The sequence below is a fragment of the Myotis daubentonii genome, chromosome 2 (assembly GCF_963259705.1).
Source record: "Myotis daubentonii chromosome 2, mMyoDau2.1, whole genome shotgun sequence".
In the NCBI taxonomy this organism is placed as follows: Eukaryota; Metazoa; Chordata; class Mammalia; order Chiroptera; family Vespertilionidae; genus Myotis; species Myotis daubentonii.
This window is the reverse complement of record NC_081841.1, coordinates 88,915,629-88,987,717: the sequence shown is the minus strand read 5'-3', so window position 1 is coordinate 88,987,717 and position 72,089 is coordinate 88,915,629. Positions and strand designations below refer to the sequence as shown.

The following is a 72,089-nucleotide window of genomic DNA, read 5'->3' as shown; positions in this document are numbered from 1 at the left end:
GTTTTTGTAGACAAGCAGCTGCTAACAATTTAGTTTAATATGCAGTCTTAGTAAATTAAAGGAATCTGATAAATAGAGACCCAGCTCAATTCTGACTTGTTTACTAGGGCATACCACGTTGAACCCCAGCAGAAATTAGCTCTTTGCACTTTTTCTATTCAAAACCTGCATTTTATTTTTTCACTTCCTTGTTCCAGGTGTTTTTACTGCTAACGTGGTCATCTGAGCAATTCATTCGTTTTATGCCTGTCTGCTTAAAAGATAATTAATAGTTACAATAAAAATTGTAGATTCATGTTTATTTCCCGTTCTTTCTATGTGCTTGTACTTAAACTCTTTAAAGACAAAAGTAAACTAAAATAAAGAGTCCTCTATTCCTTTCGTATCTTAACCTCTTTACTTAGCATTTAGTTAGTCATAAACCTGCATGATGTACGTTTTGTTTTCTGCAGGAACCGAGACACTTGTGAGAGGATAAATATTCAAGTCTGCTCTCAGCTACACCTCCATGGTGTGGCGACCCATGGAAAGGGTGCTTACTAGATGTCTAAAGAGATAAAGCTCTGTGAGGATAAAGAGATACTCAGTAACTAGAGATACCAACATTTAGCACTGCTTATTTTATTTTCCAATACCTACACAAGATCCTGTTAACTGTGATAGTAGTTGTGAACGTGCATGTTTACTAACTGATAGATAATTGTTCCAATATTATATGTGAACTAGTTGAAATAACTGGATGTTACCACTTATACCTACAAATGCATAGAGCCAATAAGCCAGACAAAATTATAACTGGCCAAGTTATATTTCTTCTATGGTGAAGTAGATATTCTCTTAGGATTAAAGCAGGGTAGTAATAAGCCAGGAAAATTTCTTGGCAAGTGGAATTTGGAAACTCAGATAACTGATTCAAACTGGCCCCATCCAGCACACTGACCCGCCTGCCTCCTTCTCCCTTGCAGGACCATTCCCTTAAGCATTACACCCCTAGGACAATGAGGTTCTGATCAGCATCAAATAATCTTAGGAACAAAGTGTCAGACTGTTGACCACAGAGACAGAGTTTTGGTCACTAGAGATAACATCTAGGCCTCAGTTGTGTTTCAGCTCCAGGCCCAGAAAAGCAGCAAAACCAGACCAAGCCATGCCATGCTGACATTGGGATTAGATGCAATGACTAATGACCTCCGCAGCACCTATCAGTAAGTAGAGGCCATGACCCTGAAAGGACACAGCTGGAAAGCTGATGAATGTTCTACTGAGATCCACCCCTGAGACCTCCCCTAAAATACCTGCCTTTAGAAAACAGATTTAAAAAATCTAACACAAAAGACCCAGTGTGTGCTCACTTCTCTCTCTCTCTCTCTCTCTCTCTCTCTCTCTCTCTCTCTCTCTCTCCCTCTCTACTTCCCTCCCTCTATCCTCTCTCTAGCACATGCCTGCACCTTTCCCTATCTTCTTTCCTTAGGCACGTTTCCTTTGCTTTCTTTCTCCTAAGCTCCAAAGGGCCCTTCTTTTGCCTCTGTAACTTGTTTCCTGAGTCCATGCAGCCCATCTGGCTCACTTCTGCCTCTGTGACTTTCTTTCTAAAAGGCTAAATAAACTTCATGCGCTAAAGTTCTTGGTTCTGAATTCTTTCTTTGCATAACTCAAAAACCAAGGATAACAGAGTTTCTTGTGTCCTTTGCAACTGTGAAGTGGACCAAGTTTGTCATGGGTACCTCTGGCATCTCCTGCTTTCTTCTCACCTCATGGATGCAGTGCTTTCAAATTTTGTTTTAATTCTCCCTTTGTGTAGACTCAGCTCAGGCCAAACCTACCTCACTTCCCTAAATACTTCTCCCCCATCTTCTAGACTTGCAGATCTAGGAGTGAATATAGAATTCTTCTTTCTTCCTCTGTTTAGGTTAAATTGAAAATATGACAACTTTTTCTAAAAGTATTCATTATCAGGTGTGTGTGTTTGTGTCTGTGGATATGTTACTGTGCTACTGAACACAACTGTGTGGAAGATGTCTTAACATGCCACAGAACACATTCATTCTGTTCCTGGGTTGTCATCATTTCAATCTGATTAATGTATGGCCCCAGAGAAAACCCCCTGTGTGACTTACATTAGCTTTGTTGAGCCCATTGTGTACAAAGTCAGTCTGTACAAATACTCTTTTATTTGACAGTTTCACCTTAATAGGCTTAATATTTGCCTTTCACATGTCCCCTGGCCTTTTAAACAATGTTGTGAATAGTTGAGCAGACATTTTGTGCAATACTAACATGAAAACCTTCAAACATGAGGGAAAAAAGTAGAATCATATGCATAAGTTAGTAGATTAGTAGCAGGTAAAGGAAAATACCTTTGTAGAAAATTTTGAGCACCTTGTAATAAATCAAAATTTTGAATGATATGAGAATATCCAAGGTTGACATAAGGGCAAGTTTAGGGAAAACAGTTAAGCTGAAATGTACCTTTGTGCACTGATAGTTGTAAATGTTAGTGTACAGGCTACATACAGTGAAGCCTACAAATTGAAACAACAACTTTAAAACAAACTGTATAAATGAAACTTTTAACTAAAACCAGGTAAATGCTATAGGAAAAAGGAATATTTTATTTTAACAAAACATTCAGAAACAATTCGATGTCATTAATAATGTTTAAACTATGAAATAAAGAAAAATGAAAATGTGTCTAATCAGAGAAATGAAATAAAAATAGAACATATAATTGGAATTTGTATTGCCTTAATTGTTCTGGCTTTTATTAAAAGATATATTGTATATTGCTAATATTTACTCTAAAATGGATTCCCAAAATGAGAAAGTAATTGTATTTATATTATATTGTAAGTATAAACTCAATTATGTGTTCAAAAGTGAATACAGGAGCACTGGAACCTGGACAGTGTGGCTCAGTTTGGTGAAGCGTTGTCCTATACACTGAAAGGTTGTGAGTTCAATTCTCAATCAGGGCACATACCTAGATTGTGGTTTTTATCGATCCCATCAGGGTGCATACTAGAAGACAACCAATTGCTGTTTCTCTCTCTCATTGATCTCTCTCTCTCTCTTCCTCTATCTCTCCTTCTTCCCCTCTCTCTAAAATCAATAAGCATGTCCTTAGCTGAGGATTTTAAAAAATCTGAAAAAAACTTATTTTTAAAAAAGAATACTGGATAGTATGATAACAGATCTCAAGATAATACAATAAAATCTAAAAGCGTAATATGTTAATTAGACCAGCCAGCTGAACGACCTTCTGGATGTCATTCCAAACGTCCTTCTGGACGAAGCCACTGGTGGGGGGGCAAGGCAGAGGCAGTTAGGGGCGATCAGACAGGCAGGCAGAGGTGGTTAGGGGCGATCAGACAGGCAGGCGAACAGTTAGGGGCGATCAGGCATGCAGGCAGGGTGGTTAGGGGCGGTCAGACAGGCAGGCAGGTGTGTGGTTTTGAGCCAATGGTCTCAGATTGTGAGAAGGATGTCCAATTGCCAGTTTAGGCCTGATCCCTGGGATTGGGTCTAAACCGGCAGACGGACATTCCCTGAGGGGTCTCGGATTGTGAGAGGGTGCAGGCCAGGCTGAGGGACCCCCTTTCCCCCGTGCACGAATTTCGTGCAGTAGGCCTCTGGTATATTTTATAAATCCAAAAGCTTATACAGCTCTTAGGTAAGATTCCTTTTTCCCTTTAAAGTATGTCCAGAATAAGTGAACAGAAAGCAAGAACTTAGAGGCACCATTAAGAATCTTTATCATAGCTGCTGCCTAAGGGATCTTATTTACAGCTGACCCTTCCAGTGGTAGCTCTTTCCCCTTTCATGCATTTTGAAAGTCTATAATCTCTAAGTGAGAATGATTTGTTGCTTACTACTGACAGACCTACGAAAGAATGCTTTTAAATGCCCATTTCAAACACAAGACCACAAGACTATTGGGAAAATGCTGTGAAATCACTTAACACTTTTTTGGGGAGGTTTGGCTGGAACACCTCTTTGTCCTTCTGTGGAGTCATTAAAACTAGGACAAATGTAGTTTGTCTTGACACATAATGACTTAGATAAGTCTTGGAAAAGCCCTTTGTTAACCAATCTGTTTTTCATTTGGGTCTGAGTACTAAAGTCCATGGCAAGGTCCAATCTTGTTCCTTCATTTACTTACTAAAATGTCAGTGCTCTGCTTCCTTTTGTTAAAGTAATAAAACACATGATTGAATATGCTATAAGACCCATCACACTGTGACCAGTGTCTGTGGGGTCAGGATGCATCCTTCAAATGAGCACATGTGCTGTTCATCAAATTGTCCCTGAAAAGTGGGCATTTGCACAGGCATCTTGAAAACCTCACAGCTGCAGTGCCCAGATGTTGGCTGACATGTGCCAGTGGGGTCGGCGTGGGAAAGGGAGTCATAATGCTCTGTGGAGGACTCTTTTTAAACTTTACATCAGTAGCAAAATACAATCCAAACTGATGATGGATGAGTGGGCTTGAAAGCTGTTGAGGATTACTTTGTCACCATCGAAAGGCATTGCTTTTAACACAATGGACAACCCCATTAACCTCTGGGGCTAAATCTTCTTCATCAAAATCATCCCAGGCTTTTTGCAAACTTTGCTTTTGATGCAGTCATTGGTATTAGAAGGCAATGAGACAACATGGGAAATCATAGACGCACTTTATGACAGAAATATGCAAGGTGTGGGCATTCCACATGCTAACGGCTAAGAAATGTAAGATATTTACTCATGTTGATCTCCAGCCTTTCACCCTGTGTTATAATTTGCAGAATACACTTAGAACTAAAGAATCTGGAAGATAAATAAAATACCCTGAATGAGTACATTTTAGAGCTCCCCTCTTGCATTTGATCTTTTCTTCAAATTATTATTTCTCAGAAGTATCCAAAGTCAAACTATATGCTCACAAATAGGGCTTCAGTTCTTGAGTTGTGTTGTCACAATACAGTATACTCATAGCCCAAAGCTAGTGCAGTTCATCCAACTTGGAGAGCAAGACAGGAAGGCTGCTCAGAGAGTCATCCCCAACACTTACTAGTAGAAGGAACTTTTCTTTTGGTTATTTCCAGGAGGAAGAAAAAGCTAAGTACACTGAAGTACTGATAAGGTTAAATTGACTAACTTAGGCAATAAGAAAGATCGTGAGTTAAAAGCTCATGCAAGGCCCTAGCTGATTTGGCTCAGTAGCTAGAGCATTGGCCTGTGGACCGAAGGGTCCCAGGTTCGATTCTGGTCAAGGGCATATGCCAGGTTGTGGGCTTGATCCCCAATAGGGGGTGTACAGGAGGCAGCCGATCAATGAGTCTCTCTCATTGATGTTTCTATCTCTCTCTCCCTCTCTCTTCCTCTCTGAAATCAATAAAAACATATTTAAAAAAAAAAAAAAGCTCATGAAAGGAAGTGAACATCAAGCTTTCCCCAGTTAGAAGGGATACACCATGTCCCAAAAGAGATGCATACATGAAGATGATCCTGGACAAAGCCCTGCAGTAGCTGTGTTGCTCCTTGTTGGTTTATGCACCTGGAATGAAGGGAGATTTGGAGCACTCTCAGAAGTGGATATTCCTTCCAAACTATTCCTGACTTCCCTTAGGTCATTTTAGGTATATTCTTTATATTCATTCACTCATCCAACATTGAGATATCATGTAAAAGTGAAAAGACATAACTGGTATCCCTGAGAATGATGTATGACTGGTATACAGATTAATGTGGAGACATTTACAAAATAAAATGTCCAGTGCTTTAATGAGCACATTTGCTGTGCAATAGGGGCAATGAACAGGAATACTTAAGTCAGAGAAGACACTGTGAAGCCTTTAAATTAAGACCTGGGGAAAGGTAGGTATTTAATAGCTGATGGTTCAGTTGAGTAGGGCGGAGAGGGCAATCCAGGCAGAGGGAACTGAAGGTATAAAGACAATGAGGGAAAATATTCAGAGAAAATAATTAGGTATGGCTTGTAGCCATGAAAATGATAGGAAATGAAATCAGACTCTGAGGTGGAGCCAGTTTTCATAAAGGGCCTCAAATGTGCAGCTATTGATAAGGTAATCACAGATAGTCTAACCCGGGACACTTTCAAGAGAAAAGGCTATTATTAATTACCCTGGTGAAAGTGTAAACCAGGAATGTCTTGTTGAACTGAGATCTGTGCTCATCCTAGCTATAGTCAGAGGATAACACTGAAGAATTTTTAAGAGGAAAGAGGTGATATAAGGTGTGAATGTTAGACTGATAGCACTCTGATACCAGCCTGAAGGCTGGATTAGATTTTCAGAAACTGAGAACGAACGACAAGAAAGAACATTTTGCTAGAGACGTGAACCTGACTGCCCACCTTTTCCTGGACGGTTAAGGATTAACTCAACCAGATCAGTGAACCCATGAGGAGACCCTTTCCATCCCTCTCAGATGTTGAAGACCTGATGTTGCTTTGCTCTTTTGAGTCTATCTTATATAATAAAAGCCTAGTATGCTAAGTGTCTGGTCAGCCTGTCGGCCATTCAACTAATCAAAGTGTAATATACTAATGATAGGCTAAAGCTGCCCAACCACTCGCTATGATGTGCACTGACCATCAGTGGGCAGATGCTTCGACCAGTAGGTTAGCTTGCTACTGAGGTCCTGCCAATTGTGACTGAGTGAGATGGGCTGGACATGCCCTAGAGCCCTGCCACGGTGCACCAGTGGGGTCCTTCAGCCTGGTCTGCGCCCTCTTGCAATCCAGGATCCCTTGGGATGTCAGAGAGCAGGTTTTGGCCCCACAGTGGAACGACCTGTTGCTATAACACACACTGACCACCAGGGGGCAGATGCTCAAAGCAGGAGCTGCCCCCTAGTGGTCAGTGCACCCCCACAGGGGGGGCGCCACTCAGCCAGAAGCTGGGCTCAGAGCTGGTGAGCACAGCGACAGTGGTGGGAGAGGCTAAGGATGTCCGACTGATGGCTTAGACCCTAAGCCATCAGTCGGACATCCCCCAAGAGCTCCTGAACTGCAAGAGGGCACAGGCTGGGCTGAGGGACACCTGCCTGAGTGCAAGAATTTCATGCACCAGGCCTCTAGTAGAAACATAAATCACCTGGAGAGGGCCTAAGCCATTAGTCGGACATCCCCCAAGGGTTCCTGGACTGTAAGAAGGCAACAGGCTGGGCTGAGGGATCCCTGACCCCCAAGTGCAAGAATTTCATGCACCAGGCCTCTAGTGGAAACATAAATCACCTGGAGAGGGCCTAAGCCGTTAGTCAGACATCCCCCAAGGGTTCCTGGACTGTAAGAGGGCACAGGCTGGGCTGAGGGACCCCTGACCCCCAAGTGCAAGAATTTCGTGCACCAGGCCTCTAGTAGAAACATAAATTGCTGGTGAGCCAGTTAGTCAGCAAATGGGGCTCTTTCCTTGATTGTCTTGCCATTTCATGAAAGTCAAAGAAAAATATTGGAAAGAGGGCTGGGGAGCTGACAAATCACCACTACTTCTTCTTTATTTTATTTTTTTTTTAAATATATTTTGGTTGGTTTTAGAGAGAGAGCATGGGAAAGGGAGAGTGAAAGGGAGAATCATCGATAGGCTAGCTGCCTCCTGCATACCCCCTACTGGAGATTGAGGTTGCAACCCAGGCATGCGCCCTGACTGGGAATTGAATTGGCAAACTTTTGGTGCATTGGAGGATGTTCAACCAACTGTGCCACATGGGCCAGAGCAGCTGCTACTTTTTCTTTCTCAGTGGTCCCAGAGCACTGACATTGATGTAGCTGCACCTGAGTCTATGATGTGCAGGCGCTGGGTCCCCACATTGTGCTCCCTGCCATAATGGGTTGATGGAACCATGAAGTGGAGGTTGGGAGGGAGGCTTGGAGGCTACAGGGCACATTAAATCTCTAGTAAAATCACTGTTGTAAAGCAACTGAGCCCGAAGGGAGTGCAGCTGTTTCTGCTTCTACAGCCATGTTTCAGAGTGACACGCCACCTCCTGAGCAAGTCTACGCCTTTTGGTTTTATTTATTCTGTCTTCTAGACCCTGATTTGCGATTTTAAGTTTTACCAGCAGAGGAGTGATGGGTTTTGGAAGCTCCTCTGTTTTGTATTTGCTTCCTAGCTCCCTTCTGCATTCATTAGATAATGACCAGTTTTCCTTATGCCTCATCTTCACATTTTTTAAACATTTCTCTTTTTCAGCGATACATTTTACAATATTTCTCCGAGGCAAAATAACCCTAGCCAAAGTCCCTATAAAACAGTTTTCTGTGTATACCAAGCAGTGTAAACAGCATTATGGTTTTAGACAGAGCCCTTTCTAAATGAATAGTAATTCTCCTGTTTATGTCTTTTAAATTATCCTTGGTATGACAACATCTTCTTGAGCATGCTCTTATTTTAAAAAGTATTCTTTTGATGTAATGAATTCCCACTTATACTCATTTATATCTTATATCTTATATTTATACTCTTGTTGAGTATCTATCATGCTCCTGGCATGGTGCAAAATTTTTGGCACACAGTGATTTGAAAGACAAAGTCCTAACCCTTAAAGAATATACAATTTATTGGTGGTAAAATGGGGGAGGTCAATTGAAGGAGTCAGGCCATATATTTACAGAAGTTATTCTCAGAGTGTGGTCTCAGTACCAATGATATCTTTATTATCAGGGAACTTGTTAAAAAGTGCAAGTTTTTGAGACCCTCTCAAATGTACTGAATCAGAAACTCTGAGCTGGGGCCCAGCAGTCTTTGTTTTAACAAGCCCTGTGGTTGACTGTGACACATGCTCAAGTTTGAGAACCATTGAACTATTATATATCAAGATGTAAGAGTTGGGTGGCATGGGAGAACATGTAAAGGGGATAATTCACTCTTGTGAGGTCAGAAAAAGCTTCTCAAAGAAGTTATTTCTAAGTAGAGATTTGAAGGGTGGATAGGAATTGGCCAGGGAAAAGGAAGGCAAAGTAGACAGCAACTAGGTCCAAGGAGAGTGCTACTGAATCAGGCTGGAGGTGAAAGACAGCACAGCTTACCCAGAATTCAGGAGGAGTTCCGGGGGGCTGGGAGTGTGAATGGTGGGGGATGGGGAACTGCATATGCATCTCTTACCAAAGGGCAGGCAAAGCCCCCCACCACATCTGCAGACAACAGAGTAGTGAAAACCACAGCTGGCGTCAGAGGAGACAGGTATGTTTTCCCATTGGAAAGGTCTAGCTAGTCAGATAAAGCCAGGGGAGAAAGAGGCACAGTTGGGAGTGTGGAGTTAGGGATCCACCTAGGCAGTCAAGCAGAGAGGCAGCAGGAAGGATAACCCAGAAAACAGGTGATTTCAAGTTAGGGCTCCTCCTCAGGAAGATGGTGCCTTAGTTTGCTAGGGCTTCCACAACCAAATGTCACTGACTGGGTGACTTAAACAACGAAGTTTATTTTCTCACAGTTATAAAGGCTAGAAGTATGAGATCAAGGTGTCGGCAGTGTTGGTTCCTTTAAGGTCCCCCTCCCTGGCTCGCAGGTGGTCGCCTTCTTGCTGTGTACTCATGTGGTCTTTCCTCTGTGCATGCACAGCCTACATTCCCTTTGTGAGTCCGCATGTCCTCTTCTTACAGGAACTTCAAGACAACACAAGAAGTCCCCAACACGTCAGTCACTAACTGGGGTTCCTCAAAGTTCCCTAGGCTAAAAGGAGATAGCTTCCACATTTAGGCCATAATGAACTCATACATGTGGGTAAAGAAATTAGGATATTATGACATAGTGCACAGAGAAATGCAAACTGGTTGCCACGGGGGAAAATTGTGTGGTAAAATGTCGGAAATCAGAAAAGCTGAATTCAAATGTGGGATTTGCTGCCTTTTTCTTGTGTGATCTTGTCTGAGAAACTTTGATAGCCACTCAGTTTTAATTTTCTTAACAATAAAGGAGTCCCACTGATACCTGCTTCACAAGAGTAAATTAGATAATATGCAAAAAAAATAAAATACAACCGTTTTATAAATGTAAGCTATGGGCAGCAGTGTCAAACATAATAATGGTCACCTTTTTATTGAGAGTTTTATATAAATTAGATATTACATTAATGCTTTTACATACAAGATCTCATTTTACTGTAATTTGTAAATAAAGTCATTCAAAAGTATCTGAACTAAACTTTTAAAAAATCCACAAAAACAAGTGTTTATTAAAAATGCCCCTTTCGAAGACATGGTTTGCCAAGATGAGCGAGTAGGGGACCTTGCAATTTCAGCACAGTGATCAGAATTGATCTGCAGGAACACATGGCTGACAATGTAGTATATAGAAAGGAAGCAATGCTCCATTTACATGGAATGGTCTTATCAAATAATGCAGTGACCTGGAGATTAGGTTTTGTGGAGATTAGAAAAAAGATTGTGGGCCAGAAATGAAGAGAGAATTATAGTCACTTGACGTGGTTATGGCAGCAACTAGACTTTTCAAATTTATTTATTTATGTTTTATTGCTATTCGGTTTTCTGGCCTATGATTCTACAGAGATTCTGTAACTTTCTCAAGCTCAGATAATGAGACACAGGCACAATCAAAATGAGACCCATTGCTCTTGACTCTCACTTAACTGACAGTGAGGGAAACTGAAACATGGGGGAAATCAAAAGAAGCTTTAGAATGGGAGCTAATGCCCTAATTTTGAAAAATATAACACTGAGCATAAATTAAGGAAAATAAGGTTGTGTTTTCCAATCTCCAAAATTTTACATTCATCAAGCATCCTCCCATAGCTCACACAGCTTTAAAAAGCTCCTGTCATTCTGGTATGGACATTTGGGTAGGGTTTTTTCCCCACAGTGAATATGATAACCAGCAGCGCCCTGATTCTATTTACATACGAGGACGGCAATTCCACAGGAAGGACTTTGTGTTCTGATAAGTGACGGAAATAGTCATTTCATAAATCAGAAGATAACTTTGAGCCATTGCTTTGAAGTCTCACCAATGTTTTCCAACTCATTTCCTAGGGAGAGAAAACCTGCCAAAGCCCTCCAAGAAGAAAAACAATTTTTGGCCGGTGGAAATCCGGAGTGTTAAGACAGTCCTATCTGATCAAATATTTTCTACTAGAAAATTATAGCTATTTGCTTAAAAAAATAATTTCTTCTATCCCAACCATTTTCAAAGGAATTAATATACTCTCTCTTCACTGCTGAAGTAAGAATAAAACTGAATAAAAGGAGTAACTCATTCATCTCAGCCTAGATAAACTTTTGTGACCCCTGATATCTTACAGCAGATATTTGTTGGCATACTTAACTATCTAAAACCAAAGAAGGAAGAAGATTCTCCAACAGCAGAATCTGATTTCAGTTTAACCAGTTCTTTTTATCCTCTGCTACTTCTCTCCCTTCATCAGTTGGCTTCATGGTTGAAGAGGCATGCCAGCAATTTTCCAGGACAGATACAAAGGTATGTCCACTCTTCCTTTGGCCACCCTTCCTAAGACTGGATGTGTCCTTCTTGACTAAACTCCCTGTAACCAGTTGGGGATACAGGTTCTTTCAGATGTTCAGAGCATACTTCTGGTTAACAGTTATGTATTGTTGACCCAAACCCTGCCACTGCTCTAGAAATTTAATTCCTCTAATGTTGTCTTTTCAAAAGACTGGACAACAAGGAAAATTTACAGTTTTGGACTTGAAGAAGGGAAAGGAAATTCTTTTTTATCCTTCTCCCTTCTTCTCCTCATTGAGTCCTGCTTCCTTCAGTCACTTTTACATGAAATTCCCTGGTTGGTTGATGATCTCTTCACCTTTTCTCAGGCTAAAAACTGGACCTCACTTCTCAAAGTGCATGTGCCCAGCATGATTAAAAGGAAAGCGTATGTTATGGGTACAATAGTCAGTAAATAATTATGCTTTAAATGCGAACATTGCCTATTGCTGCCATTTACCTTATGATTCATTAAGAATACCAGGTCTACCATTTTCTATATTTCATTACTAGCGTTTCTCCTAGTGCCTTTATGCTGTGTATGAATTTTTCACTTGCTATATTTTACATCTTCTTGCAATTTCCTTTCTCTTTAATTACTCTTGCCAGGATTCTGCTGACAGGCACTGAGGGAGAGGGTTGGGGAGATGACAGGGTGACAAGTGAGGGCTTGGCTATCTCTCTATATGCTCTTTGGGAGATATCCAGGCCCAATTGTTGGTTAACTACTGTTTCCTTTGAATGTGGGATACATGATACCTCTTATTTCTCAGCCTTGGGTCCTAGCAAACAATTCCAGGGCAATAGTCAGCAACCCTCAAGATTTTGTCACAAATACATCATTGTATTTAAGTTCCCCCAAATCCATTTTTCAGTTGGAGGAGAGACTGAGCTAGGAAAGTTTAAGCAGCTTGTCAAAAATCACACAAATAGTGTAGATCTGACAGAGGTAGATTTTGGAGTCAGGCTTAAGCCTGACTGACTCTAGGCATCCCATATGTTCAATAGCTGTGATTCCATAGAGGCATAAGATTTCCCGTGGCGAAGTCTTGGGAAACTTTTCTATGGATTTTAGTATTATGTATTATGTAAGATATTAGAGTAAAAATATGCAAAGACATCCAGGCCTGCTCCTATATTTGGGGGGATAGAGCTAAGCGATCAAAAGGGGACCCCTGATCCATGTTATGCCCCCCTTCCCTTTCATTCCATACCTGGCTCTGCTCCAAACCATGAGGATTCTCCTGCCATCTCTTGGCCCTGGATGCTTTCAGTAGAATGGGTCTGGGGAGGCTCCCATGCAAGTCCCAGAAGCAATCTCAGGGCAATTTTAGCAGGTCAGAGTCCTGAGTATCTAGAGCAGCGGTTCTCAACCTGTGGGTCGAGACCCCTTTGGGAGCCCAACGACCCTTTCACAGGGGTTGCCTAAGACCATCGGAAAACACATATATAATTACATATTGTTTTTGTGATTAATCACTATGCTTTAATTATTTTCAATTTGTAACAATGAAAATACAACCTGCATATCAGATATTTACATTATGATTCATAACAGTAGCAAAATTACAGTTATGAAGTAGCAACATCTATGGTTGGGGGTCACCACAACATGAGGAACTGTATTAAAGGGTCGCGGCATTAGGAAGGTTGAGAACCACTGATCTAGAGGAAGGTCTAGAAAGAAGAGGAATTTAGATAACAAATGATCATGTTGCATGTACCCTTGTTCCCTAGACTCCTCCCTTCCAGTGACAGGTACAGCTGGCAGAGGAACAATGCACATCAGGCCAGAGGCTCCAGTGTCTGGGAACATGAGAGGTACTAAATATGGCTCTGTAGGACACCTGTGTTCATAAACTAGCACAGCTGGTACAATTAATAAGCCATTGGAAGTACAGCATAATAAACCTGAGCTGAGACTGATTTCCCATATGAAGCACACCTGACTGGATGGGACATCCTTCCTCTTTTTGCTATTGCAAATATGTGGCCAGGGAGGGATGGTCACATCAGTGGGTTGGCATGCTAAATAGAATAACTAATTCATTTAAAGAAAAATGCCAGTTATGAACAGTTATGAAATGTCTTTACCTAAATATTTACTCAACCACTTGTGCTGAACACTAGAGTTGTGTAGGAAATAATAATAAAAAGGATGATATTATTAACAATGCAAAGAAGATAACCTACTATGTACTAGGCAATGGGCACATTTGCGGATATTAAGGTTACATTTTCAACCAAACAGACCTGATTCTTGCCCTTCTGGAAACTTATAGCATACAGGTATGTAATAGACATTTTAAAATGTCTTGTGCACTTAAATAATTACAGTTATGGTAAGTGTGTTGAGAAATTCTATGGTGCTGTAAGGGCTTATGTTATAGGATGAATTGTGTTCCCTTAAAATCCATATGTTGAAATCTTAACCCCCTGTACCTCAGAATGTGACTGTACTTGGATATAAGGTAGCTAAAAAGGAAATTCAGTTAAAATGAGGTCATTAGGGTGAGCTTTAATCCAATATAATTGGTGTCTTTATAAGAAGAGGAACTTTGAACACAGACATGTTCAGAGAAAGCACAATGTGAAGATACAGGAGGAAGATGACCATCTACAAATCAAGGAGAGAGATCTCAGAAGATGCCAACCCACTAATACCTAGGTCTTGAACTTGTAGCTTCCAGGACTGTGAGAAAATAAATCTCTGTTGTGTAAGCCACCCAGTCTGTGGTACTTCGTAATGGCTGCCCTAGTAAACTAATAGAGGATGTAACATGGGATCCACATCTGTGAGAGATGAATAAAATAAGACATTTTAAAAGATGAATTCTAAATAGAAATGCAAAAAAAAAAGAAATGTATTTACACAGATGTCCAGGGAATTAAATGGAGTAGGGAGGGACAGGTAGAATTCCCATAGGGTCTGGATAAAGTTCCTGTAATAGGAGAAATCTGAATTATGGATGGACTGGGAAGAAAGGTCAAGAAAGTTGAACCAGTGAGAAAGAGGTGGAATGGCCCTTAAACAGTTATTTGGGTTGATGCAATCTGAAGGCAATGGAGCTGTAGTGTTTATGTGTTTGCATGCTTTGTAAAATTATCATGAGAGCTAAAGTGAAGGCCTTGCTTTTTCTTTCCTGTTAAGAAAGAAAGAGAGAAAGGGATAAAGGGAGAGAGGGAGAGAGGGAAGGAAGGAAGGAAGGAAGGAAGGAAGGAAGGAAGGAAGGAAGGAAGGAAGGAAGGAGGGAGGGAGGGAGGGAGGGAGGGAAGGAAGGAAGGAAGGAAGGAAGGAAGGAAGGAAGGAAGGAAGGAAGGAAGGAAGGAAGGAGAGAAGGAAGGATAGGAAAGAAGGAAGGAAGGAAGGAAAGAAGGAAGGAAGGAAGGAAGGAAGGAAGGAAGGAAGGAAGGAAGGAAGGAAGGAAGGAAGGAGGGAAGGAAGGAAGGAAGGAAGGAAAGAAGGAAGGAAGGAAGGAAGGAAAGAGGGAAGGAAGGAAGGAAGGAGGGAAGGAAGGAAGGAAGGAAGGAAGGAAGGAAGGAAGGAAGGAGGGAGGGAAGGAGGGAAGGAAGGAAGGAACGAAGGAAGGAAGGAAGGAAGGAAAGGGGGAGAAAGAAAAAAGAAAAAGGAAGAGTGTAAAAGTTTGATTTACTTGATAAATACTCCTAGATAGTTGAAAATTTTTGAATAACTGAGAACATTATTTTAGTAATAAATAGTTGTAGTGCCCTAATATTACTTATACAAGAATTAACAGCAGTCAGAATCCAGGTATCCTAGGCCTTGTTTCTACAGTGTGTATTTATCGACACCTAGTGGCAGGATTCTAAATTGTTCTAGCATACTCGAAGCATAAATTGTTCACAATCCAATTCTCAAGTCATTCAGAATGAATTTATTCCTTTGCTTTGTCTACACTATTCATTGGATTCATATTATGTATCCAGAAATATTGTGTATAGAATTCAACTTAACTGAGCTCTATATCCTAATTTAACTAACACATGTGGCATACAAATTCAATCATGTCAATAGCAACCATTTATTTAGAGCTTACTACATACTATGCACTGGGCTAGAAAGCTTTTATCCATTATCCAATTTAAATTTTACAACCAAATTCAGAGTTTTTATTATTTTCCTCAAATGAGGAAACTGAGGTTCAGAGAGGTCAGGTAACTTGCCCAAACTCAGACAGTTAGTTGAAGAACTGCAGTTAATCCTAACCTGCCTGACTGGAATATTCATCTTCATCCCACTATACTACATAGTATCCTAAATAATTCATTTATAAATTCACTTACTTAACATATTTGAACCTGTTTAGTTTATATATTTACTTAAGAGATACGTGTGTGTTTGCATATGTGCAAAACCACCTATTATATGCCATAGATGGCATTATTAGATGAGAACTCATATACTTATTCACAAAATATTTATTGGGAACCTACTATTTTCCATGCATTATGTGGAGTGCTGGTGATATGATGGCAAAACAAAATCCCTGTCCTCAGTGTGTTTAGAGCCAATAGAATGGAGGGACGTTGATCAGATAATCACACTAATATTAATTTATGCATAATTACGATCTGGCATATACATTTTTAGGAATGACAACTTCAGTGTGAATATATTTAAGAATCTAACTGCTCTTAAGATTTCAAAAAGGGTTTCCTCAATGACGTGCTGCTTCAGCTGAGAGCTGAAGGATGAGTATAATTTAAATGTGTGTGCTTAGAGGAGGTAGTGGCAGGGGCAAGCAGGCAGGTGAGAGGAGTGTTTTGGACAGTGGGACAGCTATGGGGAAGAAGGGAGAACACAGTCAGGGAAGAAAGAGATAGTGCGGGGTCAAATGTGGCTGGGTAAGTAGAGAAGAAGGTAGATGAGGGGGGAGGTGATTCTGCTGCCTTGTCTAGAATGCAATGTCCTGTCACCAATCTCATAGCATAGGAACTCTCCATTGGCATCTAGTCACTGCAAAGGGAATCCCTCTCCAATGCCGGGAGGAATACCCAGGGCAACCTCTACGTGTATGGTCCTTACTGAGGCTGGGCAGTTGGCCATGTGCTGACTCAATTCCCTTACAACCTCTGGGTTGAAAGCAATGTCTCATGGGTGGCTCTGTTCCATGGCACATTCTGTTCTTGTCCATGTGGCCTCTTTATATCCGCTTCTGTAAACAGAACCCCAAACCGTCTCTTCTCTTATCTCTACCCTCTTTGCCTTTCCTCCTCGTCCACCCTCCAGAATATTTTCCAAGTGCTCCCCCAATGCTAGGAGAAAGATTCTGATCACATTTTTCTCCAGATGCACTGGGCACAACTACTCGACATCGAGGAGAGGGGAGCATGAGAATGAATTACTGGGGAAGAAACAAACAGACATGGTGAAGTATCTCAAAACAAAATCCCCCCATACCTCCTGAAAAAGTGTACCCCTGCAAAATAATATGTAGTTCTCTAGATATTCAGCTTTCATAGAAAGTAGGAAAGAATGGAATAAGTTTCTCCAGGACAGCAGCTTCCCCTTGTTATGGGTTCACTCAGCGAGATAGACCACTGACTCAGAATTTAAATTTAAGAGCCTTTATTAAGCTGGCCAGCTGACTACAGTTACAGCACCCTGCCGAAGCAGAGGCTGAACTGCAGCGCAGACTACAGGAGTTACATTTTATTATTAAATTCTGTGGAGGCCCAGAGAAAAATGTGTCTTTCAAATTCTGGGGCCCCCAATATGGAGGAAACTCTCTTTATTTATACTTTTTCCAGTCTTTTGTCTCCCAAATTTGGAATGAGACTTCCGGGCCTTCTGAGAAAGAAGGCCTGCGTGCTAGGAAGGGGCCATGAGACCATATTTCAAGGCCTGGCCTGATGTCAGTACTTTCCTATCTATGTGTTTTAGGAACAGACAGCACAGCATGACCCGTCTGGCCAAAGCGCCAGATATGCAGCCCAGCACACCCTCTCAAAGCGACATAAGACAGTTAGTGGTGTTCCCTACAGGATCTCCAAGGGTCAGGTGAGGGGAACTAATTGCTCTCTTTGAGGATAGTTACCATCAAAAAAAAGAGAAATTTTAAATCTAAAGAATGTTTAAATCTAAGTTTGAAGAGCTTATTTGAGCCAAAGCTTGAAGGTCAGACCCAGAAGCAAAATCTCAAAGGATTGATAAAATGCTCCCTGGAATAGCAGTTGTGCAGTCTATTTTATACATTAGAATCAAAGGAGAAGATGTAAGGGAAGTTACATGAAATCCACTGGCAGTAGATTAAGGGGGTAGAGACAGCAGAGTGGGAAATCTCTAGGTTGGGTTAAAAAAATAAAATGGAAAGATGCATATTTCTTTTATATTGGTGGGTACAAGATAGTTAATATTCAACATACATAGTTTACAGAGGCACGCAGATAAGAGAGAACAATGAGCCATGTCGGGGTGGTTGTGTCCTGGTAGCAGGGTGTTTGTCTCTAGAGGGCTGGAGAAGAGATCATTCTGACATTTTAAGTATGTTACCGTAGATGCACAAAAACAATGGATGGGGCTCGCTGAAGTTGAAGATTAATCAGATAGGTCTTAAGACATGGCTTCCCATTCTAACCTGCTCAGTTAGGAATTTTTCTAACCAGAACGTCTCAGTGGTTACTTTCAGTGGTTGAGCGTCTCAGGCCCGCCAGGTAGCCCTCTTTCCGTCCACCTTGTGTTATTTCCCCAGACCTATTGCTGGTAGAAAGCCCTCTCCCAGAGTTGTTTCCCCTCATTCCTTTGGTCCCAGTTTTCCCTGCTTTGTCTGGCAGATTGGAGCTTCTGCAGTGGGGCTTGAGATCTAGCCCCTAGGCAGGCACATGGCACCTCCACAGATCACACCTCACCTCCCACCTTACTCAGTGTGATAATTACTTGGTGCATTGGAGACAAAGGCTCCTGTGTTCTCCCCAGAAAGCAGTTTATATTCTTGTTCAGTGCTCTCAATGAGAATAGTTTTCCTTCTAAGTCTTCCTGTACATGAAAGTCTGCCCTCACTCAAGTGAATTTCCTTAACTTGTTCAGATCTATTTTCTTCTTGCACCTTAACTCTCCTGAGAAGGCTAAAAAGGCTAATTCCAACGTAACCCTGATATTTGGGGGGCTAGCAATCTGAATCTGTGCCAGCAAGCTCCATGTACATTCTTGATAACCTGTAATTAAGTCACTGCCTCTTTCCCAGAAACTGGCCTTGTAAGACCTGTTACCTAAACACAGAGGCCATAAACTCTGAACAATGCACAGCCCCGGAGGGCAGGGGTTATTAATGCTGGTGCCAGGCCAGACCATCACATATGGTCTCAAGACCCCCAACACCTGGGGCCTTTTTGCAAAGCCCAAGAAGGGACTGGAAGCATAATCCAAATTTGAGGGACAAAGACCCCAGAAAGATATAAAAGAGAAGCCCCCTGCTTGTTACTTTACTCAGATTTGGGAAGTTATTCCGCCGAGTCTGCTGACATAATAAACAGTGCAACTCTTTTTCTCTAAAGTGTTGCTTGGTTTTTCTCTGGTCTTCTGCAACACTCCCATTACATTCCAGATGGGGTGGGATTCCCTCCAGCAGCTCTTTCTTTGATCCAGAAGTCCTCTGTGTAGAGCTACTTCATTTTCTCCTTGTAGGACCTGACACTTTACTCTGACATTGAAACAGGAATTTTAGGGGAATATAGGCAGGCTTAGGGAATTTTTAGAATGAGGGTCCATGAAAAAACACAGGGCAACAGATAGGGAGAAGGTACATCTCCATAGCACAAGGAACCAGGTGCAGGGAAAGGCAACAGTTGCATTTACATAAGACAGGGAGCTGTAAATAGCCAAAAAGGTCTATATTTACAAAATAAAGAAGAAGGAAGAAAGCCAGAAAGAAGAGAACAATGAGGGAGGAGGGCATCACATGTCCCATGTGGTGCTTGACCTTTGAGTTCAGAAGTTACTATAGTAACCAGTCTAAGGGAATAGTGACCAATCAGAGGGGATATCCAGTCACCAGGATCTGCAGCCTTTATAAGCCATAGGGAAAAGGAACTCAGTGGGTCCATTTCCTCCTCCCTTCGTGGGAGTGCATTCTGTGGGACTCTTCCTCTCCCCATGTGGGAGTCTGTACTTGTTCTTCAATAAATCTCCACCTTTACTCTACTATTCTCTATGGATTCATTCTTCAACCCTAGTGGACAAAGAATCCAGGTTTCAGTCCAAAAATCGATTTCAGCATCATAGCATGGCCTACTGTGGTCTGCAATGTCAGAGCTTAGAAAGTCAAAAAGAGATATGTGTGCAACTATGTCTTCTTTTTGCAGTGAACAGGGTCCAGGCCAGGTACAGACTCTGAGAACAGAATCTTCAACTGGATGTGGAGGCATGGAACTTGTGCTTGGAATTGATTGAAAGTTCCTGTTATTTGGGCACAAAATACTGACATAGATTTACCTACAGCTCTCTTCCTGGACAGATTATCAAAATCAGGAAGTAGTATTTACAGTTTCTCTTTTACTTTTCTTGTCCTAAATCTTGAACTTCTTTGTTGTTGTTCTTTTTGTTTGTTTTTCACAACAATAAACATCTCTACATGAGCTAAGGTAGGAGGGAGGAGGATTTATTTGCCTTTATGGGCCTTGAATTTCCTCAGATAGAACCCCAGATCCTTGCCCTCCAGCAGACAGCCACCTGTGCGGCCACCTTGGCCTGGTCTCATGGGGATGTATTCAGAAGCTTGCCTGCTGCAATTGCTCCTTGAGCAGACTGCTACATTGGGCATTCCTTTTCCTTTCATTATATTTCTTCTGAATTTTCTTTTAGTGTGTTTAGTTTAAAATCTTGTCCTCCTCAGAAGTCAGCTTGGCCCCCTTCTTGTGGCCCAGGGGCCGTGCCCAGTGGGACTCGTACCACTGCTGGTACCGTGCTGTCACTGAGCACGATGCAGGTCTGCACTAGGCTCTTGGGGTGGCCCAGTTCATTGTTGGATGCATTGTAGACATCAGCAATCCTTGTGTTGCACGTACAGCACTCTGAGCCCCAGAATTTGCCTACACTCAACCTCAAGGCTCAATATTTCTTGGGCTGTGTGTACTAGTATGAGGCGGGGGCCAATCTTAGTGCTGGCAGCAGGGCACCCAGCTCATATTTTTGCTTCTTGTGGTAGAACTTTCTCTTGCCCCCAGTCTTGCGACACTTGGGCCAGTTGTTTCTGTGGCTCGGTGCCTACCGGCAAGTATCTTGAACTTCTAATTCCATCATTCCACAAATGACTTCTGATTTCTTCCAGTCTTCAGCAAAAATTTTAGGATACTGGTGCCTAACCTAACTCTTCTTCCCTCTCCCTTTATCATCTCTATTGGTTCATTGTCAGCTCATTGTGACACCTCCCCCGCTCATATCCCTAACCTAGGAGAGCAGATTTGGCTAGTTGGTCCCTGAGTATCCATTCTCTACTCATTTCTGAGCCCCAAACTAATTGGAATCAGAAATGTGCCCAGCTAACAGACTGCACTTCTTATCATCCCTTGTGGCAGGATATAGATATGTGAGTACATTCTGGCAAGTAGTATTAAGTAGAAGTTTTTGGTAAGGATTTTCAGGGAAGCTTCTTTAAAAAATTTCAAGCTGTTAAGAAAAATCAGATATTCCCGTCTATCTTTCCTTCTTTCCATGTTGGAATGTAGATGCCATGTCTGGGTGTCCAGTAGCTAGCTGTATTGGACAGAAGGTGACCTTGAGGATAGAAACCACATGCAGAAGATGGTGAAACGGTAAGGGGAGGACTCTGCAGAGATAACTTAGCAGCCCTGGACTTCTTGTCCCTGGATTTATTTTACACGAAGAATTAAATTTCCTCCTTGGGAGGCAGCTCATATTTCTAGTGTCTGTTTTAAGCTACCAACACAATGATCAACTTATACACTGAGAGGGTGGAAAGTGATCTAATGCAATGTAGGTGATATTTATCTCCATGGCTGTGGGGAAGGTACCTCAAGCTCTTGTTTACAGAACTATAGAGTCACTTCTCACTCTCAGAAATATGTCCTGTCTTCTCGGAATCCTAGATTTTCCTGACATCCTCCCCGAGAATAATTTTACTCTCCTGAATATGGTGTTTGCAGGAAGGTGCACCTGAATTTCTGTGTTACATACTAGAATTGCATAGGCTGCTATGATGATTGTCAAATATATAGCAATGCTTAATTTGGGATCTAATTAAACATTGCTATATATACATGCATATGAATTGTTATTATGCTGTAATTCAAAAGCTACCCCACATATTTTTCTGTGACGGAAAGTTTTTGGCCGGGGATATTAACCTGAGAAGAGGACAGAAAAATCCCAGATAGTGAAAGCCACTGGTGTGCCCATGTTTCCCCTTGGACTGAAAGTTAGCCTCGGAAAGGCATCACAGAATCAATGAGGACAGGACAGGGGCTTCCGGGAGGTGGCAGAACAGTAGGAATCAGCTCCAGTTGTACTTTACCTTTTCCTTCCTGGAACTGAATGTCCCAGCTTTACTCTGATAACGAAGAAGTCAGTGAAATCTCCCACAGGAGCCACAAAACCCAAAGAAAGCACTTCATACCCTTTGATTTAGGGATCCAACATGGCAGTGATCTCTGGTATGTTTCAGACGGAGTGATTTCTCCTTGTTAGGACACTGGATGCCCAGTTTGGCAGAGTCGGCAATCACTGAGAGACAATTGCAAGCCTTCAATTCCAAAACAGCAGGCACCTCGAGGTGTTGAAACGTGTGTTCTTTCACAGTTCTGCCCAGAATAAGTATGTTGCTAAGTAGTCTAACACTTAAAAGTAATTCATGCTCCCCAATAACCTTTTCTGTTAAGTAATGAACACTAACAATGGCCAAAAAATAATTAGAAGCATTCTTTTAAGATTGAGAGAAACCCACAGGGTATATATACCAAGTGGCCAGATTATTATGACCACCTGATGTTTGCAGGCAAATTAACCATAATTGCGCGCTGAAGTTGCTAGAGGGCCAGACCGTTATAAATAGGGAAGCAGGTTGTTTACCACAACAGTGTAAGTGATTTTTTTTTTCCTGAAGATGTGGGTAAACAATGTGATTTAACAGCCTTTGATCATGGGATATATTTGAACGTGAGTGGCCAGATTTTTATGACCACCCCATCAGTACTTCATTGGGCCACCTTTTGCCTTCAATACTGCGGCAATTCTTCTTGGCATTGACTCCACGAGATGTTGAAAAGTGATGCGAGGAATCTGACACCATGCCTGATGAACAGCACTGTCCAGTTCTGTGAGATTTGATGATTGTGGAACCAGATGCCCGATGGCTCTTTTAACTTTGTCCCACAAGTGCTCAATTGGATGGAGATATGGTGATTGTAGGGGCCTCCTAAGCAAAGTAAAGTCTCCCTCATGTTCTTGAAACCACTCCTGCACAATACGAGCACCATGGCATGGCACATTGTCTTGTTGGAAGAAGCCATCTCCATTGGGATACGCCATCAACATGATAGGATGAACTTGATCAGCAACGATACTTAGGTATGTTGTGCTATTCAGACATTGTTCCACATGAATTAAAGGGCCCAAATCATGCCAGGAAAACATTCCCCAAAACATAACACTGCCCCCACCAGCTTGAAGGGTTGTACTCATGCATGTGGGGTGCATGCTTTCATGCTGTTTCTGCCAAATTCTCACTCTGCCATCTGCATGATGCAACTAGAAACGTGATTCATCAGACCACATGACTTTTTTCCAATGCTCAACTGTCCAATCCTTGTGTTCCTGTGCAAATTGGAGACATTTTATCTTGGTAACTGCAACAGCAAAGGTGTTTGAACAGGCCTTTGGCTTCCATATCCCATATGATGCAGTGTACGGCTAATTTGCCTACAAATGTCAGGTGGTCATAATAATCTGGCCACTCAGTGTGTATATATCCCACATTCAAAGGCTGTTGAGTCATGTTGTTTACCCATATCTTCAGAAAAAAATCACTTCTACTGTTGTGGTAAACAACCTGCTTCCCTATTTATAATGGTCTGGCCCTCTAGCAACTTCAGCGCGCAATTATAGCTAATGTGCCTACAAATGCCAAGTGGTCATAATAATCTGGCCACTCAGTGTGTGTGTGTGTGTGTGTGTGTGTGTGTGTGTGTACAGTTTGTTTTGGTTTGGCTCTTATCATCATATATATTTGATAATACCCACTTCTCAGGATCAGACTTGATAATCAATTGGTCTCAAAGACTCTGTCCAAAGCCACTTGCCTTGGGGTACAGTGCACTGGTCTCTGCCAGTGAAATTCTTCAATGTAGGAAGGTTTCAATATGTCTGTATTTTGTCTTATTATTTTTTTTGTGTGTAAATCACTAGGATAGTAAGTGCCTGAGAGCTACTGGATACAGGAACTGAAAAATGATTTAGTATCCTTTGGTTAGGATCTCACCAGTTTTTTATTTCAAGCAATGCAATCTTTCAGGGTTCTAGCTTGAAACTGGCAAACCAATATTCTTCATTCCATTGACCAGAGCATGTCACAAGGTAAATCCAGGTTCAAGGAATGGGGAAGTAGACTCTTTCTGAAAACATTCTTATATGTTTATTGATGAGAGAGAGAGAGAGAGAGAGAGAGAGAGAGAGAGAGAGAGAGAGAGACCAATGTGAGAGAGAAACATTGACCGGTTGCCTTCTGCACACACCTCAACTGTGGATCAAACTGGCAACCTAGCTATGAGCCCCAACCCAGAATTGAACCCATGACCTTTCAGTCTACAGGATGATGCTCCAACTCACTGAGCCACCCAGCAAGGGTAGGGAAGTAGACTCTTAATGGGCATAAGTTCAAAGCTTCACTGCAAAGGATATGAAACAGAGAGACACAAACCACGGTGCCTGCAATCAGTCTGCCCAGTGAGTAGCACTAGGAGCCAAGGGAGCAGGTGGAATGCGCATGTGTTCCAGCAGAGCAGTCAGGAGACATTCCCTGAGGGTGTGATTTATCTTGAATCAAAATTGTCATTGAAAGAGTGAAAATAAAAGTGAGGAGAGGGGCAGGCACTTCAAGGCGGAAGGAGTGACCTAAGAGGGGACAAAGTCAGGATGCAATACCTTTTGAGAATTATATTTGTGATGGGCAAATAAAAGAAAGAATCCACAAACAGCCTTTTGAAACAAACCAGCTTTTTGTGTAATTGGGAAAATTTACATTATCTCAATAAAAGAAAATTTCTTTCTTTCTTTTCTGATTATTTTGTTACCTTATTTGATTAAAAAGCTGAAGGTTTTCCTTTCTCCTTGGCATGCACAGGAATAGGAAAACACACCCTGAAAGAATGTAATTTGGGACTTTCAGCATACATGGAAATGTCTTCTTGACAGAGTTGTCTTTACGGCTATATTTTTGAAGGACTAATGAACACTTCTCATCCTGAGAAAGCTCAGAAGGGAACCATTTAGAATGAATGACATGTGGATAGATGGCTGCCAATCAATCTGTATAGAAAGCAATTTTCTGAATGTCAGAGGATGGCAAGGAGGACCAGAAGGGATTTGAAAAGAGAAAGACTGATTTCAAGACATGAATATAGTTTTCAAAATACTCAATCTCATGAGAGGGAGATAGAAGAAAATTCCAACAGTCATTAACACAGAACTAAAGGACAAACATGCAATAGAGAAAACAATGAAATGATTAGTCTAGATAAGATTTCAAAAAATCACTCAATTCCCATTATTTTCTATTGACTCCTTAGGTCATATGATATTCCACAATTTAAAATGACCTTAGTTTTCATAACTGCATACAAAATATTAAACTTTTTAGATAATTAAATATTGGCTCAAAACCAGATTAATTTGTCATTTGTTATGAATGACAGCCATGAGTTTGGAAGATGTGCCAGAACTGGAATATTTTCATAATTATAGGACAATATCGTTGTTGCGTTTTATTTGTTTGTTTGTGTTTTTCTTTGATAAGTTCTTTTTAAGTTTTTAGTATTCCATGTCTGGCATTTCCTCCTGCCAGCTATCCTCACCTATTTCTCTGGCATACCACTAGTTTTTCTCTGAGAGTAATTCAAGTTTATTTTTTCTTATATGAAGCCTTTTCTGTCTCTGCAACACCTCTCTACCCAACTTGGCAGAACCAAACACCTTTTTTTTATGTGCAAGCACTAAACTTGATACCAGTCTCTAATATCTGTTATCACAACATGTTCACCTATTAATGTATGCCTTCACTATTAATTAGACTGCTTTTCTTTCCAACAGTAAAGTGTATGTTTTCTTAATCTTTGTGCTCTCCCTTCCTATAATGGTGACATCGCAATTGCTTGCTATGGAAGTAAGCTATGAATAAATGAATGAGTGGCTTTCAACTGCAAATGCAGCTTTGAAAGAGGTACATGTTTTCATACAGAAAATAATAAAAAGTACATATGAACTTAGATTTATTTTAATTTATTGCTTATAAAACCATTTCACATCCTCTCTCATTCAATTGAGACAACAACTATATCACCCTAATTTTAAAAGTAAGAAGACACGGGTTCCCAGTGGGTTATGTGGCTCCATAGAGTAAAATGCAAACATTCAGGCATAGCCACGCACTCCCGGTTGTGCACTGTTCAGGGAAATAACAGCTAAAATGGGACAGCCGTTCTGCAATTAACTTTTTGTAACATAAAGTTTGGGTGGTTTTTTTTTTGGGGGGGGGGATTTATTTTCTTAAGTATTAACAAGGGAAGTAGACAAGGCGCTCTGAGGGCCCTTTAATTCTAACTTATGAAACCTACTCACAAATTCATTAAAACTCCGCATCTGGGCACCACATTATATGACCACCAGATGGCGATGCAGCTTAACTCAGTGCCCAGGTCTGCAACCCCAGGGCTCAAGGCAATTTCCCGCAGTCAGAAGTTTTTACAAGATAGATATTCTATCGTAATTGAGAGTTCACCACTCCCCTTCCAAAAATGACTTCCCGGACTTTCCTTAAGGAGAAAATGTTTTTAGGATGCCAGCCATTCATAAACGCAAGCCAGAGGAGCTATCAACTGGAGGCCAGTGCTGGAACACAGGTAAGAAGGAACTCCTGTAAATGACTGAAAACAAAGAACAATATCCATGCCGGGTCAAATAACTGTAAACATAAAAAAAAAATTCAAGACTGTGGATCCTCACTAGACTCTAAACTTCATTATTTCAGACACCAGGTTTGTCCATTTTTGAATTCTCAAGAAATACACCCTGAACAAATGTATCTACTAGGAGTAAATGGATGTGACAGGGGCTAAGGAAGAGATAGTCACTCCTGTGTTGGAGTTCACAATCAGAATCAGATATTTAGCATACATTTACTGGACACTGTCTGTGCCAGGCTCTGTGCTAGGTCTCAGGAAAAAAAGAGGTAAGAATGGTTACTGTTATTTATTGCTTGCTAACTGCCAGGGACTATGCTCAGCACTCTAATATTTAACTCCCTAAATCCTTATGGCAACACTACACATGAAGGGTTATTATCACTCTTTTAGAGATAATGAAAAGGAGGCTCATAGAGATTAAGGAAAATGCTAAGGGAACTACCAAGGTGACCAACTGCTGTTTTTATAAACATGGAAAGACAAGAGGACAGGTACATGCCAACAACATAACAGATATATTCCACAGTATTTATTCTTTCAGGCCACAGTATTTATTCTTGCCTTGATTCTTTAAAATCACTTACACTGGTTCAGAATAGGAAAAAAGTAGCATTTCTGATTTGTCTCACATTAGCCATGGTCTACCAATTCCTCACGGATGTGTGGTTTTGGGCTGGCTCATTTGGTGATTCTTAATCCAGAAAATGTTATTTCCCCAGTTGAAACTATTGCCACTATACCTGAACGCTGGGAAATATTATTTTATTGTCAAAACTTTTCCAACTTATTCTTAGACTAGAGGAAAGGTAAAGAGACAAGTTCCCAGGGTGGTGTAAGATTCCCTTATCCAAGGTTTGATTTAGATCTGTCTCAAAACAGAAATTTTTAAAAGTTTATATTCCGTCTACCAAGTTGCATAGATTACTTTTAAGTCTGGTCTCAATTTAAAAGCTATCTTTTGTTAATATGTGCACTTTATGTATGCTAATATAATGTATACATATACACATACATACATATATACATACAAGTTTGGAGAAAAATAGGTTTACAGCAGTTTATATCAAAAATAATATAATAATTAACAAATAATCATACAAGAATAAACTCTGTCCTTCATGTACTCACAACTGTAAACCTACTTTTGCCCCACCCTGTATGTTCCCATATCCCTAACCTGAAGGAAACATTTCTGGAAGCAAAGAAGGAAGAGAACAAGAAGAGGTATTTTTGCTCATGGCTCATAATATAAAATGGACTGAGAGTCCCCTAACAGGAAACATTAAAGAACTAAAGACGCGTCACATTTTTTATCACAAGCTAAAATGGGAGGAACAAACCCAGTCAAACAACCTCCACCCACAAAGGATGGCACTTTTTATGTACAAACTGGTAGCAGAGATTGCTTATAAAAGTAAGTCTCCATCTCCAAGGCTAATTTTTTCAAATGACCTCAAAGTAGAGTACATTAAACCAAAGAACAGAGGTTGGGAAGAGCAAAGAGCCAATGTCTAGAGACAAACATTCTTGAGGATCATAAATATTCAATTTTGGCTTTGCTTGTCGACTTAAAGTCTATTGTAGAAGACAATGCCAATGATTTCTCAGTATTTCTTCCTCCTTTATTCCTCTTAGTAATAAAAGCTTTACAGTTTAAGTGCAGCCCTCTCACTGAATTCCCCAGCTCCCAGTGGAATGTGAGGGCAAGTAATGTGCCAAGGTCCACATCACCCTCTTTCCTTGAGAGCAGGGACTGGAGAGAGAGGTTGATGGCAGCTGCCCACACTCCTCAACAACTCATATCTGCTTAAGGGAGTGACTTAAATACTATTGTCTTACAACAACTCTACATTTTAAAATTACTTTTGTTACAAGAGCTAGCTAATACAGAAATTTGTGCCTGAATGTCAATCATTATTATAACAACAACAACAAAAAATCTGTGGCCAGTCAGGCAGAGAATGGCAAACGAAGAGGTATTGCAGCCTTTGAGACCTGGTGCCCCTTGTACTGTGGCAAAACATTTAGTAAAAGTATTACCTAGGATAGCTTGAGGCCGACCTTTTGCCTCCAAAGCATAGAGCTCACTTCAGTGGAACAGTTGAAAAAGAAGAAAAGTGACTTGTCCAAATTTCCATGGTTAAAATAGAACTTAAGTCTCTGTTTTTTTTATTCATTTAAAATTGAATACCAAAGGAGGCACCCCACCACAAGACTACTTACAATGTATACTTTTTTAAAGGGTGTTCAGCTCTACTTCTGTTAAAATAGTGTTCCCATAGGATATGAGAATATGGTTATTATTTTTTTCACTTTTACTTTTAAATTGGTTATTTTTAAATCACAGTTGACATGTACTAATATGTTAGTTTAAGGTTTATGGCATAGTGGTTAGAAATTTATTAATTTACAAGTCTTGTACCCACTTGGCATCATACAGTTTTTACAATATTCCCTCTGCTATGCTTTACATCCCCATCACTAGTTTGAAACTGCCAATTCGTACTTCATCCCTTCACCTTTTGCACCTAGCCCTTGCAACCTGCCTCCCATCCAGCAACCATTACTCTGTTCTCTATAAGTTTGTTTCTGTTTTGTTTGTTCATTTATTTTGTTTTTTAGATTCCACACATAAATAAAATCATATGGTATTTGTCTTTATCTGACTGATTTATTTCACTTAGCATAATACTCTCTAGGTCCAACCATGTTGTCACAAATGGTAAGATTTCATTATTTTTTTATGTCAGAGTAATATTTCATTGCATATATGTACCACTTCTTTATCCCTTGATCTTTTAATTGGAACATTTAATTAATTTAAAGTAATTATTGATAAGTATGTGATTATTGTCATTTTATTAATTGTTTTCTGATTGTTTTGGGTTCTCTTTTTTGTTTTCTTTTTTTCTTCTACTCTCTTGCTCTCTTCTCTTGTATATTCGATGACTTTTTGTAGTATTGTTTTTGGATTCCTTTATTTCTCGTATAGCTCTTATAGATTTTAGGCTTATGGTTACCATGTGCTTTAATATATACAAGCTATGTTTATAGCAATCTATTTTAAGTTGATGGTCACTTAAGTTTAAATTCATTCTAAAATTACTATTTTTACTCATCCTCTACACATTTGTTTTTGCCACTAACTTTTTATTTCTTATGCGTGTGTGTTTGTGTGTATTCCTTAATTACTGTTGTAATTACATATGGTCTGAATCTGGCCACTAGTTGTGTTGGTTCTGGGACCTCTTAGGAGGGGCTTTGGTGCAGGCTAAGGTCAGCCTCTGCCTGTGTCTGGCCCAGGGACACCTGGTAGGAGCTACAAAATGATCTGCAGGTGTTGCTGCATAGGCTGGGCTTGGAGACACCTGGGAGTGGTTATGCTGTGAACCCAGTTAGGCTGCCACTCGTACCAAGCCTTGGGGCTATGTAGCAAGAGGGACAGGGGATCCTGAGGCCAGACACTGCTTGTTTGGGGTTGTGGAACTTTGAGAGATTTTAGGAAAGTCTTCAGTGTGGGCACAGGCCAGGCACTTGTTGGATTAGCTTCTGAAAAAGGTTACTTCCAGAAACATGAATTGGGTGGGGTGGGAATCACCAAGGTATGTTGGGAGAGGTGTTAGCCAGATTAATGGATACTCAGATTTGGCCCCTGCCTGTACCTGCAGGCTGGGTGGTAGGAGAGCTCAACAAAGTACCAGTGGCATCTGCTGGCACTTTAGTTCTGGGAAGAGCTATCCCTTCAGCCCTGGCCCTGAAGCCAGACAATTCAATTCCTCCCCACATGCCCCTGGTGCATTTTGGGCAGCTGTCCCTTCTCTGGCGCCTGGGGTGTTTGTGAGCAAGTGGGTCTGTGGTCATGCCATTAAGAGGATGCTTGGGTCACAGCAGCCCTGTCTCACCGAACTGCGTCCCTGCTGACTTGCACAGCCAGCTGTTGTGGGGACTCCTCTTCCTTGAACTAGTACTTCAGGCTGGGAACCTCAGGACGGGGCTGGGACCCCTTCTCCTCAGGGGGGACCTCTACGGCCAAGGCATCCCCCTGATTTTTAACTGCCACATGTGGGTGTGGGACCAGCCTTTTTGTGTACCTGCCCCTCCTACTAGTCTCAAAGTGGCTTCTTTATATCTTTAGTTATAGGAGGTCTGTTCAGCTAGTCTTCAGGTGATTTTCAAGGGTGGTTGTTCTATAATTTAAATTTAAATTTGATGTGTTAGTGGAAGCAGCAAGCACAGCATTTATCTACTCTGCCATCTTGACCAGAAGTCAAGTCAGGATATGCAAATGTTACCTATTAGATTAATATTTTCCACATTCACTAGCTTCATAAATATAATGATACATTTCTTTGGGCATGTTAATACATAATATTAGACCTGACAACTTAGCTTTTATGTTTGACTTTCTTGTTACTTATCAACTAATAATGATTTAAAACAGAGCTGGAGCCCTAGCCGGCTTGGCTCAGTGGATAGAGCATCAGCCTGCAGACTGAAGGGTCCCAGGTTGGATTACGGCCAAGGGCACATGTCTGGGTTGCGGGCTCGATCCCCAGTAGGGGGTGTGCAGGAGGCAGCCGATCGGTGATTCTCTCTCATCATTGATGTGTCTATCTCTCTCTTCTTCTCCCTTCCTCTCTGAAATCAATAAAAAATATATTAAAAAAAAACACAGAGCTGGAAATTAAGCATCGTAAATGCCTTTACTACGCCCCACCTTCCACCAAACTCTCTCCAATTCCTCTCTCCCTTGTTCCTACCATCAGCCAACAGACAGACAATTTCATACTAAATCTCTACTTCTCAAAATCTTCCTCAATTCATTCTCTGGGCAGCTGTATTTACTAACAGAATCAGCATGGAATAGGAGAGTAAACCTATTTGGCGTAAAGTGGGCTCAGGAGTGTTTACATTTAAGAGGGACACTTAAGCCCTAACCAGTTTGGCTCAGTGGATAGAGCGTCGGCCGGTGGACTGAAGGGTCCCAGGTTTGATTCTGGTCAAGGGCATGTACTTTGGTTGTGGGTACATTCCCAGTGGGGTGTGTGCAGGAGGCAGCTGATCGATGTTTCTCTCTCATCAATGTTGCTAATTCTCTATCCCACTCCCTCCCTCTCTATAAAAAAATCAATAAAGTATATTTTAAAAGATAGAGGGACACTTTTAAAACCCAAGTAACTTAAAATGTAAATTTCTCCAGCATGCAAGAAGGCAGATGTGAAGGAAACCATTCCACCATCTTTTCAAAGACAACCAGGGACTTCTACCTCTCCCAACTGACAAGGACAAAAGCAGGTCTGTGTTTGATTTCCCATTACTGTCATCTATTTGAGTTCCAAAATTCTGATGTTTCACAGCAGTTTTCTTGGATCAGAAAACTAACAGCAGTGTCCTCACTCTGAGTTGGTAAGTAATGATACCTGTGACCAAACATTCAAGAATAACTAACATTAAGGATTGTGTAATTGTTCTTCTCAGCAACTTTAGGTGTGGTAAAGTATATCATTCCACCAGTGTAACATGCTCCCATTCTTATTCCCTGAAAATGGAAAATCAATCTTTGAAAAGTAAAGAACCATTATCATTCTTTGCATTTTGTCTCGACATTTTGGCATTAACCTTGGAATTTCTTCCCACTTTTTTGTTATTCCAGTTTTTCACTGTGACTATGGTCTGTTAACACCATTATTTTGTTATTTCAAAATAAAGAATGTTCTATTGCTTTTTGTGGAATAGTCAGTGACCCAAAACTATAACTAGTGTTTCTAAGCACATGCCAGTTTTTTTTTCTTTTTGTTTTAAAGACCCCAAGTCAATATTCTAACATCACTTTTTGTTTAAGATTATTTTGACAGAAGCTTTGTCAACATCAGAAAATATTTTTTTCTCCAAATAAATAAAAATATCTACCCTCCTAGGATCAAATTTATAACTAGAAAAAATGTAGTAACCAACAAAGGCTAGAATTATGTAGTTTGAAAATATCTTTAAAGCTATTGAATTTTATATTCTGGGTAGGTTTAGATGTTGGATAGAGTATTTTAAAGACAATTCAAGATGCCTTTTATTATAAGACTGGAGGCCCAGTGCACAAAATTCACACACTGGGGGGTACCTCAGCCCAGCCTGCCCCCTCTCACAGACTGGGAGCCCTCTGAAATGGATGGCCCAGGCCCTAGGGTAGCTTAAGCCTGCAGTCTGCCCTCCCTCTGTGGGAGGTGACCAGGCTGATCAGGGGAAGGCGCAAGCCCCATCACCCCACTGCTGCTGCCACTGCCGGCTGCCCCAGCCACCAAGGTGTTTTCATCAACACGGACTCCAGCCCCTTCACCATGAAAAAATGACAACTTTCTTTAGGCATTTTCAAGATATGTCTTTCATAGGATGTGACATTTCTTTCTTTTTTTTAATCTTCACCTGAGGATATGTTTCCATTGATTTTTAGAGAGCTTGGAAGAGAGAGGGAAAGACAGAGAGAAACATCAGTGTGAGAGGGACACTTCAATTGGTTGCCTCCTGCATGTGCCCTGACCTGGGCCCCGACCAGGGAGAAGGCTGCAACCTAGGTACATGCCCTTGATCTGAATCAAACCCAGACCCTGTGGTCGGCAGGCCAAGGCTCTATCCACTGAGCAAAACTGGCTAGGGCAGGATATGACACTTCTTAGCCCCTTCAGCAGTAGACCTTAGTTATTTTCCTCCAGGAGTGAGGTGGAAAAACCCTAGATCACCTTCTTGGATTCTTATTACTCAAGTTACCATGAACACTGCTAGTGGCAGTGTATAGGGAGCTTAGCCAATGAGCAGTCAGAAAAGGTGTTTCCTCTGCAGCTCATGTGCAGAGCCCTCCCCCCCTCCCCCCCCGCGTTGTGCCTGCTGGGCTGGGGGCATGCTGCCTGCCCAGATGCTCTCCCTCCCTCTACAGTCAGGGTGTGGGATGCTGGCCTCGTCACCAGGGCAACAACACCAGCATCCTCTCCTGACCACTATGGGTGCTGCCATCTTTGTGGCAGAGTGATGGTTAATTTGTATATTACCCTTTTATTAGATTAGAATATAGCCTTAGAAACGGGGAAGAAAAACACTAAATTGGATTCAGTTTAGTTTTGTGATCTTGGTTAATCCTTAACTTTATTTGATGTCACCTAACATGAAAATAAAATTTAAGATAAGCACATGGTTTGTAACCTTCTGAAATGAATGGCCCAGGCCCTAGGGTAGCCAGCAAGAGACATCAGGTGCCAAGAACCTCTAGCAAGTTCTCCAGGGCTGGAGGCCCCCAAGATTTTTAGAGGATCAGCAGCACATATCCCTGATGATGTAATAGTGGAGACAAGGGTTGTGTAAGGGCAATTTATTTATCTTTTACTTACACAATTAGCAGTATTATTAAGAATGTCAATCTATGTATATGATATGCTTTTATATTTATCTTCAGCCAATCAACCAAAGCCTAGCTTTGCTATACTATAAAAAGAATCAAAAAAGGATTTAGGGAAACTGGATCCATAATAATTTTGTAATTTTTAGGCATTAGTCAAATTACCTCTCATTACTCGTGTGGGATAAGGAGTTGGATTATTCCTATGGTCTGAGAGTGGCTTAGTGAAATAGCAGAGAACATTGATTTCGGCAGACATTGGTTAGAATTTCAGCTCTGCTGCCTTTTCTACATGGACTTGTCTTTATTATTTTTTGATAAATATGCTGTAGGTAGGAATCTCTACCTCCCAGAATTGTGAGAATTAAATGAATTAGAAGTATCTATTAGCACAAAGTGGCAGCTATTATTGCCTAAGGTCTAATACTGTACCTCTCTCAGCAAATGCCTTCTTTCAACTACCACCATCAGTGCTTGAAACCTCTATTGCAATTGGCCCTTTCTTCTATCTATAAGGACCTAGCTGAGACATATGGATCTATGAGCTGGAGAAAAGTTGAAATTAAACAAACAGTTGAAGAATAAATTGCAGGATAGCATAGAATAAGATCTGTTTGGAGGTAGCATCTCCTATTCTCCTTCCTCAACCACGTCTATAGGAATAATTCCATCCATTCATTCTTTCATACATCCAGTAAGTATTGATTAAGCTTCGACTGTGTTCATGTTCCTTGACAAACCTCTTTCCCAAGCCAGCATAGGCTAAAAATCTGTCTGATGAGTTAAAGTGATGAATATTTTGGTGCCAATTTTTATGTAATTACAATTTTCTCATTTCTAAATACCAAGACAGCTTTCTGTTATTTACCTCTAGACTATTATATGGCATATGGTGTATTTTTTGGATAGTTTCTTCACACTTTCCTAATTAGATCAACTTTGTCTTCAAACTTCCTGTTTAGAATATTTTCCAAGACTGTGTTCTAGTTACTTGCATTTTTAAACTGAAAAGAATTTTATTCAAATTTCTGTGATTCTTGTTTCCACTAGGCAGATCTTATCCCCTTTTACATTTGCTTTGAAATGTGCTGAAACATAATGGGAATCCAAAAGTTCCCAATACTGGGGAGGAAAAGAGGATCTCTGTAATGCTCTCATAGGTCATATTTATAAAGTATTGTACATAAGACAGACCAGTACTGAAGAGACAGATTCTGGCCCCAAATTCATCAGTGATTTGTTGTGATAGGAGATGTGACAACTTCGGCCTTTTGTTTCTTCATATTGAAAACTGGAAAATGATACTATATGATTTCTTAATGAAAAATAAAATTAGGTAGATATGTAATAGACGCTTGAAAATTATAAAGTGAGTTATAGCAAATACCTTATCTTGCCTCAGTGAAGGGAGGCCACTAAGCTGGCTCAAATTTAAGCATTGGAGAGAATGATGATTTAGAGTAGATTTGGGTTACCAGTGAATCAGCAAACAACGCATAGGATAAACACAGGGTCAAGGATTCTCGTGAGTGGGCCTGACTCTAAGGTTTCTTCACTTGCCCTCACAGATGGGTGCCCTGTGCTACAAAACCACATCCAGCAGTGCTCATAGAGTGAAGAGTTTGCCAGGACAGATCACCCCAGATCCATTGGAAACCTGCCTCTCACATCATTTTTCATGAAAGGATCAAGGAGGGGAGGTTGTGCACATGGGCACGAAATGGTCTATTTCACTGAAAGGGAATTCTTGCTGTGCCACTAATACCTGCATTTACAATTAATTTCTTTTTGTGTTATTGGGCCTTCTCAAAGTTTTAATCATCTGGCAAATTTTATATAACCACTGAGCCCCACGAGAGTCTTTGGAAAAAAAAGACAGACTTTGGTTTTGACTTCAGCCTCTGAGATGTCACTGAATGCAATCAATGGGGAAGATAAGGAAGCAAACCAACAAGTAAACATTAATTCATAAAAGAAACAAACAGGCACAAAACCAGGCCTGTCTCTGAGATAAATTAAGCTATAGTAGAGTATGTATGTATGTATGTATGTATGTATGTATTTCTCTTAGATTCCTCTAACTCCTCAGTCATGTTCCACTCTGAGCACTCTCTTTGCCCCAATTTCCCACTCTGCCCTCAATTTAATCTATCACGGTCGCTTTAGAGATCACATAAATACCCACTGTTCACAGTCCGCCGGCAGGAACTCACTTATCCCCCTCCCTTTCCTTAGAAGATATTTAGTCTTTCCCATCTCATACTCATTTTATTTTAATCTTCAATATCAGTCTGTCAAGGTACTGAACACCTCAGTCTTTATGAAATACAAAGCAATAGAATTTAAGAGAAAGATTGCTGGTTCAGAATCACATAGACTCCATGATGAATCTTGCTAGAGGATTTGGGGCAAATGATATAATATCTAAATTCTTACCTCCTCACTCTTAGGACAGGTGTGATGAATCCTATCTCAGAGGCTGGAGTGAACACTACGTGTAAATTTACATAAAATGCATATAGTAAGTTGTCAGACAATATGCATCTTTCCATTTGTTTCAGTTTATAAAGTTGACAATTTCAGAAACAGGGCTGTAGGACTTGCCCAGAAGGAACAAAGATGGCACATGTGAAAGTGAGGGTTGGTGTATAAATTTAAAATAGCCCTTGTAGAGCAATAAAAAAAAGAATATTTGGAAAACCATGGAAAAACAACCATAACAGCAACAATATAATAGGAAACTTGTAGCTCCATTATATTTCCCCATATTAAGATAAAGACTTTGATTAAATATAAATGAACAAACTGTGTTTAAGTCACTGTTAAAACAAAAAATAATAAGAAATATATATTTTTTCTATGTATACTCACACCAGCAAGGCACAGTTCAAGTTCATTCTAGTTCTATTAAATATCAATATATTGGACAAATGTTCAACATTTTGTGACGCTTGCCAATGAAACATCAGAAATATCTCAAGAATTTACAAGTGTTTCCAACTTTAGTGTTTATGGGGCCTTTTCTAGTATGGATGGATACTGCAGAGATTGGCATTAAGTTATATTTAGTGATAGAAATATTCTATAATATGGAAAGAACGTATTATTTTCCTTAATCCATAAATGCTCTGAATACCTGAATTATCTGCAATAAGAAAGCAAAGAAAATGCCTGGGCATGCAAAATCCAAAATAACTATTTTTTCTAAGGAAATATATATCCTGCAACTTGAATGAGAAGGCAACACTGGTATGCTTTATTTCTTATATTCAGAAAGTTGAATTTTAACTGAATTTCATTTATTTAAAAATCATATTGAAATGACTTTATTTTTAATTTTGTAGGTTAAGCCACATGATTCAGTGTCTTAAGCTATATCTTCTAAGTGAAGCTAATATAAATGTTGGCCCTTTCCAATTTAGTATGGTAAGGTGCCGAGTTGACCCGAAGCCTATACACGTGTATTAGGTATCACTAGTGTGAATATTTAGGATCCATTCAATTCTATACATATTCCATCAATGTTAAGAAAACCAGTACAGACTCTCTTAAGAATTTCTGTGCCCCTACTGTATTAATCTTGATGAGCAATATTCTTATAGAGAATTAGTAAAGCAATAGCTAGGAAAATAGAATATTTTCCATTTCTAGAGGAGACATAACTCCTTTACTCTCTGGGCCAGGAATCCTGAGTGTTTTTTATGGGTTTACCTGCCAAGTGTACTTTTAAAAAATTTACTTTTATTGAATTCAGAGAGGATTGGAGAGGTAGAAAGAGATAGAAGCATCAATGATGAGAGAGAATCATTGATTGGCTGCCTCTTGCATGCCCTCCACTGGGGATTGAGCCCGCAATCCCAGCATGTGCCCTGACCGGGAATCAAACTATGACCTTCACCTTTGGTTCATAGATAGAGGCTCAGCCACTGAGACACGCCAGCCGGGCCAAATGTACTATTAATCAGCTGTTTGTTATTATGTCTTAAATGGAAAGTGTTTAAGTAAAGGTGTACTTCATGAAGAAAACCCAGCCATGTACTAGTAATTAATCCTATTTAACTCTTACTTTGCTTGCTTCATCTCTGAATGGATACCTGCTTTGCTTCCCCTAGCCTCTTCTTGATCTTCTCCTAAAACTCATGGCCAAGGAATAAGAAGGACCATGTCTACTGCATCAGAAGATAAGATCGGTCCATATCACTTATCATGAAATTGGTCTGAATTAAATTGGAAGCATAGTTTTACAACGTGAGATACAATATCGCCTTAGATTAAGGCCCACGCACCTGTGAACTGTGTGATGTGTTACAGATACAGAAGAGAGGAAATTCAGTTCATCATTTTGGTAAAAACCGATGTTAGCAAAATAATGTTTATAAATTGCTGCATCATCTCTGTAGATTCAGATTGCATAAACAAATTTTCCCTTGCTTAGCCAGTATAAATAATTTGCATAATGTGTCTGTTTTGTTTTCTCTTGCTCCTGAAAAACACTGAACTGAGAACAAAATATCACAATATTCCTGTAACAAGAAAAAAACAAAAAACAAAAGAATTACAGAGGACAATTTTGTAAAAAGAAAATTACTTTGGTTTTACAATAAATTAACAGATGTGCTTATGTACAAATTATATTTTTCTATTTATCCTTTCAAATACAAATATTGCTAACAATTTTCCTGGCTTCCAGGAAAACTCACCAAATATATGGCCTTTCTCTATTTTTCTTATTTGAAATTCAACTCTTTCCTCTATCAGTCTTACAATTTTAAGTGGGTGATGAGAAGTTGAAATATAAGCCTTCTTTGAAATTTTATAAATTGAATATGAACAGATAAGAGCTCAGTTCTCTCAGCTACACCTGCTGTAGCTTTTCCTAAATGGACACATTTACATAGACATCAAAAAAGAAAAAAAAAGCCTACAGCAAATATAAGGGCATTTATAAGGACATTTTTTTCCCTGTGATATTAACTACACTCAAAGATAGAGACATGCTAAAAATTCATGAAGTGTATGTGAAAAGCAACTGAGAAGATGACAGGCACTTGAAAGAATCACAATTTTTAAAATAATTTATTTTGCATGAAGGTTATTGAATTTAAGGAAAGAGAGAGTATATGTCATGGGAGGTAGGGGGCTAAGAGAGCCCCATTGTCTAAGTCTAATTCTTGGTATGCTCTACTCTAGCTCATACCAGCCACCTTGCTATGTCTTGAATATGGCCAAGCATGAGACTGCTTTGGATTTTTGGTATTTGCTGCTCTCCAAACCTGAAACATTCTCCCAGATATTTACATGACTCATTTCATCACTGTGTTTTGTTGTTGTTTAAACATTTCCTCATTGGAGATAAATTTCCTTTCTTTTAATTTAAATAGCATATCTCTATCAATCTCTAAACTCCATCTTTGCTTATTATTTCTTCATAGGATTTATCACCTCCTAATCTATATTTTGTTATCTGCCATATATCCCCAATGCCTACAACATTCACTATAACTTTATGGGAACTTAATTTATATATGTTGAATAGACAATCATTTAAACATATCTATTATCTAGTAAAATCTTTTCAGAGTATCTCAAATATTATAATAAAACCTGCTAGGATATTTTGAAGGATATTTAACTCAAGCTTTAAGAAGCCAAAAATATTTTTGAAGATTTCTGTCTTCAAATAGACAAAAAAAACATGGTAGCTTCAGGCTTACTATAAAGTTCATTCTTATTGTGTAATCCAAAAAGATTTCTGATTTGAGAATTCTGATCAACTTTTCCATTTGAATATTGTTTTAATAAAGTATTTATTTTGATATTCTCTTCATTTTTATTTCATTTTAGAGCATTTTTTGGAAACCTTCTGTGCTTTACAGCCAATGCGTTTCTCAAAGCACCTGTGCTGCCTAGGATCCCTTCCGCCTGACACAGGTTTTGACAGACCAATCTTGTATTGATATTCTGGTCTTCCTGACACATTTGGTTGTAGTGAATATCAATTGTCATTCATGGGGAAGCCCTCAGTAATTATGGGCTCCCTAGAGTCACCCACACTGGATAATAAAGACTAATAGCGATTAATCTAGAGTGTAAATTCTAGAAGCTTCATCAACCTCTTACTGTATTTTCATATCAAGGGACTATGTTTTGGGTCCTAAATGCAACTTATGGTAGAAAGATTTTACAAAATTTTAAGTGAATTAAATGTTTTTCACTTTTAGTAACTTTCACTGTAATAAAACAAAAGCATGGTCCATAAAAGGACAGATTGGTAAACTGACATCTATTCTTCATAAGACAGTGCTGAGGGAATGAAAGACAAGTGACAATCTGGGAGAGAAAATTTGCAAAACACACACATATATATATATATATATATATATATATACATATATATATATATATATATATACGATAGACGTGCTTAATTATATATGTTAAAGAATATATCTTCATAAAATATAAAGACCTCTTAAAATGAAAAATAATGAAAACAGTCTAACTAAAAATGAGCAAGATATTTGAATAAGTACTTCACTCAACTAAATTTACTGATTACAAATAAACATGCCAAAAGATGCTCACCATCATTACTTATTTTGGAAATACAAATCAATGAGAGAACACAGTGAGCTAGCACTATCCTATATAGTAAAAGTATAATATTCAAATCAACCCAACAGCAGAAAGACAGGTCAGTGGGGGTCCGGCAAGCAGGTGATGCCAGGCCAGCCAAGGTGCGTGTCAGCAGGCAGAGGGAGGGGACAGCAATTGGGGGGGGGGTGGCAGTGACCAGCAGCAGTGGAGGGGAGATTGAGGGGGAGCAGGGGGAGGAGGAGCAGGGCCGTCTTTCCATCCCCTGATCAGCGCGCCCAGTTGCCTCCCGCAGAGGGAGGCCAGACTGCCCAAGGGGAGCGGGCCTAAGCCATCAGTAGGACAACCCCTGAGGGCTCCTGGACTGCGAGGGGGCATAGACTGGGCTAAGGGATCCCCCACCTCCTGAGTTCTTGAATTTTCATGCACTGGGCCTCTAGTACATCTATAAGAATGTTTAAAATAAAAAGAGACCTACTATACTGAGTGTTGGCAAATCAAAACTATAATACACTGTTGGAGAATTAAAACTATAATACACTTCTGTTAGGGAACTAGTTTATAGTTTCTTAAACACTTAAACTCAGATATTCTACTCCTAGCAATTTACTCAAGAGAATAGAAGCATATGTCCTTATAAAACTTTAATATGAATCCTAATATTAGCTTTACTTGTAATAGATAAAGAGAGTAGACAATCCAAAATGTTCACCAGCAGATGAATGGATAAACGGCTGTATCTTTAGAAAAGAATACTAGTCAATAACAAAAAGGAATTTATGCTACAACATGGATGTAACTGTCAGCAAAATAATTGTGCTAAATAAAAAAGCTGTATAACATAGGACACAATGTATGGTTCTATTGTTCTAGCAAACGAATATTTAACATGTGTGGTAGGAAGACGGTATGTAGCTGCCTCGTATGGGAGGAATGTGGGGAGAGACAAGAGAAAGGGATGACAAAGGGGAGGAGAAAAGTTTCGGAGGTGATAGATCTTTTCAATATCTTGATTTTGGTCATGATTTCATGGGTGTTATGTCTGTTAAAACATGGTATATATACAGGCACCCTGTTAATGTTAAAACAGCAAATTAATACAATTATTATGTGCAGTTATTTTATGTCAGCTATGTCTCAATAATTGGTTAAAAAGAGCTAAACAAAAAAATCCACAACAACCACTATCTACGTATGACAATTTTTTTGCCCCAGGCTACCACATAGGTATCACTGATTACACGTATGGATTGGCCGCCATTGGTCAAGGACTTACTGTTGGATTTATTAGCTATGGGCAGAATGTGCAATGTGGTATCCATTTGTTGTCATCCTGAAAACATCTATTTAAGGAATTGACTCAGGTTGAAGCTTACAGGCATTCTCAGACTTGGACCGTTTTGTACGCCATCTACAATAAAAGAAACTGCAGATATCAAAAGAATAGAGGTAAAATTAGTGAGCCAGGTTTGAAATATTTCTTGCCACACATTGCCTCTCCAGCTAGTATACATGTGCAGTTTAATTGCGACTCCTTTAAACTCCTCTAGCACTTCCAATTATTCTGGAAATTTCACAATTCACATTCCAAAAAAAATCACATCTTGCTGAGACTTTGGAATTTGGTTTGAAATATGATGCTATACTCTACCAGCCATCTTATTTTTACCACAACTCTTTGACAACTGTTCAAGGCTATTAATATTGAATTAATGCTCATGGAAGTCTACAATTGCTCACTAGGGAGAAAAGAATATAAGTTAACCACAAACTTTCTTTTTTGCATTGACCAGCAAAGAGATCCTTATGTTTCATTGCTGAGTAATACTCAGATTTCATCTTTCTCTGTCTCACACAATTTGGTTTTCCTTTCTTCAAAGAGCTACTCAGGTTGAATAATTATATGTATATGATGCCTAAACATGTAGTCGAAAGATTTTAGGAAGGCATCAGAACAATTTCAAAAGAGGAGAATGAGAGTTGAACAAATCACAGAGTAAGTATTGTACATTATTCTTCTACTACATCCTCATCAAGCGTTTCCTATGCGTCAGGCAGTGTACTGGAACTAGATGAGCAAAACCAACCTGTTTCTTGTTCTCATAGAGCTTATAGTACAGGAAATGCATTCAATCAGATGTGCAGTTTATCCCAAACTCCAGCTCCTTGTTCTTCATCTTTCCTATCTAAATTATCCTCAATAAATTCATACTTATATGACTGAGGTGATGTAATAGCTTGGATTGAGATTTGGGTATAAACTCTTCTGAGAAGGAAAGTTCTTGTACTCCTCTTCCTCTCCTTTCCCCCTCCTCTTTCTCTCTTTTCCCCCCCCCCTCCTTCTCCTTCTTTTACCATTTTTAATTTTGCAAATTAGTACAATAAATTCCCTTATATTCAAACCCAGATTCCCAAATTGTTACCACACATTATTAATATTCTCTCTCCCTCCCTCTCTCTCTCCCTCTGTCTCTCTCTTTCTCTCTCTGTACCACCACCACCTTTTTCTCTTTCCCCCTGTCTTCATAGGTATGTCTACGGGTATAAATATAAATATAGATATAGATAAAGATATAACCATAACCCTATATTTTTCTTAAATATTTGAGTAAGTTTCAAACATGATAACCTTTACATCTAAATATATCTGTACTAGGGGCCCGGTGCATGAAATTCGTGCACTGGGTGTGTGTGTGTGGGGAGTGTCCCTCAGCCCAGCCTGCCCCCTCTCACATACTGGGAGCCCTCAGGCGTTGACCCCCATCACCCTCCAATCGCAGGATCGGCCCCTTGCCCAGGCCTGATGCCTCTGGCCTAGGCGTCCGGCCCGGGCAGCGGGGACCTGCAGTGGGGGTCGCCGTGATCACGCAGGCTCCGCCCCTGCCCCTGCAGGACGCCTCTGGCTGAGGCGTCCGGCCAGAGCAGCGGGGACCCACAGCTGCAGCGGCCCCATGATCGTGGGCTCCGCTTTAGGCCCAGGCAAGGGACCCCTAGCTCCTGGGACTGCCAGCTTCGACCGTGCTCAGCTCTCATCACTGGCTCCACCCCTACTAACTGCTATCACTGGCCAGGGCGGAAAAGGCGCCTGATTCTCCGATCATGGCTGGGGGGCAGGGCAAAGGCGGCCCCAGGGCCGCCTTTGCCCTGCCCCCCAGCTCTTAGCTCCCCCCTGGGTTTCCAATCACTGTCAGTGGCAGGGGGCTTCTTCCTGCTTTCCCTTTCACCTCCCTGCATGGTGCCTACATATGCAAATTAACCGCCATCTTGTTGGCAGTTAACTGCCAATCTTAGTTGGCAGTTAATTTGCATATAGCCCTGATTAGCCAATGAAAAGGGTATCATCGTACGCCAATTACCATTTTTCTCTTTTATTAGTGTAGATACATCTTCTGTTACTTAACATATTATGATAAATAAAATCAAGAAACTAACATTAATACCAGTATCTAATCCAGAAGTAATATTCAAAATCAGCCATGTGTACCACTAATGTCCATGACCATTACAGAGCATATGCTAGATATAGTTGTCATATCTTTTATTTGCCATAAATCTGAAACAGATCCTTAGTTTTTCTTTTTTTTATGACATATATTTTTAAGAATACAGTCCAGTTATTTTATAAAATGCTTCTCAGTTTGTGCTTGTCTGGTATTTGCCTATTATTAGATTCAAGTTATGCATTTTTGAGAAGATTACCATAGGACTGATGTGTCTTTCTCAATGCATCATGATGTGTCATTAGTGGGGCAGTAATTTAACTTCATCTACTTATTAAAGGTAATATCTCCCAATTTTCTCCAATGTAAAATTACTGTTTTCCTCCTTGTAATTAATAATTATCTTGTCAAGACCTGCTTTGAGATTACATAATCATCCTGCTTTGCAGGGCCTGACCAGCAGCCCCTGAATGACAGATGAACAGATTACACTGACACAGTTTCACTGTAAAAGCGAGGGCTAAGGCCGAAACTGGTTTGGCTCAGTGGATAGAGCGTCGGCTTGCGGACTGAAAGGTCCCCGGTTCGATTCCGGTCAAGGGCATGTACCTGGGTTGGGGGCACATCCCCAGTGGGAGATGTGCAGGAGGCAGCTGATCGATGTTTCTCTCTCATCGATGTTTCTAACTCTCTGTCTCTCTCCCTTCCTCTCTGTAAAAAATCAATGAAAATATATTAAAAAAAAAAAAAAAAGCGAGGGCTAAGGGTTGGCCTGGCTGATAGCAACCAGGCAGCCTCAATTGCCTGCCTCATTAGCCTGCTATTGGAATTTTTATTTTTAGATACAATTGGTAAGGTGAGTAATCTTGGGAGGACACATGTGTTTACATTGTCCTCTAGGCAAGGGATTTAGCAGTATTTGCTTTGTTCCACTTAAGTCTTCTTGATAATATCAGGATATTTAAAAATCTGCCCATATGCTATAAAATACATTATTCTAAAACATTTAGAAGAGGGATATGGTCATAACTTTATCCCTTTATGATGATTTATAACTGTGCCACACTTTAAGCTCCCATTTCCTTAACTATAATTGAATTCCCTAAGTTGAATTTTCTGTTTCAAACAGCAGGTGGTAGTACTGGGTTATTCTATCAAGTTTAAGAACGTAATTATCAGTACTGCTGTGTTGTTGAAAATAATAGTAATCTATATTTTGGTTTCAGAACCATTTACATCATTCTGTTAATATTTATTTTATAAAATAGCATAATGAAGACTATTGCACATATGTAAATACTTTAGGATAAAGGAAATAATTGTATACATACAAAATGTACTTTATTTAAATTATTCAATAAAGTTGCTCTTCATATAAATATTTAAACAATTTAGATTTAACTACGTATTTTAGTAATACATGTAATTTAGTATTGGGGATTAAATATTTATATTGAATATACTCTAAATTTGTAATTATTATAAAAATAATAGTGCTAAATGGTTATAGATTACATAAATCTTTGTTATTTAGGAAGAGCATTGGTGGAGAAACAGATTTTTTTCCTCTTCTTCAATTAACTCCTGGTTGAGTATAAAGATTACCTTCAGTCACTTTCAACTAATCCTATAACACACAATATATTTTCTAAGACTCATCATTTTATTATATTCAAAATTGTCAAATGATTTGAGCCTTGAATACATTTCAGTTCTTAATTGATTCTTAGTGTCACCTAAAAGGGTGACATCTTCCAGAATCTTTTATTTTGGGTTGGATTTGGTTGGATGGTGGAAAGAGTATAAGAAAAAAGGAGGATATTGTACTCATTTAAAATCCATTTCTCTTATTGTTGAACTAATATTTGAATGTTACTGTCTCCCAGGCCATGATTATAATTATGATGTTAAATTATTTGAGCCAGTCTCTCAGAGGTCCCACACTACACAATGCAAAGGTAATATTTATTACCTTAATGATTCATAAACAATACTAGCTAACAGATAGCATCTCTAAAGATTTTAATAAGGGTTATGCGATGCTTGTTTTGTGGCAGATGGAATGGAGGAGGAAAGAAGCAGGTGGCTGGGAACTGTTGGAATGAGGTAGAACCAGTTGGTTGGCAGGAATTATTGGCATTGTGGAAGGAACTGGGGTTAAAACTGAGGCAGGACTTAAAGAGAAATAAGGTGATTTGGCCATGGGACTAAAAATGTATATAGATAGACTCTACAAAGCGGAGATGTGGAAACCATTTACATTTTATTTTGGGGCCAGTCTATGTGACTTCATTTTCATTGTGGCCACTGTAAAAGTGGAACTGAGATTTAGGAGTGAGGTCATTACCGAAGTCTTCTGGGTGATTAGCATTGTCTCCGACAGGGTTGATATGAGGACAATGAATACATCCAAATGTCTGCTCAAAGGACTATTTGTTTTCTTTTAAGAAAAACATATTTTTATTGATTTCAGAGAGGAGAGGAGAGGGAGAGAGAGATAGAAACATTAATGAGAAAGCCCTAGCTCAGTGGTGGGCAAACTGTGGCTCGTGAGCCACATGCGGCTCTTTGGCCTCTTGAGCGAGGCTCTTCCACAAAATACCAACTTCTGAGCATGGGACATGAAGTTTCAATCGCACTGTATGTGCACGCCCGCACGTGGTAATTTGTGGAAGAGCCACACTCAAGGGGCCAAAGAGCAGCATGGGGCTCGTGAGCCACAGTTTGCCAAACACTGCCCTAGCCAATTCAGCTCAGTGGATAGAGCATAGGCCTGTGGATTGAAGGGTCCTGAGTTTGATTTCAGTCAAGGGCGCATGACTGGGTTGTGGGCTCGATCAATTTTTCTTTCTCATCATTGATGTTTCTATCCCTCTCTCCCTTTCTCTTTCTCTCTGAAATGTCTCCCTCTCTCTTTTAAAAAAAAAAACATCAATAAGAGAGAGAATCATTGTTCATACCTCCTACTGGGGATAGAAGCTGCAACCTAGGCATGTGCCCTGAGGGAATCTAACTGAGACTTCCTGGTTCATAGGTTGATGCTCAACCACCGGCCTGGCTGCTCAAAGGACTCTTTGGAACTGAGTTGTTAACTAAACTGAGTTTTTTACCCCCTCTCTAGTCCCTTGGAGTTGTCATCATTTTTGAATTGGAAATTACCCAACAGAGCAGCAAAAACTTCAGCTTATCCTAAAGAATGTCATTAGCAGACAAATTCTAAGTTTTCTTTCAATTCTAAAATTATTAGCATGTATTTGATTCTCAATGTATGATCCTAAGACTAACAGACCTAATTGCTAGTATATAGGATATATAGGCATATATACATGTATATAGGATATATAGACAGAATATTACACACACATATACACAAATAAAAATATATTGTGCATAAGATATGTTGCATAAATATAATATATGAAGATAAAATATTATACATATCACTATATCATGTATAATCCTATATAATAAAGATGTAATATGCAAATTGACCCTCACTTCATCATACCATCACAAGATGGCTGCACCCACAGCGGAGGCAGGGTTCCCTTAATGAGCAGTAATGAGTGATCAGCAGGGACCTGAGGCTGCGTGGTGCTGGGCCAGGGTGGGGAACCTGAGGCTGCAACCCCCCCAAGCCAGTGGGGCTTGACAGGGGACCTCAGGCTACGCCCCCCTCCCTGGCACCAGGCCAGGGGAACTCAGGCTGCACCCCTGCCCAGTGGGGCTTGACAGGAGACCTCAGGCCATGCCACCAGCCCTGGCGCTGGGCCAGGGGACCTGAGGTGTTCCCCCACCTGGTGGGCTTGATGGGGGTGGGGCCAGCTGGGTCTGGGTCTCACGCGATTTCAAGGTTCATGTGGGTGGACGGGGACTTGACTCTGGGTCCCACGGCATGCCCCAGACTCTGACACGAGGAAGAGTTTCATATACATTTTACTAATTTTCTTTCGTCTCTGACACTTCTATTATAGAGAAAGGGCAAATAGCAATATTAAAATATTTCCTCTAATTAATCCCCTTTTAATGTGCACGAATTTTGTGCACCGGGCCACTAGTCTATATAATAAAAGTCTAAGTGATCATTATGGTGGAACAACCAGAATGACAGGTTGCTATGATGCACACTGACCACCAGGGGGCAGACGCTAAATGCAGGAGCTTCCCCCTGGTGGTCAGTGCACTCCCACAGGGTAGCGCCGCTCAGCCAGAAGCAGGGCTCACAGATGGCAAGCGCAGTGGTGGTGGTGGGAGCCTCTCCTGCCTCTGCAGCAGCACTAAAGAGCAGCGAGCTGAGCAGTAAGGAGCAGTGGGCAGACAGGCAGTAAAGAGCAACGGGTCCCAGACATCCCCCGAGGGATCCCAGACTGCAAGGACTGCGAGGAGAAAGAAAATTAATACCTGGGTGCATTAGAGGGAAACTACAAAAAAAAAAAAGGCAGAGAGCATCTTAAAAGTAGTCAGAAGAAAAGCAGCAGGTGGACATCCCCCGAGGGATCCCGGACTGCAAGAGGGTGCAGGCCAGGCTGAGGGACATTCCCCTCCCCTCACCAGTGCATGAATTTTGAGCACCAGGCCTCTAGTATTTATATAATATATATATTATATATTGCATTACATATATAATATATATATATATATATATATATATTCTTAAGTTTACAGACTACACTGCTAAAACAAAAGCTCTGTAGGATGGAAACTTGAGAATAGCATTTTAAAAACTTCTCCAGATGACTATTATACATAATATAGTTGAGAACCACTGGTTTGGATATTTTAAGGACTACTGCTAGAAGTAATAGCTTCAGAATATAGTGAAACAAAACCAAACACAAAGGAGCACAGTTCTAGTAAAGGCAAAGGTTATGTAGAGCCAGGTTTATGTGTCTGGATACCCATAAATATTGGGAGCCTTTTTTATGGAATATAATAAAAAAATTACAAATACAAAATTAGTATAGTGCCCTCAGTGTAAAACTACTTTTGAGGAATTAACATTGAGGCTAGCTTCACTTCTTACCATACTGGACATGTTTCTGGGCCTTTCTGAGTTGAGAAAAATGGCCTCATGAAATTGTCAAAATCAAATGAGATAACAGCTCCTTATAAACAGTGCAACACCCCACAGCTGTCTTATCCTCTTCATCTTTGACCACCTAGTTCATATGTAGGTGTGAAGTGAGTAGAGAAAACTGCTCAGTAAAATAATTATGCACACTCTCATCCCCGTTCTTCAACTTCTCTAGAGAAATCCAACTCCTACACCTTAATATTTGCTGAATAGCTTACTGAATGATGAATGAATGAGGGACTGAATGAATGAATGAATGAATGAATGAAAGGAAAGGCTCCTGGCCTACCTGATACTATCATAAAATATGATTGGTAGAATCTTATAAGTGACTTGTTCTTTTGAGGATTTAAAATTAATTAACTGTGTGCTGGGATGAATATGATTAATTGAGCTGGGTGCAGTGCATTTATAAGGTGTTTTACTGGAAGAAGGGCCTTTTTGCAAAGCCTTGAAAGGAAGGAAAGTATGTTTACAAAAAGTAACAAAAAGTCCCTCTAAAAAGCTTTCATTTTCATTCCAACATTAGGGCGCTATCAGGGTAGTTTCAGTGAACAGATTTGGCTTTCAAAATAAGTAAGATTAATATTTCCTAAGTATCCTCTGTGGGAAAGCTCAGGAGATTACAGGGCATCTAAAAGATGTGTCTTTGTAATCACACTAAATCCTCACCACAACCCATGGAGTCAGGTTTATCTCATTGGCAGCTGGGGCTTCAGGAGCTTAATGACTTTCTGAGATCACGAGATCTTGGCTATGACACAGATATAAGATTCAAATCCCCAAATATCTGATTTAATACCCAGGTTCTCCTACTATATCATTTTAAGTAACAATATATTATTTTTTGCATTTTTTAAAGTATAAGTAGACAAAGAACCTCTGAATTTTAATAATATTCCCATTGAGAATACAAATGATTTTTCAATTATATGCATTAAGTTTATAACACTTTCTAATGAAGTAAAAAAAGGCTATCCATTTCCTGGAAATGGCCACCTGACTGTATCTAAATCCCACCTTTTCCATAAATAATGTGGTAAAAAAATAGGCACCAAATTACACATACACACGCATACAATACATGCCATACACATACGTACATATGTACATCTGAATAATACATATATAAAATACTTTATATTTTTTCTTGAAAACAGAAAGAACAATTTTAAAAATGAACTTTAAATATGATGTTTGGATGCTTGCTTACTTTAATATTGAACCATATGTAGGCTAAAATATATAAAATTAACTACAAAATAGTTTGGTTTTATAAGCTGAACTGAAAACTATCAGGAACATTCTGGATATATAGATTCAATGTGCAATTCCTGCTTCTGTTTGTTATTGTTTGCCATGACCTCTATGAATTTTAATTAAACATATATTAAAAGAAATAAGAATTTGATAGAAGCTAGGGTTTGTATATAATGAACTTATCAAAAAATTACAAGCAGCTTTTAAAAATTTTTATTCAGGGGACCATATAATCTTGCAGTCCTGCAGGACTCTGTCTTAGACATACTTACACGAACAGATATGCCTTGTTGTGTATGTTTGTTTCTAAAGAAGAGTTTTGAGACATATGCCTTTTCTAGACCTCAAAATGCTGAGTTTAAGCCATCTGGATCTTACTCTATAAATATTTAAATTGTCTTTTATTTTTTTCAGTCATTTCTGATAATTTGTTTTACATGCCAATGTGGTAGAATCTGAGGACATTTTTTTGTTGTTGGTAATCCTCATTTGAGGATATTTTTTTCCCCACTGACTTTTAGAAAGAGTGGAAGGGAGGGAGAGAGAAACATGGATGTGAGAGAGAAACATCGATTGGTTGCCTTCCACACATGCCCCAACCAGGGCGGGGATAGAACATGCAACCCAGGCATGTGCCCTTGACTGGGCAGGTGCTCTAACCATAGAGCAACACCATCTATGTTTTAAATGCATCTGGTTTGTGGTTGTTTGAGATGCAAATTAAATGCAAGAGAGCAACCCCAAATAAAGTTTCAGGGGCTATGCACCCATAGGGAGATACCAGATAAAAGGATTTAAAGTAGGAAAATAATTTGATATTGTCTCTGGACCCCCAGAAGCTGACTAAGATGTTAAATCTTTGGAAGTTCTTTATATTTACTTTTCAGTTGAAGTTCCAGATTATTTTTGCAAAAATCAGTTCTAAACAACACTGTTAAAATGCCTGCCTTCACTTTATTTTCAGGGATTACAGGTTGTGGATGTATACTATTGATTTAAATTCTGGTTGGTGTTCTGAAAAGAAAAAAAAAATGCATAAAACTTCAGAGCCCAAAGTCCCCACTAGTCAGCTCTGAATATGCCAGGTTGTCAACCAATATTACAGCTATGATCTTTAAAGTATTTGAAAGAAAGCTGGATAGCTTTGTGCAAAAGGCTGGATTTTATGACTTTGCCCATGCCAAAGAGATTGTCCAACAGAAAGCACCCTGGTAAGCCTAATTATTACTCCGCATATGGTACGTGGCATTATAAGCTATTTTGAGGTTTTTGGCAAGGCAGAGCCATGAGTGACAACCACAGCAGGGCGTGCTGAGGAATTTTCACTCCAACTCTAACATTTCCATGTTGGCAGAACATAAAACACAAAATGCTGTTTTAGTAATCACTCTTTCATGTATTTATTTTCAGGACAAATCATTTTGTTAAAATTTATAGGATGGACTGAGGAAGGAAGTGATACATGAAAAATCAGTATAGTAGATCTATACTCAATGAAGATTGTTCTTAAAAATATTACACTATTATCTACAAGGGTGGCTTTTATTTCCTATTTTAAAAATCATGGCAGCTTTTATAGAACTTTATTTAGAGAATAATGTAGGATCTGATTTGGAGTACACCTTAATTTAAACATTAAAAAAAACACTTTGAATTTATGTGTAGGTAGTTGCACACACAAAGTATGTTGAAAGAATTAACTCACAGAAATGTGGAAATAATCAGTCATTTATCAAATGTGCCTCTATGCCTTTAATTGGTTATGTTTGAAAGGTTTCTCAGAAAGTGAAGAGAATTAAAGACATTAATGAAGGGGGGTGTTTTATACTTATAATTTGAATATGCCAATCCAATGAGAACTATTTCTAACTCAAACTTGTTGGCATCTCAAACATGGCTTAAAATGAAATTCAGACAAGCCCTCCTTCCATCCCTGAAGGATGTTAAAGGCCACCTTGCATACTGCGTAATTGGTCAATATGACATTGAAAGGCATGCTCATATGCCTGGGTCATGGGAAAGTGTTTATATACATTCACCAATAATTATGCTTACATCCTCTGCTACACTTTGTAGGATCTGAAAAGCCTTTGACTTTCCAAGTCTCAGGAGCTTAGCAGATTTCTGGCACCACTTTCTCTAGGTTTTGGATAAAATAATAATTAATTTCCTTCTCTGGCAAAATAAGGAGAGAGAGAGAGAGAGAGAGAGAGAGAGAGAGAGAGAGAGAGAGAGAGAGATTTGCCCCTCTGGTTTTCCATTCTAAATACTAAAATCAGGACAGTACTTAAAGTGAAGGATTATTTTAGCTAGGGCAGAGTAATGACTAGGAGCAGATAATTAATATTTCCAGTAGGCCTGTGTTCATGTTCAAGGCTAAAAGAAAATCATGATATCAGGATTTGGGGTAGCATTTTGTCCTCTGTGGTTATTTTAGATATTGTTTTAAAACAAATTCAGGTATACTTTACTTACTTCCAAATCCAGATTTTAATTCAGTTTTTACTTATATTTAAATTAAATGATTTCCAAATCTCTGTGGATATAACTTGTAAACATTATAAAAAGATTAAAATGACATTAACCACTTCATTTTTTTCCCTTTAAGAGTGAAATTGAATATTTTTAGTATCTGGCCCCTTTGCTGCTATTACTATTTTCTCCAGAAGGTGGCACTTGTGTCATCTTTTTCTTCCTCAGGGTGCAGAGAACCTGGGGAGCCAGAGGGACCACCATGCATTTTTAGAATATAAACTTTAAGCAGCCACGTCAGAAATCTGCATTTCTGCAATGTAGCTGCTTTATGCTCAAAGAACCCTTTAAATCAGCATTAGTCCTCTTCTGTGAAAGAAAAACATGCTTCCTGTCTCAGTTTGGTTTAAACTTTGGAGTTCTTTATCCCAAGTTTGTTTTATAATGTTGTTGTTCTGATCTTTGACTAAAGTTCTAATTCTTTCTGTAGATAACATTGGCTCATCTGAAGTTGTGCTTCTTGATTAGAATGCATAAGCAGCACACCAGTGTGTCTGGACTCTATCTAAACAAATCTTTGACAGCATAAATCCAGCAGAATAAATCATCCAGACAGGAGAAATCTTTTGAACTGCAAACAGACAAGAAAGAGAGGCACAGAGGGAAAGAAAGCCATGTTGGAGAGATTCTGGTGATGAGCCAGAACTAAACAGCTGAAATGTAAAATGAAACATGTAGGTTCTTCCCAGCAATTCATGTACATTTGCGTCCAACCCCTGCAGCTAAAAAGATTTTTAAATGTGATCTAACGAAGTCCATTCACTTCATCTGACAGATTGAAAGCTGAGTCCCAGGAAGGTAAAAGAGTGTGTTCAATGAAACATAACTGAATTCTGTTTCTACCTCTGGTGAAAGAAGGCAGTGATCTTCCAAAGACATCTGTTAAGTCGCCAGTTCTAGAAAACAAAATCTCCGTTCTGAAAATGGGAGTTTCTTTAACAATGATTCCTTTTTTCAGGCACATATTCTTTTGAGCCACTATGCTATCTTACAAATCCTCCTCTGCTCCAAAAAGGAATATGGTCCTTCATTAATCGTGTATGTTATAGACCTGTGCTGTTTTATACAGTAACCATTAGCCACGGGTGACTATATTAAAATTTAAATTAATTAAAATTAAATAAAATTATAAATGTAGTCCCTCAGTTACACAAGCCACATTTCAAATGCTCAACAGCTACATGTGGCTAGTGGCTACAGTATGGAACAGGACACATAGAACTTTCCATTGTTGCTGAAAGTTCTCTTGGATACTTGGATACCACCGTTAGAGATTAGTAATTCCAGAGTAAGTATTGTAGAGAGTCCAACACAAGGTCAGGTACATAGTGTAATGAGCTAATTCAGTGCATAATTACTAAAAGCTTTTGTCTCATAATTTACATGGGTTTGTAAACAAGTTTACAACCAGCAATGGAAAACTATCAGTCATACGCCTCCCTTCTTCACTCCCTTTCTGTCCCTTGTTTTTCCTTATCTAATGTTCTTTACTTTTGAGCATTTAATAAATCTTTGTGAGTACCTTATTTATTCCCTCTTCTGTGCATTGTTTGATTAGCTATCACAAGGTCCCTTGAACACTGCTATGTGACAGACATTGCACTAGGTAACTAAAAGGAAGAATCAGATGCTCTGTGATAATGCATTGGGCAGGAGAACATGTTTCTAGAGCCCAAACAGGATTGGAATGAGCTCCTTGAACTGTCTAAATTAGCAAAATCAAGTATTATTAGCATAACTATGTAGACTAAGAGATGGGGGCATATTCTGATGGATTTAATGACTTGCCCCAAATAATGTATTTAGGTGACAAATTATATAGGTTTCAAGTGTACAAGTCTGATACATCATCTGTATATTATATTGTGTGTTTACCACTCAAAGTCAATCTCCTTCCTTCATCATATATTTGACTCCCTTTACCCATTACTACCTCCCCCTACCCCTAACCCTCTGGGAACCACTATACTGTTGTCTGTGTCTATGAGTTCCTTACCCCAAAGTCTTTCTGTGTAACAGTGTGATTCATTTAGGCACACCTAACTCCAGATGTTAGCTAAAGTTTAGGTTTTATATAGATTTTCCCTTCACAGGAGCCCTACTTAGAAATTTGACACCACGACCCCATCATTCAAGTGGCTCAGCAATGGACTTTAACTGAGCTGTTACTAACTGTCTCTGCATAAGTTGGTAGTGCTCCACTGATGCCATATGTCACTCAGCATGACAGTTAGTTGATAGAGACTTTCCCCAAAACTGCAAGTCCTTGGAATTATTTGAATCACAAATTGTATTATAGTGAGACAGTACTTCATTTGTTTTTAAAATAAACCTAGATACAGATTGTCCTTAGCTTTATCTCATAATAGAGGCTCAGTGCACGAAAATTGTGCATTGCGGGGGCACCCTCAGCCTGGCCTGTGCCCTCTCACAGTCCGGGAACCCTCAGGTGTATTCCAACTGCCAGCTTAGGCCCTGTGAGGAGCGGGCCTAAGCCAGCAGTTGGACATCCTTAGTGCTGCTGCAGTGCTCCCCCTGTGGGAGCACACTGGCCACCAGGGGGCAGTTCCTGCATTTGGTGTCTACCCCCTGGTGGTCAGTGCACATCATTGCAACTGGTCATTCCACCATTTGGTCAATTTGCATATTAGCCTTTTATTATATAGGATAAACTTCCAGTAATGCTGCCATGTTTTCTTATCCAATTCATAAAATTTGCCATCCAGAATTTAATTGACTGGAACTTTTTAAAAAACTTTTCCAAGTCCTTCAAAGAATACTGCCCTGATTCCATCATCCTTTTTACATTGTCATATTTTCCTACCAAAACAAAAAATAAAACACCACAAACATGACTTTTCTACTTTTAGTGATTTATATTCTGTTCTTCCCAAGTTCAAAGAATCTTTCCCTGCTTATCTACAATTCATTGATTTTCCTCTTTTCAAGGTTTTTCTCTAGTATCTTAGAATTCAAAGATTCTCATAACCAACAATACTATTCATGAATTTTAAATATACTCTCTTTGTATAATAAAATTACACTAATGCATTGAATAATATATACTGCCCAGTGTAATGAAACAAATTAAATTTTCATAGCAGACCACTCCCCAGCTATGTGACTTTGGGAAAATACTATCATTCTGGACTCCAATGTTCTCATCTAAAAAATGAAGTAAAAAATATATAATGAAAAATAAATCTATATTGCTGGTGCTCTCTTTTTCTCAGTCATTTTTTTTCTTTTAAAAGAGTCCAGTTAGAAAAACGTACTAGCTAGTAATTTCTCCCCTATAGGTTATGTGACAGAGAATAACTCAAATAATTTTCTCTAGAATGTGTTATCACTAGGGAAAGTAATTTTGGAAAACAAAAACTTTTGGTCAAAGATAAAATTTGTTATTTTTTGACTCTCTGCTGGTAAGACTAAAGTTAGACATTTTTGCAAAATAAATATATTCTGATACCGGCTATAAAATTTTTAAAAAATCCTTATATGTTTAGCTGAAGTGTGGTTTGTATCCCAGTTTACATGACACAGCACTAGAAAATGGCACAGTATTCTTAAATAATTCACACTGGGAAATGGGATGCATGCTTAAAATGGCACTTGTACTTGTTTCAGCTGGAATCATTTGTATTTGTTCTGTGGCTTGGGAATCTCTCCACTGAGTGAAGGAGCACAGAGCTGACTTTCTCTTAGTCAAGATTCTAATACACAAGCCTCCACTAAGAGCCACAACACATTTTAACTAGCCAAATGGGCATTTTTCAAAATTTATGTCCCTTCATCACATAGAGATATGTGGCTCTTTATGTGAAAGGGAAATTTTTCATAAAACAAAATAAATTGTAAGTCTGACTTATTACTTTAAAATATTTTGGAAACCAAAACAGCCAAATCATCACTTTATAGACTTTACTTCCAAATAAAAGTTACTTATATAGTCTGTAAACTAACTAAATCAATCTTGCTGTGGTATCAGCTCAAATCTCAGGTGCTCCTTAAAAGGCTGCAGGATATTTGGCCTTATATTACTCTATGAATACCTAAAGCACATGTTGCCTATTGCCACAGTGCTCTTTCCCTCATCAATTATGTTTATTATGGCTCTACTGTTGATAGAGAAAGTGACATGAGCAAAGCATGAAAACAAACTAAGTAATTCTCCCCAAGATATAAATTTGATCAAACTACATTTCACAAAAATTGCATTGGACCAAAAAATACCTGAGAAATAAAAAAACACAGTGATATAAATTATTAGCTTTTATTAATTTTGACTACTAGACTTTGTACTCAGTTGGTATGTATTAACTACTCATTGATTTGTCATGAAAGACCTTTACATCTTTCAGATTCTATGTTTGACAAAATGCAATTTACAATTACCATCTATTTGTTATAGTAGAGTATCCATTCAAACAAAGAACTGTGTAAGAATTGATCTTGTTTGAAAATGACAAGATAGTTTATAGTATTAACTTATTGTGTAAATTAATGGTTTCCATTATTTTATAACTAGAGGCCCGGTGCATGAAATTTGTGCATGGGGGTGTGTGTCACTCTGCCCGGCCTGCACCCTCTCCAATCTGGGACCCCTCGGGGGATGTCTGACTGCCAGTTTAGGCCCGATCCCACAAGGACATCCCTCTCGCAATCCGGGACTGCTGGCTCCTAACAGCTCACTTGCCTGCCTGCCTGATTGCCCCTAACCACTCTGCTGCCAGCCTGCTTGCCCCGACTTCCCCTTCTGCTGGCCTGCTTGCCCCCACCTGCCCTCCCTGTTGCCCTGCTTGCCCCCAACTGCCGCCCTGCCGGTCTGCTCACCCCAACTTCCCCCCCACCAGCCTGATCACCCCACTGACCCCCATTGACAACCTTCCCACCCCCAACTGGCACCCCGTGCTGGCCTGCTCACCCCCAACTGCCCCCCCTGCCAGCCTGACCACCCACAACTGCTGTCCCATCCTGGCCTGATCACCCTCCCCTCTTGGCCCCTAATGCCTCTACCTTGGCCCTGCCACCATGGCTTTGTCAAGAAGAATGTCAGGAAGGTCTTTTGGAAGGTCTCCCAGACTAATTAACATATTACCCTTTTATTAGTATAGATAGAAGCCTGGTGCACGGGTGGGGGCCAGCTGGTTGACCTGAAGGGTGTCCTGGATAAGAGTGGGGGTTACCTTGGGAGGTGGGTGGCCTGGGTGAGGGGCCTGTGGTGGTTTTCAGGCCAGCAATGCCCCCATTGGGATGGGGGTCTCCACTGGGGATGGTGCCGGCCTGGGAGAGGGGCTGGGGCAGTTTGAAGTCCAGCCACCCCCCCATGGGATGAGGGTCCCCGCTGGGGGTGTGTGGTCAGCCTGGATGAGGGGCTAAGGGCTGTATGCAAGCTGGCCACGACCCAAGCAGGGACCCTCACTCCATGGGGGCATGGCCAGCCTAGGTGAGGGGCTGAGGGCCGTTTGCAGGCCCCTCCCTCAGCGGCCGGCCCAGGCGACCCAAGCCTACCACGTGCTCAGTCCAGCTCTGTGACCCTCGCCCACAGGCCCCTCCTTCAGCGGCCACCAGGGCTGGCAGGAAGCTTGACTTCCTCCATCACCGGGGGTGACCCAAGCCTCTTGCCTGCTCCGGCTGGCTCAGTGGCCACTGCCATCTTTGTCCTGTTAATTTGCCTATTTTCTCCTGATTGTGGGGTGTCGCAGAGGTACAGTCAATTTACATATTTCTCTATTATTAGTGTAGAAGTGAGTTAAACTGGGTAGATGGTGAATTTTGTACCTACAGATTAAGGTCTGATAATCTAAAATATGATAACGAGAGAGGTAGCAAACTGTTTTTCAGATATTATTTAAATAGTGAAAATTTTTCTGCTGTCCCATCTCAAATTTAAGAGTGCAGAGTCACAATCTTCCAATGTTCCTTCTCAAGCAGAACTTAATGGAAATTCAAGGCAGTCTGGAAACTATAATTTTGCTGTAGTTTGAAGTTGTCCAGATTAAAGGAAGGACAAAGTTCTGAACAAATTCTTTTCTGGCTAAATTCTAGTATTATCCTGGGCCAAATACTATTTTTTTTTTGGCTGTAAAATGAACAAAAGGGGTTCTTTATAAGGAAAAGTTGTTATTTTTGTTGAAAAGGATTTTCATTCATCTTGTCATGATTATATTAAATTTCACTTGTCTCACATTTCTAGATATCTTGAGCCTGTTTTTTAAAACATTTTCTTTCCTTTTAAAACTATAAATTACCTAAAATGACTGTTATTGAAGAATTTCCAGTCACAACCATCAATCTTTTAAACATCAACCTTTAAACAATAAATGGATGGATGAATAACATTGGCCAATTCTTTTATTTATTAACATTAAAAATAGAGACACTGTCTCTTATTTCTCTAAATATTTATACCCTCAACATGAAGTGAAGTCATGAAGACATGCCCATCTGCTTATTTTTTAAAATCCCTGGTGTCAACAGTTTAGAAGTTTTCTGTTAAAAAACAACAACATAAAACAAGAATGAAGGCATTCTTGTGGGGTGTAGTCAAATCAAGGAATTCTGTCCAAATCTTGGAAACAAACAAAATTTTTTGGCTTATTTTCTGGAAAAGTTTAGGTCAGCCTTTCACTTTTATAATTTATAAACAATCTTGTAACTGGTGTGTGTGTGTGTGTGTGTGTGTGTGTGTGTGTGTGTGTGTGTGTGCATACCGTGTTTAAAATTTGAAGCAAAGTGCTAAGGGGATTCCATGTTGTTTGATTGTTGTGAAGATCTGGATGACTTGAGATTAGATATAGGAGCTTATAGTCCTGGTTGTGGATTGATCATCAGCTGGAAGAAAAGTATTAGATGGGGAGAAATCACCTTTATCTGGATACCATTTACTAGGACTTGGCCAGGAACATAACACCAGCGAATAGCAAAGTTTACTTGTTTGCTCTCTCTTTGCTCCCCTTCGTCTATGCACCATCCTTCCCTAACCCCATCTGGGCCTTAGAAAGCTAATTTCTGAAAATTGCTTCTCGATGGCTTTCTTGCCAGCTGGCTTCTGCTTGGAATCAGTCAGTGGTCCCAGTACACTAAGATACAAAGGTGGAATGGCAAGTGGTACATTTCTCCCTTTGTCATCAGCACCCTGTCCCTGCTAACAATTACATTCCTCCTTCCCACCAGAAAAGCACTCTTTCACAATTCCACCTCTTAGTGAGCTCTGATAGCACACTTCTTCCTCTTTCCCCTTTGGTCCTATGGGTGGAAGCAACTTCCACTGTTGTTGTCTCTCGATGCCCCTCCATCCCTGTTTGCTCCTTTCACTGTGCCCCCACACAATCAGGACCCCAATAAAGAAAAAATAACTATATTCTTTAAAGGCAGATGTGTGCATAATGTGAAAAGGGTGGGTTTTGTTCATTGTCTCACTGGCTAGGGAAATATAATTAACAATTAAATTGCTCAGCCAAGTACTCATTATAAAATTTGAGAAATGCCCTGGTCAGATGGCTCAGTTGGCTGTCTAGTACACCAAAAGGTTATGGGTCAGAATCAGAAAGTAACAGTTTACTGTTTCTCTCTCTCTCAAATCAATAAAAACATATCCTTAGGTGAGAATAAAAAAGAAAATTAAAAAGTAATTCACATTTATTACTAGATAAATTTATAAAATTTATAACATGGAAAAATTAAATAAGAAAAGAAATAATAATTAATCTTACTGATCAATTGCATTGTGTTAGCTACATCCCTATGAAGTAGGCATTGTCATTGGTCCCATTTTAAACTATAGAAACTAAACTATTGAAAGGTGAAATGACTTGTGTAAGGCCACGCAGCTGTGAGATTTCAGAGGAAGAATCTGAATTGAGGCAGACTGGCTCCTAAGCCGAGACTCTCAACATCTAAATACTGCCACCTTTGAAGACAAATAGCATTGATTAAGTATCTACTATATGCTAGGAAGTTCATTAGGTGCTTTCATGGACAATATCTCCTTTACTACCCTCTGAGGAGCACTTGACATTCATCCATTCCCTATTTTGAGAAACATTTTTCTTTCAAGGTTTCTCTGATATAAAACATGCTGTTACTGACTTCCTCATCTTTCCTGGATACTATCATTTTCCTTTGCTTGTCCTTTCCTATTTATTATTCAACCTTTAAATATGTGACTGTTTTGAGTTTCTTTATTGTTTTATTTTTCCTGGTTGAGCTCATTTAATTAACTGGCTTTAAAATGTCAATTATATGCTGATGACTCTAATCCAGTGGTTCTCAACCTTCTGGCCCTTTAAATACAGTTCCTCATGTTGTGATCCAACCATAAAATTATTTTCGTTGCTACTTCATAACTGTAATGTTGCTACTGTTATGAATTGTAATGTAAATATCTGATATGCAGGATGGTCTTAGGCGACCTCTGTGAAAGGATCATTCGACCACTAAAGGGGTCGTGACCCACAGGTTGAGAACCACTGCTCTAATCTCTTTGTTTCTAAATTGTCCCCTCCCCTAAATGTCATACCTGCATATTCAACTATCTCCTGGATATCTCCCTGTGGGTGTCTAGTGAGCATCTCCAACTTAACATGGCCAACTGAGAAAGTGTGACTCATTGTTTCTTCAATCTTCTTCTCTCTGTGTCATCTCCATTTCATTAAACAGCACTATTACCTATTTCAATTGATCAAGATAAAAATTGAAGAATGATCCTTCCCCCAATATCTAACTATCAATACCTTCTGTTAGCTCCTCATGGGGAGATCCAAGTCTCTTTCTGCTTATGACCATCACCTTTCTTCCCTGTCACAGTGATAGCTTCTCTTCTGATTTTGCTATTTCCAGACTTGCTCTCCTTCAAGGATTTCTACAGATAGCAGCCCAAACAAATATTTTAAATATATTGGTACATATTATTACTTAAAACTATTTATTGGTTTCTAAACAAAATGCAATCTGATCTCTTATTTGCATAGGATAAAAGCCTTACCTAAACTGGTCTCTTTTGAATGAGTGAATTCTATTGACTACTCTACCTCCATGAAAAGATGGTGCATTCATTTTCTTATTTCTACAAGTTATATACACACTCTATTTTATTCCATTTCAAAGAATATAGACTTCTTGGTCAGGATTACATTTTATTATATAAACTCTGTGTTTGTAGATAAAAGGCAAAGATGTGGAGATGGGCTAGTGTTTACAGGTTCAAGCCTTGGACTAATGAGAGGGCACAGTCCTCTTGTGGACACGTGCAAGTCCCAGCCTGGAGGGCAGAGCCTTCCCAGCACAATTATAGCCAACATAATAATGTAGTTGTAAGCTTGAACCTATGGTCTGAACACGTGGCCCCACGTGCCTGAGTAATATGGACTTGATAGAGTTCAGGTGCATGTAATTGAGTAGGATTGAAACCCATGAGAATGTTGTAAACATCTTGACCATGCCCTTACTTTGCCTCGTGGAATCTGCTATAAAATAAAGGCACAGCTTGTAGTCCATGGTGCTGTCGCTAGATCTCCATCAGACAGGATAGCGTCCCACCAAGACCCAGCTTAAGTTCTCTTGTCTGTCTTTTCTAAATCCTTCACCGCCCCCACTCAGGGTCACCCTTGGCCGTGCTGGTGCGGCACACCAAGCAGTAGTTTTGTTCAAAACCTAGTGACAATTTCTCTTTGGCTTGACTCAAAGCAATTACTAAAGAGCTCTTCAGCATAAAATGCAAGGAAGAAGGTCATTTAATATAAATATTAAAGAAAATTTGTTGAAGAAATAAAATTTGTACTGATATCTTCTCAATTTGATCTCATTACTCATAGTTTCTAAGCAGCCCAGGAATTTGCAATTTAAAAAATCCATACCAGCAATATGGAATCATTTACACATGTGCCTATTATCAACACTTCCCTTATAAAAGAAAATAATTTAATATGAAGTGGTTTGAATTCACACTGGAAGGAAAGAACACAAAAATATTGTGTTGATACTTAACATAACAATTGACAGACACCATGATACCAAGATTCTATTAAAACAGACATCAGATTGATATGTCTACATAGGGATTCCATTTTGTTCATGCTGAGAGAAAAACACATTCAATTTTCATTTTGAAAATGACTTTAAAATTGCCAGAAATTTAGTTTACTAGAGAACTTGCTTCTTTGACAACTGTGATTACATTAATTATTGTTCCAAGTTAATCTTTTCCAGAACTACTTCTTTTTCATGCCCAAAGAAATCACAAAGGGGCTATATTATCCTTTTTATTCCAAAGAAATTATGAATCAAACTTTATTTTCTTTCTTTCATTGTAGAAACTACAGCCAATAAAAAACAATACCAGTAAGAAATTAGGAAATTTGGCTCTTAGAGCAATTCAAATTGAAAACTATGTCCACTATTACTCAAATTTGCAGTCAAATACATCAAGTTGATCCCTTCATTTATATTCACTCAGATAATGTTCTTTTGTGTGAGTGTGTGTGTGTGTATGTGTGTGTGTTTCTTTATTGATCAAGATATTACATATGTGTCATTCATTTTTTCTTTTTTCTTTTTTTCTATCAACAACAGTTTATTTTTCTTGTTCTTAAACTTTATATCAATGGGACCATACAGCATTATCTCTATGCCTGGTTTATTTCATTCAGCAACATTATGTCTGTGAGATTTATTCATGTAAGCAAATGTATCAGTTGTTACTTATTTTTTTCTTGCTGTATAATATTTTATTGCATAACTATACCAAAATTTATTTATTTTCTCTCAAAGACCTTTGACTTGTTTCCAGTGTGGATCTATTATGAATAAAGGTAATGTTCAAAAATAGTATTTTCATTTCTTTTGTTTTTAAAAATGAAAATCTAGATGCTGTGATAAAAATGTACAAATATGTAGTCAATAATCAAAATTTCATGGGAATGATTTCTTTTCATATGACTTATGAAATATTCTGATAAAAATTTCTGGGAAGTGTTTCAAAGTCTTGAGCAATAAATATGCTATTGTATGGTATCTCCTATGATAACTGTTATAAAAGAGTTCAGCTATTTTTGTGTACATTTTCTTCTAAAATTATTATATTTTTAATCCTTCATTATTTTTCGTTTTGCAATTAACATGATAGTAGTAGTACCACTACTTTACTTTTCTGCACTTCTCAAGTGTTTCTTGAAGGATATACATAATAGTCAATAATGATTTATGTGGCTATTTGTTTTTGGATAATTTTCCCTCCCTTCCTCAGATAAACACTGAAATAAAATTGAGAACATTAAGTAATAGCAGAATTGGATATGTACCAAGTCCAATTAGATGTTTAAAAATTATAGTGCTCTGCCGAAACCGGTTTGGCTCAGTGGATAGAGCATCGGCCTGCGGACTGAAGGGTCCCAGGTTCGATTCCGGTCAGGGGTACGTACCTGGGTTGCGGGCATATCCCCAGTGGGAGATGTGCAGGAGGCAGCTGATCGATGTTTCTCTCTCATCGATGTTTCTAACTCTCTATCTCTCTCCCTTTCTCTCTGTAAAAAATCAATAAAAAATATTTAAAAAATATAGTGCTCTGTCTATCATATAAGCTTGATTTTCTTTCCAGGGAGTTTATGTAGCTAAAAATACCCTCAAAATGAATACCCTTGGGTTCTGTATCCCTATGTAAACATCACTTAGTCTTATCAACGTATCTGGAAGGAATGAGATAGAAGCTACTATTAAACATTACTTTCACAACTCAATTGACTTATCAGATATCTCCCAGGACCTAAAAGAAAACAGGAAATGAGAAAGGCCTGAGTATTTTGTTGGCAGTGTAGAAAAGAGCAAAGGTCTTAAGGCAATTGTGAGGCCAAACACTAGGAAGACCAGGAGAGCCAAGGCAGGGTATAAGTAAAGTCGAGTCTCTGCCTGACAAAGACTCTCCTTGACAAAACTGGAGTGGACTCAGATCTACTCATTTCCTCCCCTAGGCCTTGTCCTCAGGTCCTGTCCTCAGGCCTGCATGGCCCAGTTTTAGCAAAAATCCTGGTAGGTCAGTTTGGCAAGGATCCCCAACTCTCAATACCTGATCACTCCTTACATTTGATCAAATTCCTCATCCTCCCACCCCACCTTTCCAGGTGATGTCTGAATATCCTTCCTGCTTTTAGCAAGAACCTTCTAAATCTGTTTATCAAGAATCCCACCTACCCTTAATGTCTACCCTTCGTAATTTTCTATCTACCGATCTTCTCAACCTGCTCCTGTAAATCCTCACTTGTCTTTGCTGTGCTTGGAGTTCTATAATGAGGTCTCTTTTCCTCTATTGTAATAGTTCATGAAAAAAAATTACTATCTGGCTCTTGTTTTCTTTAACAGTCAAGAAAGTACCTTTTGAAATAAGTGAGTAAGGTGGGAGAAGATCCAAAAAAGAGGAAAAGCTATTACTGCTCATCAGGACAAGGCTCGCATATACTCCAGTGTCTGTGTCATAGATGAGTGGAAACTTCCCAGCTTCCTCCAAATGAATCAAGTTCTTATTTTTACATTTGCAGACTCTTTGCCCTCACTCTGTTCTCTGTATCATGTTTTCCAACCAGTTGGTCATTGGCCTTTACTATTTGCCCTGCCACTTTATTTTACCCTGTTCTTATGTTGTTCTTTCCAGTTTTTAAAAATATTTTTTTATTCTTGTTACGCAATCCCTTTCCATCAGTCTGTAATACAGTTACTTGGATTTTGTCAAAACTGGGATTGATGTCATCTTTTTCCTTCTTAATAGTGAATCATAAAAAAGTCAACTTTGTGATTTGAATTGGTGAAGACGCCATGTGAATGTGACTTTTTTTCCCTTTTAATTTTTCTATTCTCTTCCTACATTTCTCTCTTGATTCAGGATCTATTCTTTTTCAATGCCTGCATTTTGGTCAGTTTAGTTCAAAACACAGTAGGCACCATCTTATTTTCTGTAGAATGTCTCCCTAATTGCATCTCTATATAACTTCCCCCTTTTCTTCTTTCCTTATCCTTAAATTTAGATGGACTTCCCTTCTCTGTCCACTCTCTCAGCAAGGGTTACATTCCCCAAAGAGATGACATGTAACATCCATAATGACTCTGTTTTCTTTTGCCTTTTTGTCTTGCCATCTCTTAAAAAACATCTTAATTTTCTTTTTCTCCTTAGCCTCTTCATCTTTAATGGCTTTGGGGTTTTCCCTACCCTGTGCAGATGTTACCACTCAATTTTAAAGTTCTTTCATCTGAGTCCTTGAAGCTGACCCAATGGGATCTGTCTTCATTTATTTTGATTCATTATTGAGATATTTGATTAATTTTATTCTTCTTTACACACATTTTGTGCATTGCATGCTCTACCTAGTTGTTTTGCAATGTTTAAGCAAGTTGCCTCTGTATTCTATATCTCACACTTTTCTCAATCACTGATTACTTGAGTTTTCTTCCAATCTGTTCTTGGTTATTCTTTACCATCATATAACTACCTCAAATTTATATCCCTCTATCTAATTTTCAAATCAGTCTCTTATTGTAGTGTCTAGTACATCATTCTGATGTACTATGTCACTGTGCCACGTATCTTCATAATCTCTCCAATAACTATGGAAACCTATTGGCCTTCTACTTTGCCACTCAAAGTGTGGTACCTTGGCCACAACTGTTGACAACTTCTTAGATCCTGTTAGAAATGCAAATGTTCAGGCTGACTCACATATCTTCTGGATTATAATCTGAATATTAATAAATCTCTAGGCAATAAACATTCACAATGGAAGTGTAAAAAGTACTGGTGTGTTATAATATTCAAAAACTTGAGGGTGTATGAGAATCACCTGAACAGTATCAATAATTTTGTGATTTGTGCTCAAATTATATTGTATCAAAGCCTCCTAGCTTATCTCAGAGTACATGAATAGTTATTGCAGTTACTATACTCTTTCTCATTATTCAAATCTACCAATCACTCTCCTTCCCAGCATGCATTGTTGTCACACAGATGAATTTCTTTCTATGCCTATGAACAAGGTAAGGCCATTATTTTATTTTTCATTTTAATAATAAAAAACTGAAATGAGAAACATTATTTTCTTAGGTTATCCAGCTAATCACAGTAGAATGAAAACATGTATTCAAAATCCTTAACCCTTGGTTTAAAATGTGTATCATTGCTATGCCTTTTCTTGTTAAAAAAATATACAGTGCTATAAATGTTATTTTTTTTCCTTGTCACTCAACATTTTCTAATATTAATACTTGCAATTTCCAGATTATTGTCAAAGACACATTTGGAAATATAGTATCTATAATATTCTATCAGCATACTTTGAGAGAACATAATAAAAATTGAAGTTTTAGAGATTATATTAAAAAGAGCACAACATTTATTTAGAAATACACAGAGGTTGGTGGCAAAATGTCACAAGACAAAATATATTAAGCTTACATGTCTTTTGGAGAAGATTACTAGAACTATTCAGTGGTACATGCCTCTTTAAATATTTACTGTCTCCTCGTCCTTTTGGTCTTGACACTCCTCCCCATAATCCACCCACTAGCTTCTTCCTTTTTCTTCAAATCAATGCAACTGTTACTTCTTCTCTTCTTCATATATTGTAAATTTCTCTAATATTGATGTTGGAGGGCCGTGGTTTTAAGGGGAGAACTGGAAGCATATTGAAGGACATTTTAAGCTTATGAACATCCACAAAAATTAAGAACTACTTATTTTCACAGTTTAAGTAGCATGATAGTCTAATTTGAAAATCTCAACAGCTATCCCATAAATAATTTGATGATTTTATAATGTGACAGTATGCAAAATAAATCTATTAGCTAGTAATTTGGGCATGTAATTAGAAATAAACATCTGTAGCTGAAATCAGACTCTGCTACTGATACTTAATTTAAAATTTAGTTAAAATACCTCACTAGAATCTCCTCATTTCTCTACTGCTTTGAAAACCTTAATTATTGTATTGACACAATAAGACTTACAGTATAGAAATACTACGCATATCATGGATAAAATATCAATGAGGCAGCATGTGGAATGAATATTAAATTTGGGAGCATATGAAGGACTGATTTTGAACTTTGTATCTGCCACGCATTGTGTGAGCTGGTTTTAAAATGGAAAGGCCTGCATCCAAGGAACCCTCTTTATCTTGGGCAAACCAAGACAGTTGTTCAGTCAAATAAGTGATTTAGGTTTTCTAAGTATCAGATATCTTACCTAAAATGTATACATGTGAGCTGTGATTTAAATCATACTTTCTGCATGTGTTGATATACTCTACCATACTACCTATAAAAGTGCCTCTTTAGCAAGCAAGCTTTATAATTATAATAGATAAATTATAGTTATAATGGAGAAGAAAAAATAATAAATTGAGCAGCAGAATTTGCACTTTGAACACAAATTCACTAATACAAGAAGTTTCTCTAAGAATTCCTGGGATAAAATAAAATTATGAGTAAGAAACAAAATGAAACCTTTAATAATAGTGAAAGGAGGCAAGGATTTGAAACATTTTGCAGTCTGGAAACCAAATTTTCAGGTCTTAAGAGTAAAATATTTTGGCAATATATTTAGACCACAATTGATGAGGGAAATTGATGCCATTCCCACTGAATCTCAACAGAGGTTTATGGGAAGATGGTCTTAAAACACAATAACAGAGACATCACTGTGATTCATTTCCTGATCTTTCTTAGTCAAGTTTTAGCAAGAAGCCTTATGAAATGTTAAGACTCTCAATTCCAGAGTAAGTACTCGGCTTATTCTGTCACTCCTACAGTACATACTGGCTCCTTCATGTCCGGAACTGACCCCAACCTTGTGGGTGTAAGGTCATCCTCTCTAACCTTGAGGAACTCATGACTTAAGGAAGGCGTCAGTTAAGTAGTTCAATGATTAAAATACAATCTGAGCTCTAGCTGGTTTGGCTCAGTGATGTGAGTGTCAGCCCGCAGGCTGGAGGGTCATGGGTTCAGTTCCAGTCAAGGGCACGTGTCTCAGTTGCAGACTTGATCTCAGCCCCTGTTGGGGCATGTGCAGGAGGCAACCAATCGATGTGTCTCTTTCACATCAATGTTTCTCTCTTTCTGTTTCTCCCCCTTCCCTCTACTCTCTCTAAAAATCAATCAGGTGAGGATTAATGAACAAGCAAATAAATACAATTTGATTCATAGTAAAATAGAACTCTAAACAGCACTGCGGAGACAAAAATGAAGAACAGCTATTTGCCTAAAGGAGCGAGGAAAGCTTCAGAGCTTGTGACACTTGAGTAGACTCTGAAGGATGACTTAGAAACCACCAAGCAGAACAGGGTCGGAAAGGCATCCCACAAAAGAAACAGTATATCCACATGCAGGAAGGCATGACGAAGTGTGTCATTTTTGGGAGAGAGCAAAGCTGGCAGAACATTGGTGTCAAGATCAGAAAGACAGGCAGAAACGAATTGGGAGAGAATTTCATAACTTCTTAAGGCCTTTAGCCTTTTCCTTGTAGGAATTGGGAAACATCAAAGTTTTTTTTAAGGTGGTAATTGAGGAGCTTGGGTTCTTGTATTTGGAAAAACAATATCATTGGCAGGAGTGTGATAGAAGAATTATATGGCGAGAGAGGCTAGAGGCAAAAGCTAAGAGAGAAGGCTGCTGTATTAATCAGGATAGACATGAAAATAACCAAAGCAAGCTGTGGTCATTGAGAAGGGGCAGGAGGAGAGGGCCTGGACATTTTTTAAAAAATTATTTTTTATTGATTTTAGAGAGAGGAAGGGAGAGGGAAGCATGAATTTGAGAGAGAAACATCTATGTGAGAAAGAAACATCTTTCGGTTGCTTCCCCTACCCACCTCAAATGGGGATTGAACCCACAACCTGGATATGTGCCCTGATCTGGAATTGAACCCATGACCTTTTGGTGTACCCGACGACACTCCAACCAACTGAGCCACACTCTAGACATTGTCTATAGGACTCTTTGAGTCGTTGAGTGTTGAGGAGGGCGTGGAAGAGGCAGATTTGTTTGGAAAACTGGTTGGATTGATGTAATTTTACTAGTTTAAACTACTGTAGTATCTGAAGAGCCATAAAAAGAATCTGTGTTGACCATGAGGACTTTTGGGACCATTGTGATTTGAAAGCCTGGAATTTAAAATGAGAATAATGCTTTCAGAAAGAGAAAAACGAGTGATCTTAGAATCCGTGTTTTACGTAAATTCCCAGAGGAAAGCACTGATCCAGTAAGAATAGGACTTAGGTTGTCAAGGTGAGCCCAGGGTACAGAAATCTTATGGTGACAGAGTACACTGAAGCGGAATGCGCATTTGGAAGTTCAAATAGGCTGCTGTTAACTTAGAGGCAGGGCCACTCTTTCACAGAGGGTTTAGGCTTTCCAGGACCCCCACCGCATTCAACATTTATCTTGGGTTAAATCTAGCGTCTTTGCAATTCAATAAAGGAGTGTCTCTTAGAGAACCAAGCCATCAAATAGTACTATGGAAACTGGAATGCGTCAAGAGAAAAGTGTGCCTTTAGGTGCTGGCAAAGCATAAAGAAACTAGATGAAATCTTTAGGTAAACAAAGTGGAGCAATGAACTATAGCAAATGAATAGATAAAAGTGCTGTAAATGGAGGGGATTTACCAGAATCCCCTTTTAAACTTGGCGGCAGAGTCAGCTCAACACACTGTAAATACTTGTAGGATGTAAATAACCCTTATAATAAAAGAAAAGCTGGCATAGCTAAATCAATTTCAAGGGAAGGTGATGAAAGTAGACAAGAAACAACTTGGAACTGAGAGCTCTAAATGGGTGAGGCCGAAAGAATGAGGTTACACAGAAAAGAATGAAAAGTGCCATATATTTGATCCGTGAAGGAAGCATTTTTTTAAAATAAATAAATATTATTAGCTTTTCAATTCTGTAAATACCTGTTCATTAAGACAAAGGAAACCAAGAGGATTATAAACAAGTTAAAGAAATCTCTAGCTGACCTCCAGTTTCCTTCACTTCCATACTTTGAGAGTAATAGATTAGCAATGTTTTTTAAAATTTTATAAATCATTATGTAATAAAATGATCTCTGCGACATTCTATGATCATACAATAATGAAATCACCTGATGATACATTTCTCAGAACTATCTTCATTGTTAAGCAGCACATGGTTCTATTTCAGATTTATATTACATATATTTAGTTATTATATATTCACTGTTCTATTTATCCATGAAATTGTTAATGAACATAAATACTGTTTTTACTTTGGTGCTATTACATATATCATTATTGTGGTTTTGATTTGCATTTACCTAATGATAGTGGTTTTGAGCATTTTTTGTTCTATCTCAGAGAGAGAGAGGAAGGGGGAGAGAAAAAAAAAAACATTGATAGTTTGCCTCCTACGTGGATCCCAAGCAGGGATCGAACCCACAACCCAGGCATGTGCCCTGACTGGGAATTGAACCTGCAGCCCTTTGGTGCATGGGATGATGCTGGAAGCAATTTGACCACCTCGCCGGGTGGGCTGAGCACCCTTTTGTGTACTTATTAGCATTGGCCACTCATGTATCTTCTTTGAAGAAATGTCCATTCAAGTCTTGTCCATTTTCAAACCAGGTTGCTTGCTGTTGTCATTGAGTTTTAGTAATTTTCTATATACTCTGGATATTAATCTCTTACCTTAAATGTGATTTCAAATGTTTTCTCTCTTTCCCTAGGTTGTCTTTCAATTTGTGGCTTGCATTTTTTGATGTACAAAAGTTTTAACATTTATGCAGTTTAATTTGTATATTTTTGCTTTTGTTGCCTTGCCTTTGGTGTTATATCAAAGAAATTTCCAAATCCAATGTTATAAAGTTTTGCCCTATGTTACCTACTAAAAGTTTTATTGTTTTGGCTCTTACATTTAGATATGTGATCCATTTTGAGTTATTTTTTGCATGTTATTTGGTCTTGTAAAAAACATTCATGCTTAGAAAATGTCCCTGGGTTCAAGGGACCCATATGACCCATATGTTTATTCATACTTTGGGTTTCCAGGATTATACATAAAAAATACTTTCATGTTATGTTGGCCCAATAATTGGGTTGTGACTGTACTGCCAGTAAAACTCTCCTGCCTTAGTATCTCTAGCTGGTAATGGCACATGGAGTTATATAGATGGGTCAAGGTTTGAATCTTGAAGAGTGGGATTGATATTAACTA

General features: G+C 39.2%; 1 pseudogene; it reads right to left on the bottom strand.

Moving 5' to 3' along the window:
• Positions 1 to 20,074: 20,074 nt before the first annotated feature.
• On the bottom strand, positions 20,075 to 34,159 carry LOC132226608 (small ribosomal subunit protein eS8-like; annotated as a pseudogene).
• Between the last annotated feature and the right edge of the window lie 37,930 nt (positions 34,160 to 72,089).